Raw genomic sequence first — 72,089 nt, 5'->3', positions numbered from 1 at the left:
GAATCTGTTCTGCGCACGACCTGCTTTTCCTGAAGCCTGTCTGATATTCTCCAGTCAAATGATCTGTTTGCATTTCATGTCCTTTGAAAAGGAGTTTTGAAAGATTTTTGTAGGTGACTGCCAGAAGGGAAATACCTCTGTAGTTATTTATGTCAGTTTTATCCCCTTTCTTATGTAATGGGTAAATTATTGCACACCTCCAGTTATCAGAAATTGTTTCACTGGTCCAAATATCTGTAAAAAATTTATGGATTTTCTGAGGGAGGTTTCTGCCACCTAGTTTCCACATTTCGGCAATTATACCATCTTCCCCTGGAGCTTTGTTGTTTTTTAACTCGTGTATTATTTGTTCAACTTCTTCTACTGTTGGAGGCTCTGAATCTGGGTTTGGTTCTGATGTTACAAAAGCGAGTTGGTCAGTAGAAGTTGCACAATTTAGATGATCTTTGAAATGATCTGCCAAAAGCTTACAGCCTTCATCATTATTCGTGTCTAAATTCCCATCCGGTCTTTTAAACCATAGAGTGGGTGCTCTATAACTCATCAGTTCTTCTTTAAATGTTATGTAAAAGTTCCTAGTATTGTTTTTCTTGAACTCTTGCACGATTTCTGCCAGTCTGACCTGACCACAGTGACGTTTTTGGAATCTTATAATCTTTGATGTCTCTTTCTCGGTTTTAATGAAGGAATTCCACTTCGCTGTGGATTTCTGTGAATTACAGTCTTGCCATGCTTTCATGCGAAGTTCTAAAGCCTTATCACAGGTATCGTTCCACCAGTGATGTTTACGTTTCCTCGATGGCATGTTAGGGCACCTGGCTGCTTTTACATGTTCGTCTCTACGTTCTGACCAACTAGTAGCATTTTGCTCGGAGGCATTACCCTGGAATGAGCTTCAGTTTTGCTTCAGAATCTCTGGGTCGATTCGTGGGTTTCGCCGTGATCTACATTTGGGTCTGTTTGGTTGAAACTTCACTTTGATTAGAAATAGGTGGTGATCAGATTCGACAATACCCTTCTTGAATTATAAATTCCTGATTTTTTCTGGTTTCTCTTTGTAATAACCACATGGTCTATCTGAAATTCTCCTAAATGAACGTTCGGGGACCTCCGGGTTGTTTTCTTTTGCAGGTGTGCTTGAAAATGAGTTTACATTAGTTCCAGATCAAAGGTCTCACAGAAGTTGATTAACCTTTCTCCATTTTATTGGTTCTTTTATGGGCAGGGTAGAGTTCTACGGTGGCTTTGTCTTTTTCTTTGTCTATTTGTGCATTGAAATGTCCTATTAAATCTTGACATGATATTTAGGAATTAGGGCTACTGTTTCTTCTAGAAGTTCGCACAATTATTTAACCTTTTCTGGGTATTTTTGGTTGTAATTATTTGTAGGTGCATGAACATTCGTTAGTGAATAGTCTTTGTTTCCTGATTTGATTGCTAGCACTGAATTTTTTTCAGACGGAGATGCGAAACTCATAACTGAATTTATGATTTCTGTCTTACTGCAAACTCGGTGCCAAATTGCAGTGGTGTGTTAAGGTCTGGAATTGCTGGTTTACCTTCGTATATTCTGTAGTTGCCTGATCCGAAATGATTTTCATGTGTATACCTGGTTTCTTGAAGAGCTAAAATTTTGAATTTAGTCTCTCCTACATGTCCGTTAATTGCTTCGATTTGCCAGTTTTGAGAAGTGTATTGATGTTGACGGTGCCAATAAAATGCTTGCGTTTGGGACGAAGAGATTAGGGCAGCTCCGATTCATTCCCGCATGATGTTATCGGTCCCCCAGCATCCGATGACCGAGAAAACCTAGTGAAATCACTAGGGCAAGCCGGTTAGGACCCCCTATCTGCCACCTGGGACGCACAACGTGGGAATGTCACCTCTCCTTCTGCTACGATAGCATAATAGGTTCGTGGATTATTATTATTATTATTATTATTATTATTATTATTATTATTATTATTATTATTATTATTATTATGATTATTATTATTATTATTATTATTTTAATCTCCTGCGCGTTATCATAAATGAAAACTGCCGTTACAACTGAAATTTTGAAATGACAAGAATAAGCACTGCACAATATAAAGTAAGCAAGGTACTGTCTAATATAATACCTAAATCTAAACTGAACTTCAGCCTATCTCAGTATGGAAACTCTCAAGAGGCGATCTGATTTGGGCATTGTAAAAGCGGCCTCTGCCCCACACCTCCCACACCCACCTCTTAATTCAACCACCTTTGAAGTATTTATATAATTGGTTAGTACATTCGTGGCTTTTCAGTCCCAGAGGACTAGCGTTTGACATCTATGGAATGGGGAAAATTATGGGCAACGTCGCTTATAGTTTGACAATTGAAATTAATAAAAAAGACAGTCAGTATGAACATCCCTTCACTCACTCTAGTAGGGTACAAAATTTCACATGTGAGTTCTGTAAATAATTTTGGTTTCATAGATGAAGACTTACATTGAAATAAATATACCACTCGTATCTGTAACAGAGTATTTGCCTCACTCCACCCACTGAAATAGCATCAGAAATTATTAAAGATGAGAATCATAGCTTATAAAAATCAGTTGTAACATTTTATTGCTATAATTATTAATATTAGTAATGAAAAACCGGGCGAGTTGGCCGTGCGGTAGGGGCGCGCAGCTGTGAGCTTGCATCCGGGAGGTAGTGGGTTCGAATCTCACTGTCGGCAGCCCTGAAGATGGTTTTCCGTGGTTTCCCATTTTCACACCAGGCAAATACTGAAGCTGTACCTTAATTAAGGGCACGACCGCTTCCTTCCAATTCCTAGCCCTTTCCTATCTCATTGTCGCCATAAGGCCTATCTGTGTCGGTGCGACATAAAGCCAGTAGCAACAAAATAGCAATGAACAATTTATGAAGCTGGAGTGGACTATGATTACCTGTATCGTATTTTTACGAATAAAAATCCGTCTGCCTAATTACTCTAATTTAATTCAGGATGGCCCAATAAATAAAATACTACATATACACATACACAATTCTATTCACCCATGACCGATCACAGTCACTAATTGCTATCTGTTAACAAGTCTCTGTTTTTCTTCTCACACAGCAGGAAGCCCAGCTCGTTTGTATTACCTGGGAGACGGCCTTTCTCTTGCTCTCACAAGGCAGTCATCACATATAGCAGCCGCGGGAGGACCGCCGGCTGCTGGCCACACAACACACTATGCCTGTTCCTTGGTTCGACTCCAGTAATTCGTACAGTCGCATACAGTGAACTGCTAAACAACAACAGTTCAACAGTGCTAAAAAGCAGGGCAATACTGCTCACAAAACGCCCATTTACATTGTTGCAATTTCACTCAAGATAGCTGCTCCACTCGATAACTGTACGAAGGTCCTCAGTCCACAGAAGTACACACGCATGCACACAGTCTTCCGCTCCGTATACGGCGATACCCTGACCCCGATGGGACACGGACGCCAGTCCACAGCAGTCTCAGTCCAGCTACTCACTCGACACTCCGACACAAAGTCACCAGCTCCTCGTTCCGACTCCGGTGGAACATTATGAACGGCCAACACCTCTATCGCCCTAAGCCCAGCCACCGAAGCAGAACACACCGAGCAGCCATCAAGTCCTCTATTGTGCAACTTAAAGGACACTTACTACAGTTCATGAAATGGGCTGTGGTTTGGTCTTCACCACATTTGCATTGCCTGGATGTGCCAGGAAAGCCCCACTTTGCCATATTGGTTCTTGATCTACCAACCCCAGTGCGAAGCCTGTTCAACGATTTCCACGTAGACCAATGTTCCTCGTGTCCTAGGGGGAGATGTTCAATTGGTAGCTTCCAATCAGCAAGTTGAGGATTTCTAGTTCTCCATAATCTCAACCTTGTGGATTGAGCAGATTCGTTTAAATATTCGGTTGTATTCAGGAAACTCCTCCTAGACCTCAATCTTCGGTGGGCAGGTTCATATCCATTCAATGGGTGTGAACATGAGGCAAGTGCTTTAGTTCTTTCATTCATGGATGCAACTTCTCTTCTTATATCTGGTGGGGCGATTCCAGCCAAACAGTAGATTCTATCTCGTGGAGTTGGTCTCAAGCAGCCAGTAATGAGTCGACATGTTTCATTTAGAGAAATGTCAACTTGTTTAGCATGACTTGATCTGTACCAAACAGGGCAAGCGTACTCTGCAGCGGAGTAACACAGAGCCAGGGCTGTAGTTCTCAACGTCTTTGGATGTGTACCCCAATTGGTTCCAGACAACTTGCGAAGGATGTTGTTTCTAGCCGACACTTTCTGCTTGATGTTCATGCAGTGTTGTTTGTAGGTGAGAGCACGATCCAATGTTACACCTAGATATTTAGGTGTTGGGCAGTGATCTAGTTGAGTATCTTCCCATACTACCTGCAATTTCCTTGACGCCTGTCTGTTCTTTAAATAGAAGGCACATATCTGAGTTTTAGATGGGTTAGGCTTCAATTGATTTCCTCTGTAGTAGTAGGATAGTTCAGAAAGTGCCTCTGATAACTTTTCTTCTACAACCTCAAAGCAGTTTGCATGAGTAGCAATAGCTCGATCATCCGCATATATGAAGCTTCTGGTGCTAACTGGAAGAGGTTGGTCATTCGTATAGATATTAAAGAGCATAGGGGCGAGAACACTGCCTTGTGGCAGATCATTCTTTTGTTTCCTCCATCGACTTTTCTGATCCTGAAATTCAACGGAGAACCTACGATTTTGGAGAAGATTGCAAATTACTTGAGTCATCTTGTAATCTTTTATCATGTTGTATAATTTGCGCAACAGTATACGATGATTAACTGTATCATATGCAACAGATAAGTCGATAAAAGCCACCCCTGTGATTTTATGATTTCCATATCCATCTTCGATATACTGTGTCAGATGGAGGACCTGTGAAGTACAACTTTTTCCTTTACGGAATCCTGCTTGTAGAGATAAGCTCGGTTTGTAGTGCAGGGTTTTACAATACCAACACCTTCCGATTCATGCTTCGGTTATCTGTTACCAAGCGGACTACAGAAAAACGAATATCGGTGGTGTAGGTTAAATATATCAATGGTTAACGTCAAGAGAGTTCTTGCAGTCATGTACCTCAGTGGATAAAGACCTAGGTATCTTATCTTTAGTTTCTGTTAGCTTCATAACTAAGTTTACCATCACTGTGTGAGGTGCTGCTATGCTATATGCCAACACATGCTTTTAAGTTTCCAGAAAAGATATCTTAGCATTATCAGAGCCATAAATTGGGTTATCATAATCATTTCGGGTGGACTTTTTTTTCATTGTCCACCAGTTCGAAACTAAGGCAACAGTTTTGTTTCATTTCATAGTTTGTTTTGCTATTTGCTTTACGTCGCACCGACACAGGTAGGTCTTGTGGCGACGATGGGATACGAAAAGCCTAGGAATTGGAAGGATGCAGCCGTGGCATTAATTAAGGTACAGCCCCGACATTTGTCTGGTGTAAAAATGGGAAACCACGGAAACCCATTTTCAGGGCTACCGACAGTCGTGCTTGACCTATACCTCGTAAATTTGCGTAACATAACACATGCTTACTACCTACATTTGTAAAGAAGTTAATCAACATTTTTCAACTAGAGCCCACATTTGAATCCTGCCCACGTTCTACGTCCTGTCTATTATGTTTAAAGCAATACGGATAATTGTTTTTTTTTTCTTCACAATTCTGCTTGTGGGCACACTAGTTTAACTTACATTCTGGACACCACCTCACATTAGTTGAATTTTAATTTTCGCTCTTCACCGGGCGAGTTGTCCGTGCGTGTAGAGGCGCGCGGCTGTGAGGTTGCATCCGGGAGATAGTAGGTTCGAATCCCACTATCGGCAGCCATGAAAATGGTCTTCCGTGGTTTCCCATTTTCACACCAGGCAAATGCTGGGGCTGTACCTTAATTAAGGCCACGGCCGCTTCCTTCCATCTCCTAGGCCTTTCCTATCCCATCGTCGCCATAAGACCTATCTGCGTCGGTGCGACGTAAAGCCCCTAGCAAAAAAAAAAAAATTCGCTCTTCCGTAACATTGGTGTTCACCTTCGTGCTGTTTTTATAGAGAAACATTTACTACTGTTTTTAAGACTAAGATTCAATAATAGTTTCAGACACAACGTTTTGAATGGACATTGTGATAATTTTAAATATTCATGTTTTCACGTTTTTGATGTATTTTAATGTTGTTTTTTGATGTAATGTAATTTGGTTTTTAGATCACTGTAATGTTAATTTTGACCATTTACTTTTCAATATGTTTACGACTGTTCACGAACATCATTTTAAGATTAAAATTAATGGCTGAGAATGCTCTTTATAAGAGCGAAACATGTCCCTTAGAAGAATTAATTGTATGAAAATGTAAACACAAATAAAGGTGATTGGTATTGAATAGGTGGATAAGAAATACTTCTTATTATAATTGCTGTGAATAAGTTACATTTTCCACATATTCATAAATTCGAACAACTCGTACGTCACTGATGACCAGTCACATGACCAGCGCTCCAGGTGCCATGCTATCGCTCGTATTTCTCGCAGACTAGCTCCTACAAATACGTATTTTGCCACGGACGGCACCAGTCATCATTCAGTCAATACTGATCTGCATTTAGGGCAGTTGCCCAGGTGGCAGATTCCTTATCTGTTGTTTTCCTAGCCTTTTCTTAAATGATTTCAAAGAAATTGGAAATGTATTGAACATCTCCCTTGGTAAGTTATTCCAAACCCTAACTCCCCTTCCTATAAATGAATATTTGTCCCAATTTGTCCCCTTGAATTCTAACTTTACCTTCATATTGTGATCATTCCTTCTTTCAAAGACGCCACTCAAACTTATTCGTCTACTAATGTCATTCCATGCCATCTATCCGCTGACAACTCGGAACATACCACTTAGTCGAGCAGATCGTCTTCTTTCTCTCAGTTCTTTCCAGCCCAAACTTTGCAACATTTTAGTAACGCTACTCGTTTGTCGGAAATCACTCGGAACAAATCGAGCTGCTTTTCTTTGGATTTATTGCAGTTCTTGAATCAAGTAATGCTGGTGAGGGTCCCATACACTGGAGCCATACTCCAGTTGGGGTCTTACCAGAGACTTATATGCCCACTCCTTTACATCATTACTACAACCCCTAAACACCTTCATAACCATGTGCAGAGATCTATACCCTTTATTTACAAACCCATTTATGTTATTACCCCAATGAAGGTCTTTCCTTATATTAACACCTAGATACTTAGAATGATCCCCAAAAAGAACTTTCACCCCATCAACGCAGTAATTAAAATTGAGAGGACTTATACTATTTGTGAAACTCACAACCCCGTTTATCAACATGCCATTGCCTTCTGTCAATCTCACAACGTTATCGAGGTTGCGTTGCAGTTGCTCACAATCTTGTACGGTAACTAATTTATTGCTCTATACAGAATAACACCATCCACAAAAGGCCTTACCTCTGATTCCATTTGTTTACTCATATCATTTATATATATAAGAAAACATATAGGTCCAATAATACTGCCTTGAGGAATTCCCCTCTTAATTATTACAGGGTCAGATAAAGCTTCGCCTACTCTAATTCTCTGAGACCTATTTTCTAGAAAGAAAGCAACCCATTCAGTCACTCTTTTGTCTAGTCCAATTGCACTCATTTTTGCCAGCAGCCTCCCATGATCCACCCCATCAAATGCTTTAGACAGGTCAATCGCGATACAGTCCATTTGACCTCCTGAAGCGAAGATAACTGCCAAATCTTTCTGGAATCCTGCAAGTTAAGCTTCAGTGGAATAACCTTTCCTAACACCGAACTGCCTTCTGCCGAACCAGTTATTACTTTCGCAAACATGTCTGATATAATCAGAAAGAATGCCTTCCCAAACCTTACATGCAACGCATGTCAAACTTACTGGCCTGTAATTTTCGGCTTTATATCCATCACCCTTTCCTTTATACAGAGGGGTTACTATAGCAACTCTCCATTAATTCGGTATAGCTCCTTCAACTAAACAATAATCAAATAAGTATTTCGGATACGGTAATGTATCCCAACCCATTGTCTTTAGTATATCCCCAGAAATCTTACCAATTCCAGCCGCTTTTGGAGTGTTTAACTTTTGTATCTTATTGTAAATGTCATTGTTATCATATGTAAATTTTAATACTTCTTTAGCATTGGTCTCCTCCTCTAACTGGACATTATTCTTGTAACCAACAATCTTTACATACTGGTGACTAAATACTTCTGAATACTTCCATTTTTTCCTGGAATAATTTGTTGCATACGGTTTAAAAATATGATAATGAAATCATCCCTAGAGCAGGTAGAGAACCCGAAATAACGTTAATCGGAGGTTAGGTGGTGTGGTTATAGCCATTGATAAAATGTTTAAAACACATCAAATTATTTCTTACTCTAGTGAATTCAAATTTGTAATGGTTAAAATTCAGTTTAAATATAGGTCATATTTTATAGGAGTAGTCAATGTTCCTCCAAATACTAAACTTGATCAATACTGTGAATTTTGTGAAATAATTGATTCAGAAATAAATACAGTAAATAAAGGTCCTCCTTGTATTGAAGGAGATCTCAATTTGAGAGAAACAAATCAGGATGCTGGTACACGTAAAGCAAGATCTGCCACAATGGAGCTTCATAACTTCCTATATCTCATGAATCTAACGTCTAGAAATACTACTACGAATGAATTAGAATACATTTTAGATTTGATTCTGGCCTCTATAACAGAGCAAATTCATATTGAGTGAGATGGCCAGCCTTTGTAACATGAAGATGACTCTCATCCTGCAGTGATTCTCAACAGAAGTTAATTTGAGAAAGTTTAGTATACTCGAAAGTAGATAAAATTTGAAACATCATAATTAAAACAGGGCCAATTTTTATTACACTTTGAATTATGAAACGCTTGTGATTCAATTAGTTTAAAGAACTTATCCAGTGTGGTATAATAAAGAAAAAAGTACAACTAATTTGTTGTAAACGGTGCCAAAAGATTTCTCTATTCCTAGCTATGCTAGTTTCTTCACTTTGAATGTATTTTTATACCCTATTCCTTATTTTGACGATTCCTGTCTTTGTATTGAACTCTGTCAATACTCTATTTATAACGATGTCTTCTTTTCCTATGATGCTCCTTATTACGTTCTAAAATTTTGGATTAAATCCCTACAACTTGAAAAAATTCTGCAATCTAAAATTCCATATGCAGGTTTCTTAATATACAGTAGCTCTGATACATACATATAACAAATTTTGTTACATTTGGCAGAATATTATGAAAGGAATATGGGATTTAAATATAAAATGAAAATTGGAAAACAATGGATTATTACAGTGATAAATGGTTTGAATTCAGCGGAATAACTTCAATTTGAGTCTTAAAACATTCACTAAAATAACCAAAATATCGATTTTTATCTCCGAAGTGTCACCTTAAGGTAGGTCAGAAGGGAACTCACACAGAAAGAAGACATAAATTAAATAGAGTACCATACTTGTGTATCATCGACACGAATAGTTACAGTCCTTTAATTATTTTAGATTAGAAATGTATGTTTCAAGAGACATTAAACAAAGAAATGGAAACGTTCTTTAAGCGGACAGAAATGCCTATTGAAATGTAAATAAAATAAATACAGAAGTAAAGTATTAAATAAATAAATTCATATACTGGTTCCGTCCGTATGACCTAACCAGAAATCACACAACAGACACTTTTCATCTACAAGTTAAGGGCCGATGACCTAGATGTTAGGCCCCTTTTAAACAACAAGCATCAGCATCATCATCATCATTATCATCATCATCATCAAGCTACAAGTTCCAAGGACTGAATTTAGAAAAGTTACCAGATGCTCCATCTTCATTTCTCCACTTTTGCTCTCTAACACCACTCCCCCCCCCCCCCCCTACTCTTTTACATTGACCTCTGGGCGGGTGACTCACTGACGACCAGCATTCGGAAGTGCTACTCCTGTCGTTTGCTAATGTTTCCCCGGATACTGCTGAGCGTGAGTACCTGCTGTTTATGACATCCTCTGGTGTAGAGCTGTGTACAGACAGCAGCACGCAAGCTATAATTTTCTCTCATCAGTGAGAGAGTGTTGAAACTGAAGATATGTCATGATGAAATTGACATTGGTTAGTGTTCCAAACATGTTCCTTGTCCACAGTCCCCTCTGTTATAAATCTTTTCACTTCCACAACAAACGTCTTTGCCTTCGGACGTGTGCTGTTATCTTATTCTACGTCCTTGCATGTAACGAATCTAGTAAAGTGCCTGGATAAATGCCAAATTCAGAAACTTTGAAATAGTCCAGGCCAAATATCTGAGACGCTTCTAGTGCCCGCACTTGCAGCTGCCAATAGTGAACTGCAGATCCATATGCCTTTAATCTATCAAATTGCGGAATTATACTCTCTTTTAATGTCTTTGTTACAGCTTGTTTCCCTAGAAGTGAACTCCTTCGCGTCGTTTGCAACCCACATAATTTAAAATTAACTTCTAATGAACTTATAGCGCCTCATTAGTTTCCTATAGGAGTTGAAGCCACGATTACTACAGTCTTCATAAATGTTCCCCAGTATCTGCTAATATACTGGGCCTCGACTTCTTGGGTAGAGATAGGTGACTTGACAGTTCCTGTTGCTCTTGAGATAAAAGGCATGTACTGTGAAGGCTCTTCCTCTCCTTCAACTAGTACACCTCTCCAGCGTACAGTCACGCACTTTTGTGCCATTCTCATAACTTTTCTTCTTTATTATGCTGTATAACATATTTGTGAACTCCATATCCCCGTCTGCGATTATATCTACATATTCAGCACGTGGCAACATAATCTCTAATAGTTTGACAACATCCATGGAATTAATTTTTCTCATGATGCCAATGTACACATTTCGTATTGTAACACGCAACTGAACATTCGATGAAAGTTGTCAGTGCAGATAAAACATGCCATCGTCTAAAAGGGCTGGCAGGTATTTGTTGAGTTTTGCATAGAAAAATCAAATACCACTTTTTTGTGATGAGCGATCTTGCATGGAAACAACACAGGCCACTGATTTTTATTATTATATACTCTAACCATGTTTTATCCGACTCATAAGCTGAATGGTCAGCATTGAGGCCTTCGGTTCAGAGCATCCCGGATTCGATTCCAGATCGTGCCGGGAATTTTAATCTCTTCTGATCAATTCTCCTGGCACGGAGTCTGGCTGATCGTGTTTGTCCCAACACTTTCCTCTTCATATTGACACAACACACTACACTACCAACCACCACAGAAACACGCAATAGTTTGGCGTCAGGAAGGGCATCTGGCCATAAAACAGGGCCAAATACACATGTGCGACAGAGTTCGCTCCCGCAACCCCGCAGGTGTGGCAAAATATGCTAGAAAAGGAAGAAAGAAGAAGAAGAAGACTCTAAACATATTTTCGTATGGGTCAGTGCATTCGAGACTGAAGGTATCCCTTGTAAGTAAAGGGCGTTTTCTTATGTTTCAAACTCCTAGCCTTCGTGCCCTATAATTCATCTAGCCGTGCTGTACCGCTTTCCCGTATGTTGCGGTACGTTGCGTCATATACATTCTATAAGCTTGTCGTCTGTTCGTCGATCCCGATCTCCCCTTACGGCTGCTAAGGCGTTTCCATGACAAAAACTGGACATACAGTTTTAACGGTACAGTCAAAGGTTCCACCTTCACAATACATTTTTTGTTTAGTTAGCAATTAGTAACTGCCGGGACATGTTTCGTCCTTCACTTCTCTTCACTTCAGTTCACTCCTGAAGTTGAAACCCAATAATTATTTAATCTCACCAATAATAGCAGCTCGAACAACCTTTTTTCAATATCTGTAGAAAGGGTACCCAGATCGTAAGCACAGTTCGTCAAGATTCTCTGCGCCCGGACTCTCAAATAAGAGTGACATTTTATAGTATAATTCATAGAGCTTCTAACGTCCCTTCAACTGACGCGAATCGAAGGAAAGAACTCAACACCAACTACTTTATTGTGATTAAAAACGGTTTTGGCAGACATTTAGTAGATGGGATTTCAGTAAAATTGTAAACGAATCCATCTCAACTCTGCTCATAGGGACTAAAAAGAAAGCAGAAAACTATGTCGCCTTCACGTACACCAATAGAAGTATGTATTAAATCTCAAACATTCTTAAGAAACATAGTGTCAACATTGTTTATTAATCAGTTACAATGATAATCTCTTCTATAACCAGTACAAAGTCAATAACATCAATAACAAATACCACAAATCAAGTGTATCCATATTAAATTATAACCAATGTCCAGCGAATTACGTTTGTCAGACTGGAAGAAACAATTTTATTAGATGTAAAGAACACGTCAGCGCCTCCATACACAACAAACATTCCGCCATGCGTACCCACGTAACACAATACAAACACCCTTTCACTTACATAGAGAAGGACTTAAAAATTCTTTGCTTCAATAATAATGGCAATTTACTTAACATCTTACAAAACATTTTCATTAACATAGACCAATCCTGGTCACAATTTAAATGAAATTTCGGAAAATGTGAATGTGCTTTTCGAGGTATTATTCAACAATTTATCCATGATCAAGCCTCACAACATACTTTTACACACTCGCCCTCCGCCCACTTGATCCAACCGCCCCCTACTCTCCCTTCGGACAAGATTTTATCAAACATGGCCTACACAGTTCATTTTCAGTCAGTCGTCAACAGTAACACACGTATCGAGCCTAACTTCTCTTAGGCAGGCAAGGACGTAGTAGTGAGATGTGTCGCATATTACTACAATTTCCACTTGTAATTACAAGATGCTTCAAACTTGCCTACTTTTAACATTGCTAACAGCCGTCGTTTTCGTTCTAGGAATATTCAACAACGACACAATTTTTTATGTGTACACTTAAAGTCAAATATTCCGCCTGCCTCATAACCTAACCAAGAATTGTCAACAACACATCATCACGCCAACAAGAAGACTTCGATCATCGTATTTTATTGGAACTATTGCGCGTGTTAAACAATTTTATCTTCATGTTGACAGAACTAAAATATTGTGCTCCAGCATTTTAAGAACAATCTCCAAATTTTATCATGCATTTTAACTTGACGTATTCGGCAACCCGAATCGTATTTTAATGTGTATTTCTCTTCGTCTATTTTACTCATCTTAGAAGTATTTCGGCTGATGATGTCCACCGGGAAAGACGAAACATGTCCCGAAAATTGCAAATTGCTAATTAAACAAAAATAATTGTATTGTAAAGGTGGAACCTTTGGCTGTACTTTTAAAAAGGTATACTAACGATAATACGGGCATTGCTATGAAATTCATTTTATGCAACAAACTGAACATGTAATGAATAATACCGTATGCCGGGTTTGTGAACACAGTCATACTTCTCTGCATACCGTTTGATACACTTACGAGTTAGAACTGTTTGGCTCACAGCACGGTGGAGGAAAGGAAAGTAAAAGTTCGGTTCCACTGCGCCGTTTGCGTGACGTGGACCGAGCTGATTCACAACACATCGAGAATATCATATTTATGTTTTAAGCAAGTACGTGATTTGGCGGTAGCTTCCACAGTAGTCAACGTTGAGTTGATCTGTCCCGCTTGCTAAAGGCACTGCAACACGATGCATGTTCTCCTTCATGTTTGATCAAATATAATGAAAAACAGTGGGCTAGTAGTATATTGGACAATAATTCCTTTCTTACTATTTTTCTTATCACAGCCCCAGTCATCTTCGTGTGTTTTGCCATTGAGGAGATACAAACCCTGTATTATATGTAATAGTCTGGAACGAGTGGTTTCAACATGACGTGGAACAGGGATTTGTATTTTTACGGCGTGTGACATTTCATTGGAGGACTTTGGGAGAAACAAATTAGCCTGAACCCTGCCGCGATTGACTTCACCGAGCTAGGGTGCCACCTGACAGCCGCGCAGCAATCAGTCACGAACGGGCCTGATGCGCTAGGAATAGCCGCGCCCCCCCATCCGGGTCTGCCCCCAATCTGCCATCGGGCCTGTCTTCTCACTGGAGGCCCCACGGTAGTGTGAGATAGATTTAGAAGGTGAACCCGGATCATTCGGACTCGGGGAATCTACAGGCTTCTGCTACCACGATGTATCTGGAAAGGTCGGCCTCCCTATTGGAGGCGGACCGGAAGACCTAGAATGGTTGAGTTTGGGTTCAGTTCAGTCAGAGATTTAGTGCTGTCGAGGGAGCGCTGTATGCGAGCACTGGGTGGAGTAATGCGTGTGAGAGCACTCCCGTGGACTTCACAAACAGTCAGTCAGTCAGTCAGTCAGTTAGTCAGTCAGTCAGTCTGTCAGTCGAGTTGTTCATTTCGTGTTCAGTTCGAGTTGAGGGTCAGTTCTGTTAGTCGGTACATTTAGAATTGAGGAATGCTGTTGTGGAGCACTGAGTGCGAGTGGACAGGTGAGTGCTACGTGTGTGAGAGTACTGTGAGTGAGCTGGAAATTCTAACGCGTCAGTCAGTCAGTCAGTCAGTCAGTGGGGTTTAGTGCAGCTGAGCAGTGCAGCGCAACGAGAGCAGTTCTGACCGTGAAGTGAGTGTACGTTCTGTTCTGGCTGTCGTGTCCAGCTACTGTGAGTGAACGTGTGTGTATCAGGAGCAGCGTGAGAGAAGTCGGAAGGGATAGTGAACGAAGCATGTTGTGAGTGTACGGACAGTGTAGACGCACAGGATTGTAAGAGTGTTGTGCGCGGGCTGTGAACTAAGTGGCTGTGGTAGCGTACAGTGGAAATAACGGTTGAACTGATTTAGGCCATAAGCCACAGTAGAGAGTGTGTACAAGGTGATTTAGTTAGTAAGCTGTAGAGTGAACAACTAGTGTGAATGAGTAGGGAGAGCAGAGATAGTGAGCAAACTGGTGTGTGTGTGTAATGTATAATGTAGGTTGAGGTCCTGCAGTGCCGATATAGTGAGTACGCAATTAGTAGTAATTAATAAATCTTAGTCGTCGAATTTTAAAGCTGCCATTGTTGTGTGTTTACTTGCTACATGCCTTCACGTTATAACATTAGTTATAAGCTTTCATTTTCACTATATTTAACAAATAATATAAGTAAGCGGAACTGGACTCTACATTTAGGATCTTTACCAGTGCTCCAAATAACTGTCATTAAGATACTCAGGAGTAAGGAACCACTATGTGACAATTTCAAAGGAAATCTATTTTCAAAATGTCACGGGGGAGTTCATAGTAATATTTGAAATTACAGTGTGCAACTCATTACAACAAACAGCTACGCCAAAAAGTGACGATAATCAAGTTTACTTCTGAAATGAATTAAATGTGCATCGATTACGAAAGTAAGTAGATACACTTCAAAATTGAGATCAGGAATAGTCTCGCTTTTATGTTCCTGAAGGTAAATGATCATCCTAAATTTTGTTATTTTCTAGATGAAGTATTATTGCAAATATGGAATGGAATCCAGTGATATCTATAGAAACAAGCGCATACTAACTCGTTATACAGCGTAGGAGTGAAATCTACTGACAAACTTGTTGATGTTGGTCGAGGACTTCGGATAACTATTTTTATGTTAGATACGCATGGTCGCTAGTGATTCACTACTGAGTAACTGCATTTCATTCCTTTTTAAATGGAGACTCCATCCTAAGAATTTTTTTTCAAAGAATGGAATGGCTATTATTTTATATATTTGGAGTCCTTCCTCGTAGATCCCAAAACGATTTAACTGTATTCGAATTACAAATATGTCTAAAAACATTTGAAAAATGGAATGCATGAGGGGGCCTGGCACACCGACAGCCGTCGGGAGTTCAATATATAAAGCAACACATTTGCTTTTCGAAAAGGAGGTTGGCTTTATTGAGGTTAGGAATACACCATGTTATTCCCCAATTCTTTTGCTAAAACACCCTATGTGTCAACATAATCTCCATTCAATGCTACGGTCTTATGCCACCGGAATGTGAGGGCCTGTGTGCCTGCATGGTACCACTTGACTGTCGGAGCCAACGTCGTGCTGCATCGCTAACTTCCCCCTCATCCACGTAGTGCTTCCCGCGGAGTGCATCATTCATTGGGCCAAACAGATGGAAGTCACAAGGCGTGAGATCCGACTTAGGGTGGATGAGGAACAACAGTCTACTGAAGTTTTGTGAGCTCCTGTCGGTTATGTAATGATGAAACACTGCTCGTCCAACGACTCACCGTGCATTTGTCCACTGCTAGTTCTCCGTAGACATTCTGCAAGCGCCTATGAATGTCCGTTTTGCCCTGGGTTTCCTTCAAAAGAAACTCAATAACTGCTCTCCGTTTGGTACGCACCTCCGTTACAGACACCATTTTGAAGGCTAGTTATAGCGCTGCCACGTATCGAAATTTAATGAAACTCTACGAAACGAAGCGGGAATATTCAAAGTGTCCAAATCAAAATTGCAATTTTTTAAAATCGAAATTGGCCGATAAATGAATGGGTTGCATTGTATATTGATCGCCCCTCGTAGTTTTTTTATTTTTATTGCCTTCAAACACGACCATCTTAATACGTTTGTATTACAATGTACGTTCCTTGCAATTCGTAGACATGTAGCCATTGCTAGTGAGAAAAATAATTTCACTACTTACGCAAACATTTTATTGAGAGTGAAATTCATGAAAGTTCTCCGATTCCCCCTTTACAGCAATTGTGTTGTGTTAGTATAAATGACTGCCAATATAAGTTGTTATATTGGTTATAGTTGCGAGTATTGTACTAGTGAACACAGAAAGAGTGCTTGACAGAGAGTGGTAGTAACACGTGGTCTCATTGTGTAAATAGTAACTTCTATTACTTATGTTACTGTAAATGTATTGCGAAATAGTGGCTATATTGAACTTGAAATTACAATAAGAACACCAATCAAATCAGGAAAGTAAAATATGTGGTGCTGGAGAATTTTAATGGATATGTGTCTTGAACCAGCATTCATTTACTAAAAGTTTACTAAAATCCACTTTCCAATAAGTTTTTATAAATAGAATGACAACTTCTTTAACGTAAATATTGAGCAATCTCAGTGAATGTTTTGTAGAAAGTTGTTACGAGGTATCTGCATTCTCCTACGCATTGATATTCTGCAAAATGCAGCTTCTCTATTTTATTATCAGATTTATGTACAGATAATTAAATGAAATTTAAGTTGTATATTAGAAAATCCTGAAAATAAATTAATACAATTTCTATGCAGTCCTATGTCTGTAAATTAAAAGGAAAATGTTCGCATATAAATTATTATACTCTTCTTGACACACTCAGATTACATGTTCAGTATACCGACGAAATATTGCTACGTAATACAGAATGTTGTTACAAATAAAATTATGGACACTTTCAGTTCTAGGGAACCACGGGAAGCAAGTTATGTACCCTCGAAATAAATAAAGAACGCATCTTTCGGGATACTTTTACTTGGGAACATAACTTACGATCTGTGGGGAAAATAGTATGGAGGACAAGAGATGAGATAATGTGGAAGTATGATTCTTTTCTCTTAAATGCTGCACTTAGAGGTTCAGTTTGGAAATGACAAAATTTCATTACTTAATAACTGTAGAGCCGAGGACCATAACGTCCACTTAGATTCTCTGCGGTAGATGTGTACGTTATCCCATGGTCAAGGGAAGCCTCTGTATGTGGGAGAGTAGGGGTTAATTAGCGACGAGTGATGTGTGACTTACTGACCCCACCAAACAGGTGTGGTTACACAATATCTGGGCAGAATGGAACCTCATTACCATCTGAGTGGATGACGGCTAAATGATGTGAGGGGAAACTTTCAACCAGCTCCCATTCCTTTCACCACATTCAGTGAGCTTACGTAAAAGCATACTTTCGAGTGCGCTTGTATTCTCCACTTTTTTTAAATATGTCATGTTTCGGTCTGAATATTGGAGATGATGTTGTGATTTTCATCACACGTAATCTAACGGCATATTTATTGGATTTTGATGATGATGATGATGATTGTTGTTGTTTAAAGGAGCATAACAGCTAGGTCATCGGCCCCAATATTGGCTTTTGAATCCAGGTTCCTGAACATGAGCCAGTATAACGATGATGATGTCGGCGAGTGTCGTTTGAAGAGGCCTAATGTAGATATCCAAATAGACTTTACTCTTAATACCACTGCCAAGGGCTATGGCTTACCAAGCGTGCGTGGCTTAGCCAGAAGAATTCCAGGTTATGAGGTGTCGTGTGGTCAGCACGACGAATCCTCTCGGTAGTTAGTCTTGGTCTTCTATACCGGGGCCACCAACTCACCGTCAGATAGCTCCTCAATTGTAAGTACGTAGGCTGAGTGGACCTAGAAGCAGCCCTTATGTCCAGGTAAAAATCCCTTACCTCGGGAAAATCGAACCCGGGTCCTCCGAGTAAGAGGCAGGCACACTACTCCTATAACGCGGGGCTGGATATTCTCATCACTTATTTATAATTTTTTAATGTTTGCATGCCACGGAAACAAGGTTTAATCGCGAAAGCTGGGACTGTACCACAATTAAGCCTACGGTCATTTCCTACCCACTCATAGCCCCTTTTTTATTCCATCGTCGCCATAAGTGTCGGTGCGAGCTACAGCAGATGGCAAGGTTGAATTTGTCAACAAAAATGCTTTTGATGCGAAAGCCTGCTACCTGCTCTCGATCCGATATAAAACGGGAGAAATACCTACGATGTCCCCTTATAGCTCGTTGGTCAGTCTGTCATAACCGAAAGAAAGCTTCAGTGCCAAATGGAATAGACATATTTACTACCATGTTAGAATGCTATCTACTGTTCTATTTTCGAATGCATAAATCGATAAAATTCGTTATTAATTTTATTATTATTATTATTATTATTATTATTATTATTATTATTATTATTATTATTATTATTATTATTATTATTATTATTATTATTATTATTATTATTATTATTATATGAGGATTAATAAGAAGATTCTTCGTAAGTGTTACTGTAGTCACATCCTAGTTCGTGAACCATGGACAACGACCGAGTGTCCTAGTAAGTGGTCCTGAGAGTCGGGATACCAGTTGTTATGGAATGGGAGTGGGCATCATGAATATATTCTTAGTCATTGTCATCCTTTTGCTCATGTGGCTAGGATTATGCAATCCACCGTGGTCCTTAATCCGATAGAGGAGAGATTCTCACTGGGACTATGCGTAGGAACGTAACAGGCAAGGGATTCCTTGGAAACAACTTGGCGAACGAAAAGGAATTTGATGGGGAGCTATTAATATCAATAGGACTTTTGGAAGAAAGAAACTAGAACTGGCTGGGTCAGCAAAGAGGGTGCGTCTGGATGTGCTAGGGGTCGAAGACATTCGGGTCAGGGGAGATAACAAGGAATTGATTATGAAGTATTCGTAACAGGTGTTAAAAAAGGAAATGGCAAAGTGTGGGGAAGGACTATTAATCAGGAATACTATTCAATTAGGCACGCAAATGAGCGAATGATATGGGTATATTTGGCTGGTGCAAAAATTAAGACAGGAATTGTTTCACAATGTGAGTGTGCAGATGAGGATGAAGTTGAAAATTTTTATGAAGCACTAAGTGAGATTGTAGTGCGCCCGCATGGTGGCCGTGATCGTTAAGGCATTGAAGTCTAAACGGTCTGACACTGAGGTTAGCCGGTTCGAGTCCAGTTGGTCGAAAAAATTTCATCATCCGAGTGTTGGCCGGCAGGGTAGGGTAGGTAGTGGTATACAATTTCTGATCACTAGATTGCGTGCCAAATGCCTGGATTAAATTCCAAACCTCTCCGCAATGATCATATGCAGTGAGGACATATGACGCTGTTGATGGTGATTCGTCCGTCGGCTGGAGAAGCTAAGCGTTGGGCAGACCCCTTGGTGCTATTCGACAGGAGTAGGATACCTGCCGGCACCGAGTTTCACCCTCTCCCTTCCTACTATCACATATTATATTATTAATTTCATCTCATTAACTCCTCTGATGAGATTGACGTCAGGAAGGGCATCCGGTCATAAAAACCTGTCTCGACAGCTTCATCTCACCTCATACCCGACCCCGCAGAGAAACGGGACAAATGTTGGACAAATAAAACACTGAGCGAGATTGTAGTCACGGTCAACTGCAAGGATAGTATGGTGCTAACGGACGATTTCAATGCAAAAGTTGGAAATAGAACTGAAGGATACGTAAAGGTTATTAGTAAATATGGGGAAGTTATGGAAGCTAATAGGAATGGGAAGAAGAAACCACACCAGCTGCAATAGGTCAGGCGGTCCTCACCGTCACACTGAATGCAACGTGCCTCGGGACCAGGCGAGGTGCGCGAACAGCCATGGTAGTCACGTGGCCTCGTTTCCTGGATGCCTATACTAAAAATAGGCAATTATAACAAAACAAAAGGCACGAGCACATCTTCATCCTACTCAGAAATTCAAACACCCACTCAAGTACACCCTCAGCCATACTTCCCGCCCCCACACCACCGCCGTCCAACCAAGTTAAAAACACCTTACTACTGTTACTCCTAAACCTCCTAAACAGCCGATCATTCCAAATTCAAGGCCACCTCGGTGGATTGAGAAGCTGAGGACCCTGAAAAACACCAGCCAAGCAACAATCCCCAGCCTCCCACGCCCTACAAAGAATTCAACCCCCGCCAAGACAAACCAAGAAGACCAAAGAAAATTCTCACCTCCTGCGCTAAAAACCACTTCCAAATGCCTTGTCCCCACACACAAAAGCATTGCCAACCCTCAATGCCACATCAATTAAGTGCCACTCCCACAAAAATAGTAATCATCACCACCGCTATTAAAAACCAAAAGATGAATCACTAGTCCTGAACGAGGCGAAGTGCGAACAAATGCCGAAATATTATGCTGCCTTTCTAAATTAACATCTGCATTGATTTATAAATCAGTAATTTGCGAGAAATCGGCGGTATTGACCCAGCTTCTGTACTGATGCAACATTAGGCGTGGTCAGTACGTGGATGGATGACCACTCAGATCTACCACATACCGCCGGCCAGTTCTTAAAAACTGTGTCAGCCATATTGTCTGGATAATGATAAAGGCTTGTTTGACCATGAGAAAACTCTTGAATATTACTAAACTACCCTAAAAATCACTCAAATACTTATATATAGCTAAAAAAACTCAATTACTCTCCGCTACTATCCTTCCTTCTCTACATTCACCGCTATTTCTCTTCACAAATACAATAATACTCTCTCGCTATCCTTCTTTACATTCTACCATAAAATAAGTTTTTACAAATGAGGAGCCAGTATACTGCACCGGTACCAGTAACCAGTTATTATAGGTAACAATAACACAATTATTATGGGTCGGTGTGATAATCGTGAGTGGTGTCACATTCGGCCCCACGACGCAGTTTATGTCGTAAATGTTGTCATGCGTGTTCGTTCATTGTAATAACTTTGTGAGTAACTGAAGGAGTCTATGCGTAGGTTTTGTGATGGCGACAGTCATAGAAGCTCGTGTTTCAGTTCTGGACCCTATTTTTTTGGAAATTATTGAAAATGAGTTAAATATTGTCATCGACGAGGTTACTGATAATAGTGAGCAAAGTTATCGCGATGATGACGATCCTGATTTCAATTCTATACATGATTCTGCGTCTGAAGAAGAGTACATTAAATTTACAAGAAACTCTGCGGTCACTCTGTGGTGAGTCATCACGTGTATATGGCAGAAACCGCTATAAATGATCTATTGGTGAACCCTGTCTTAATGTGAGATCATCTGCACATAGTATTGTAATTAGAGTACCAACAATAAAGGGATGAGGTTAACAGCTGGGTGATTCCTTTTCACCGCTTGCTATATGAGGTTGTTTATTTTCAGAAGAAATGGTAGAAGAGGTCGTGTTGCGCACATCGAGAAGCTCGCAACTTACATACTGAGATCCTCTAATGCATATAGAACGGAAAATAATGAGAGATACAAACAGTACAGAAATACAAGTATTATTTGGCCTGCTTTACCTTGCAGCTATTTTTAGGTCAACAATGAAAATTTAGAATCTATTTACGCGACAGACGGCAATGGAATGCGACACCGTCTATGAAGATGATGCTCTTTTTGATCATTTGATAAGCCGTCAGATCGGGATCAAAGAAGCCTGCTGTAGCTGTTTCCTGGTTACTTAACAAAGTGGTGAAAAATTTCCAGGAATGCTACAACATGGGATCTCTTGCCTGTGGGATGAGATATTGGTCAGTTTTCAAGGTCGCTGCAAGCTCAGAGTATATATGGCCAATGAAGCAGCAAAATATGGACTCAGAATGATGATCTTTTGTGATGCACGAACGAACTATTTCTTTAATGTGTACATATATGTTCGGGAGGACAGCGACGGGTTTGGATTGAACTTAGAAGAGACAAACCTGCAAAAGCCGATACAATGTGTCATTTGTCTTGCAAAGGTAATCGCTGGATCAATCCGTAACATAACTTCAGACGATTACGTTAGTTCAGTAGAGCTGGTTTCTGAATTGCAAGATATCAAACTAACCTACGTCAGATCAATCAAGGCAAACAAGAAAGAGATACCACCAGAATTTCTTCCCAAGAGGAGACAACCGGTTAGTTCATCCGAATATGGATTCACCAAAGACATCACACTGCTGTCCCATGTGCCGAAAAATGGCAAGGTCGTAATTTTGGTATCAAGTATGCATCATGCAATAAATAAGGACTCTGAATAGGGCAAGGAAGAGATTATATCTTTATACAATAACACTAAAGGTGGTGTTGACCCATTGGATCAGAAGTGTGTTACGTACGACACGAGAGGACGCACGCTATTATGGTCTATGTCAATATTCTACACGATACTGAATATAGTTGGAGTGAATGCCCTTGTATTGCATACGTCATTCAAAGACAATAAAGATATGTGTCGGTTCGACTTCTTGAATCCTCTAGCAAATCAACTGACAGAGCCATATATTTCTGAAAGATTTCTGAATACTCGTATCCCAAGGGAACTAAGGTTGACTGTGTCTCGAATTTAGAAAACAATCCAAAAGACTGTATCAGAAGCCAGTACAAGATCTTCAAAGAAAAGGACGTGTGCTTTATGCTCAAGACCACAGGAGAAGAAGTCTAACCAGTTCTGCTGTACTTGCGACTGTCCTGTGTGGCAGGACTGTCTATCAGTGATTTGCCAAGAATGTAGACATGGAAATTTAGAGTGCTAATTGAAGTGTTGTGAAATAAGACTGTATGAGAAACATGAAATGAAATTCTTAATTTTTCTAGTTTGTAAAAGCTTTGCCTCTTCTATGCAATAGACTTCATTTAACTTATGCTGACCTTCTCTACATAAAGCTCTTACATTTCTTTTGTGTTTAAATTTGACTTAGTGATACAATGGTTGTAAACAATCATTTATAAATATTGTGTGCAAGTTCTGTAAATAATACATCATTGTAAAATAGCCTAACAACGGCACAATCATGTAGCATCGTTAGGTGCTATCAACTGCTGAAGGAAATATATGTTTCGTGTCAGCCGTTGGTCGACATTGCTGGGGTCACGAAGTTTTTGAGGTTATAACTTATTTCTTAGGATCCATAAAGCAAAGTCATGTCGGCTATTAAGTGTAAATCCGTTGAATTACGGGGGTGGTGCCATGTTTATAAACTGCATCAAATGGCAGCGAGTGCCCAGCGGAGGTTTGTGGGTACTGGTGGAAGACATTTCTGTGTTTGGTTATGAAAGTAAGTTTCCTCTGGAAGCGGGATGGTGGGCTTCTAGCATTGACGATGAACACAGTTTCCTATGCAAGCATTTTCAGGTGACATTCATATATCTCATCTCACACAAGTGATGTTGAACTGAATTGTGTATTCACACACATGATTGAGGAATATTTTTACTTGTATAGTGCTTATACTATTTTCGGTTATCATGGTACTCATCAGGTAGTCTACATAATTATGCCCAACAAAGTCAAACGAATATTTGATTTTCCAGAGTGGATGATATAGAATTTACTCTACAAGCGTGTGATACCATATCACGTGGAGCGATATATAATTTATGAATGTCCAAAGTACCCAAGTGTCAGAGACTTAGCACATGGATCAGTTCATGAAATAGCTAATGTATTTAATTTACAAGATACGCAATAGAATAATATAATCATCGATATTAAGTGAGAAACTATGTCCCTAGAGGTGATGATGGGACGTTTAATAACACCGAGTGCGATCTTCAAGATGGTAAATTTATTTATGTGATGCTTCAGTGTTAATATTGCTTTGGTAACTGTACATTCTGATAAGGAAATAGGAACTTTGCGTAATGTAACCGGTACTCAAAATGGGCAAGTTATCACTTGCAAGCATTTATGTTGTAAGGAAAGGAACCCTCGGTAAAATTGGATTTTATATCTAAAGTGTATGATTGAGCAATGCGAAATTATCACCGAGATTGCAGTGTTTATTCATCGAAAATTCATTCTTACAAATAAGGCTACGTTAGTTAATCATTTTTCCACTGTTCTTTGGAAATTTGAGAGTAATCCAGTAGATTTTTCAGAGAATATTATGTGGTACCCTCCTTATTACTAAGATATGTTGTAGTGTGTTATATATTTCATCTCCAGATGTGCATTTTTATGATTGATTACGCATACCACTAACAAGGGTCACCCTTGACCTTCAACGCTCTGAAGCACACGAACACATGCTTAGAATGTAGATCGTTTATCACAATAACCGTACTATAAGTCATCCTCGTGCAAAAAAGGTGCATTCTACCTCAAGAGGCATCTGAATAATCAGCTATTCAAGTCCTAAGTTAGGAATTTGTGTAACGCAAGGAAACATAATATCAATAAAATATTAGGAAAACACATATTTCAGTGCCATGAATGTTTTATTACATTTTATATCAACAGAGTACACAAATCCTCTGCTTAAAGTAATATTACGATACGAAAAACACATTTGTTCTACTGACCTTACAATGCTGTTATTGGTCTTCAAAGTGCAGATGTGTGACTTTAATGAAGTGATTAAATCAAAGTGCAAGAAAACAATATGCATATCTCACTAAAGCCAAATGTTGACACTGAACATCACTTATGCATTCAAGCAGCCCGATATCACAAGCCACACGAATTACATTTTCAAACGATAACATGGGTGTGTCAATGTCATAACGTGCATTTTTTCTATTATTCTTACAAAATCAGTGATCCTTCATAAATAAAGCTTATATTGCCAGAAGAAGTTCACATCAAGAGGTTGGTAATATTTTGTTATTTTCGGTGGTATTATCTTAAGTATATCAACTTTGCTCATAAACCTTGCAATTAAACGGGTACGATCTGCTTGACCTGACCACTAATAACACAGTAGCAGGCTCTTTTCAACTTATGTGTTCACCAAGAACTGCAGCTGAAAAGGTTTCATATGCTCTTTCGTGGTTTTTCCACTTTTCTTGCCTCCACGGGAATGTTTTGTGGACATTTTTCCTCAAGTTTCTCTGAAACATTTACGCCGAAAGTGCCTTTTTACCTATTTGCCACTTATTAATGACGCCACATCAATTGAATAACTGAGTGTTGCACAGACTGCAACACACAAGCTGTAGTTTCCTCTCCTATGTTCGATGGTGTTGTCGTTGAAGGTATCATGAAATTCACTTTAGTCACTATTCCAAACATGTCCGTTGTCCACACTCTCGTCTATTATAAATCGGTTCAATTCATCCAAACAACTGTGCTTTCCGACGTATACTATCGCCTCCTTGTATGCCATTAAGTGTGACGAATGTAGTGTTATGCCTGGATGAAACGCCATTTTTGGCCTTTAGATTGTCTTTAAAAGCAACTGAAGCTTTGAAATTGTCCAAGCATACGCCAATAGTGAACTCTGGATCCGTACGCACTTGAACTATCAAATTGCGACATTACATGTTCTTTTAAGGTGTGTAATTGTGAGGGCCCGTTTCCTTTGAAGTTAGGTCCTTCTCGTCATTTGCATGTCAAGCAATTTAAAATTAACTTGCAGTTAGATTTATTTCTACCACATTTATAGCGCCTTATTTGTTTGCTATGGGAGTTGAAGCCACAATTGTAATAGTCATCTTAAATGTTCTCCAGTACGCCGTCATCACTATCTTCTAATACACTGGACCTTGCTTTGGGTAGAAGTAGTTCATACTTGCCGGTTCCTGTTACTCTTCAAATGAAAGTCTTGTACTGCTTGAACAGCCACCTTTATGTGAAGGCTCTTTATTCCTTCAAAATAGGTATACCCACCCAGCGTAACAGTGTCATCCCCATTCTATTTCTGCTTTATAATGCAATGTGACATACTCGCTAACTCCATATCATCGAATCTGATTGCATTTTCAATACGTCGAATCTTTGTTGTTTTTGACAACATTCATGGACTTAATTCTCCTCATGATGAAAATGTGCACAGTTTACACTGTAACCCGCAATCGAACACTCCAAGAGACGCTGTCATACTGCAGCTACAACCCGCAGCCGAACACTCCAGGAGACGCTGTCATACTGCAGCTATAACCCGCAATCGAACACTCCAAGAGACGCTGTCATACTGCAGCTATAACCCGCAATCGAACACTCCAAGAGACGCTGTCATACTGCAGCTATAACCTGCAACCGAACACTGCAGGAGACGCTGTCATACTGCAGCTATAACCCGCAGCCGAACACTCCAGGAGACGCTGTCATACTGCAGCTATAACCTGCAACCGAACACTCCAGGAGACGCTGTCATACTGCAGCTATAACCCGCAGCCGAACACTCCAGGAGACGCTGTCATACTGCAGCTATAACCTGCAACCGAACACTGCAGGAGACGCTGTCATACTGCAGCTATAACCCGCAGCCGAACACTCCAGGAGACGCTGTCATACTGCAGCTATAACCTGCAACCGAACACTCCAGGAGACGCTGTCATACTGCAGCTATAACCTGCAACCGAACACTCCAGGAGACGCTGTCATACTGCAGCTATAACCTGCAACCGAACACTCCAGGAGACGCTGTCATACTGCAGCTATAACCTGCAATCGAACACTCCAGGAGACGCTGTCATACTGCAGCTATAACCCGCAATCGAACACTCCAAGAGACGCTGTCATACTGCAGCTATAACCTGCAACCGAACACTCCAAGAGACGCTGTCATACTGCAGCTATAACCCGCAATCGAACACTCCAAGAGACGCTGTCATACTGCAGCTATAACCCGCAATCGAACACTCCAGGAGACGCTGTCATACTGCAGCTATAACCCGCAACCGAACACTCCAGGAGACGCTGTCATACTGCAGCTATAACCTGCAACCGAACACTCCAGGAGACGCTGTCATACTGCAGCTATAACCTGCAACCGAACACTCCAGGAGACGCTGTCATACTGCAGCTATGACCTGCAACCGAACACTCCAGGAGACGCTGTCATACTGCAGCTATGACCTGCAACCGAACACTCCAGGAGACGCTGTCATACTGCAGCTATAACCTGCAACCGAACACTCCAGGAGACGCTGTCATACTGCAGCTATAACCTGCAACCGAACACTCCAGGAGACGCTGTCATACTGCAGCTATGACCTGCAACCGAACACTCCAGGAGACGCTGTCATACTGCAGCTATAACCCGCAGCCGAACACTCCAGGAGACGCTGTCATACTGCAGCTATAGCTATTGGTGCAGATATAACATGCCGCTGTCTAATGGCGCTAGCAGGCGGCTGTTGAGTTTTTATGGAAATGTCACAGTTCACTCTTCTTATGATGAACAATCTTGCATAAACCATATATTACCACAATCCATGCATTGGACATGGGAGTGGTATTGGGGTATTTTATTATTAGTTGAACTGAGCTAGTAACGTTTTATTCCATTTGGGTAGAAGCTTATGTACTGGTTATATAGCATCATTGATTTAAATTCTATTGTAATAGCATATCCCTCCTATTTATAATAATTCCTAGTAGTATTTGTGATGTAAGCTGAGGTTATATAACTTCAGTATCATCCAGATCTGAGTCGTTCGAGTAATGGCATGTAAATATGATTATTTATGAGGTTAACTTTAGGAACTACAGTGGTTTAGTGGCGTATTCCAGTTAGTTTAGTAGGGTTTACTCGGTGAGTTGGATTTTTGGTGTATTATTATGGTGCACATGGATGATGTATGTTTTGTGATTTAAGTAACTGCAGATAGTTTTCTTAGCATATGCCATGTAGTACTGTGTGTGGTCGAAGGCATGTTCGGATGGCCAGATCTGTAGCTGCATTTCCCAGTACACCCTATGGGGCTGAGTTTGTGTGATTATATTGTCTATGGATGTGGGTATAAGTGTACGGGCTAGGAATGGAAAGGAAGCTCATGTGACCTTCAGAAAGGTACCATTCCTGCACTTGTCTGGAGTTGAAGTGGGAAATCACGGAAAACCATTTCAAGTATGGCCGACGGGGTATTCAAAGCCACCTGCCTCCCGGGTACAGAGCTAATCTGTTTAGTCGCTGCAGATGGTAATGGTAATACGCGGTTAGGATCCAGTCAGCAATATTTTGTATGAAAGTCTGGCCGTGAATTAGGGTACTTCTGGAGGAAGTAATACATTTTAAAGTAATAAATTTTCAAGGGATGTAGATTCAAATTAAGTTCATATTCAAGTATATTTTCATTAACATTATTCAGACGGCAACTAAGTGTTCTTTATATTTGAAACTTGAACAATTTACATGTAGCCAAGACCATAACTTTATAATTGTAAAATTGTGTATGTGTTAGGAAATTCTGCTTGTGAGAGAAACTCCACCACATTATAATGTTTTTATTATTAATGATGGCCAAATTAATATACAAATTTCAGTGGACACATTGATGGGATATTGATGTTTCTCCTAGCATAAATTTTATATTTTATCGCTTTGTTACTATTATTATCCCTCTCTTGATCCAATGTGTTTTATATACTGAGCGCGACCCTGATGGGAGGTCTCCCACGGGCGCAATATGTATGTACAAATACGTATTATCAAATACTGTAATGATGTTAGTACGTTAAATCTCAAATACTCTAAATATAATGCAGTAGATATCTTAAGTAAATAATTCTGAAGTCAAAGGATTACAAATGGGAAGCAACTTCACAAAACTTAATAATACATTTTAGCTCATTGATGTTTGTACTTCAAACTCTTCCTTATATGGGTAAATTGTCAACTGCGATAACCTTCGAAATAAGGTTGAATCGGGTCAATCCTGATACTGGTAGTTCGGTATTTGATTTTAATCAAATTCAGAAACAATTATACCATCCCACATCTTAATTCAGTTGAGACCCATGGTTAAAGTAGGTTTTACTTTTCTGTGAACATGTTTATACCGGACTGATGCAATCAAATGCATGGCTATCACTTAGACCCGTTTTCGTGATGCGGAGTCGAAGATTAGTTGAGATTAATTTTACGGCGTGTTTTAAGGCCGGATGCCCTTCCTGAAGCCAACCCTAGTTGAGGATCTAATGAACATGAAACTAAATACGGTTATTAATATTGGTGAATGAGGTGGAAGGAATCGGCTGTATCCTATAAATAGGTACTTTCTCTGCACTTACCTGAAAAGAAAAATGGGGAACTACATAAAACCATCCTCAGGAGAGCCGACGGTGGTGTTCGAACCCACGCGGCTCCCGAATGCAGAGCTTGGTTCCATAGCCGAAGGGTGTTAACACGCGTGGCGCCTCCTCTCGGTACTGTTAGCAATCAAATAATATTGTTAAATTAAAAATAGATAAAAATAACGCCTAAATTAGTTAACAGCCTGTAGTAGGTTTTTCAAACAACCCAGGGACAACTTCATGAAGTCCAAAAAATATCAAGTGAATCTATCTCCATAAAGTCCATGAGGAGTGAAAGGTATGAACGTCCACTAATCACACCCTTCGCTCTAAATTCGATGGAGGTCTTGGCTCTGTGCCCAGCCACATTTTCCTCCAGGAATGAGGTGAATAAAGCTCAGTCCTTACAGCGTCGGCTTAAACAACGAGAAATAATGCAATCTCTAGTGTGCGTGAGTCTTAAATTATGAAAATGAAAACTCACAGCCTGTTTCCAGTCATTCGACCGGGTCAGCAATGGAATGAATGAAACCCCCATCTAGCGTCGAGGATAGCAATTGTGCCTGCTGCCGAAGCCTGTCGCATTCCTCTGGGGCATGGATTCATGAATGACATATGAAATGAAAAGATATTCAAGAGTGTTGCTGGAATAAAATATGATAGGGAAAACCGGAGTACCCGGAGAAAAACCTGTCCCGCCTCCCCGTTGTCGAGCACATATCTCACATGGAGTGACCGGGATTTGAACCACGGAATCCAGCGGTGAGAGGCCGTCGCGCTGCCACCTGAGCCACGGAGGCTCTTAAAGTAAAGTATGATTCACAATAAATTCTTGTCTACACCAATTGTACTAGTTATATGGGCATCATACCGTATCAACATTACGGATGTGAGAAATATATTTTGTCTAAACTCTTCCCATATTTAGTGAAAGTTACAATGAACCTGGGTGGAAAGTATGCTAATGATTACATTGTTCAAAATATTTTGGAATAATTTTCAATCATTTTCTGAACATTTCTGTATTTTTTATCTATGAGACCAGTTTATATGTGACAAACAACAATAATTACACATTTACGCAACGTAACTACATAACATATCTTGATAAGTTCATGATTTTAAGACATGTCAGTATGCCAGAATTTTGCTCTTAACATATTAGTAAATCTACTGACACGAATAGTTTATAGATGCTAACTACGTTAAAATTCGATCTCGTTACCTCCAGAAAAAGAGTTGAACTACTAACTGAATATTCTTGAGTATATTAGGTTTAGCGAATATTATTTATACAGTGAAGCAAGAACTGGAATAATTCATTTCGTGGTGTATAATTAAATCTAGTTGGTTGCTGAAAAAATCACAAACCTAAGAATAAGAGATTATATTCTTATAGTTCACAGAACATCTTTGAATTTTCGATCCATCTTAAGTTCTGAGAATATCTTATTCTTGACAGATTCTTGTTGTTCCTAATTGTTATTACGCTGATATTTCTCCGAGTTGTTACATGATATGACACGTTCATGTCAATTAATGCTAAAGATTGCATTTCCCTGTAATAGCGAATTTCGGAGAAAATCCTGAGTATGATTTTCGCCTGCTTATTTCTCAAGCACTTTTGTTAAAATCTAAAATAAATTCTGAATTGATAAATTCCTGCTGTTTTCTTGAAGCCTCCTCCAATAATATCTTTAACGGTACACAAGAAAGCACAGAAATATCTGGTACAAGTAGGATTAACTCACACCGTAATTACATGGAGCGGATGACTCGGTCGCTATGTGAAGTAAGATCTTAAATAAATAATACCATACCACTTACGGGAATAACAATTTGTGACTGATTCAGAAAAATTAACGAGGGACTCTCTTACTTTTATGCATTTTCTTCCGTATGTATCTTCCTCTTCACCTTGTTCTTTTGCTGCCACGGATCATGTCTACTTGAGAGTTATAATTTAGGAGTAAAATAAATGTGAACTGTTTTCCTTGCTGATGAACTCTGTAACCATAGCCTGCTGGGAACTCAAACAAACTTTCTGAAACGTATTGCAGTGTAAATGCGTTAGCATTCAATGGAATCACACAGTTGTTGAATAAATTACTAAAAAATTCTGACTCCACCCGGAATTAGCCATTTCACCGGAAGAAGTTAACCAGGCTCGTCAGTAGTTGTAATAAATGCCGCAGGAGACCTCTGTTCAAAGCACAATACCTGAGAACTTCTAACTTACAGTTAGTGGAAGGGAATAATTCTCATGAATACTCGAGACATTGATATCTAATGTGAAAAAATTTAACCCCAAGTAATATTGGGACACTTCTTTCTGAAGCTCTATATACTAAAGAAAACATTTTCTCTTTAAACCGTGAACCGTTCTCATTGTAGGAACACCAAACAGACAGAAAGCAAGCTGGCTATTAATTTAATGTAACTGTGGTCACGGGAACTCGAGTTTTACATGAATTCCACTCATTAGAAAGGTAATTTTGCATGTCAGATACCCCATATGCATTGACCAGGATTTGAACCTCGTCCACCGAAGTTACAAACAAGTAATAAATGTCACTCAATTATCACGCACCTTTTAAGAATGCAATGATTTCCACTTAAAATATAATTTGGATAGAGGGTAATGGGAAAATATTACATTCGTCTCCTTTGACCTATGTTTAATAACTGAGCATACTTCTGATGGCTTAAAGAGCACCTATCAAGAAGGTAATTACTATTTTAAATAACGCGATACTGTTGTAAATTTTTTGAAGGAAAGGATTTCAACAGAATACACAGTATTTCACTGGCGAATAGTTAAGAGTCGTTGTATTGTTATTGATTATTGTCGCTCTTCGTATTCAAATATTGGCATTGTTGGCTACAGTCGTGAACAAAGAGTGTGGTGTATCAAGAAAATATAAATAAAAATCAGCTGATTTTTGTATTCCGATCATTTTTAGTTCTGAGTAGGCAGTTAAAGTATCCGCAGTTTATATTTCACACCCTTGATCTTTCAGTATTTATGAGCAGTTAGCTAATAATAATCAAGTACCTACACCCCAATAATTGCCATTCAAGTCCTTGTCGTAATTTTGACAGAAATATTTCTCAGCATTTAAGGACACTTCTTTGCTCCGTCCAGCGGAGTAGGGGAAATAATAGTAATCCACCATCTGTAATAATCACATAACCACACTTTAGTTGATAATTGTAGTGTAGATACGGAATATTAGATAGTATCTTGCCTGTTATGCTCGTGTGTACCTTTGTGCAAATGGAAGGTTTCATTTCTATTAGAGCAAAGTAGGATAAAGAAGTACTAATATTAATCTGCCTACGCGTTTAACTTTGTTGATAATCCTTGAGTAGTTCTTGCGAATTTCTAACTTAAGGCCTAATTGGAATTTCCTTTGTATTTGTGCTTAGTAATAACCTGTTGTAATTAGAATACGTCTGAACGTAGTTTAAAATTACTGGTACTGTAGTGTATTATAGTATTTATTAGAAAATAGTGTATTTATTCTGTTATTGTGAAATATTTGTGTAGTAGAGTATCTGTGGTATATGTAGTAACTCTCTTACTACAATTCTGTTGAAGTAATTAGTGAAGACTTAACTGCAGCTTAGAATTGTGTAATTCTTGTGTATTATTCTCTGTTCCAATAATTAACAACAATTTCCATCCTGTTAGGGTGTTGTAAGAAAAAATCGTACAACTAAGTAGTTTGTTGTGTAGCAGTAGCCTAAATCCTATATTAATTACATTATTGTCGTGTGATCTTTGTGAACTATCCTAGACAATATTTCGTTCCTTTCATTATTATTTTGCACAGAATAAGTTATGTTATTTTTCCTTTTCATTTCATTGTTCAGTAAAGAATGGCTAAGGAGTGCAAGTGTAGGAACTGTGGGTGTGGCCAGGCATTAAGGAGTATGAGGGAGGGGTTGGAGAGTTTGAGGGTGATAATTAGGATTCTCTCAGAGGACAGGAAGGAAAGTAGGCCTCCCTCAAATAATGCACAGAATACATTAGGTGTAACAGAGGGATGCGAAAGAAAGGGGGAAATTGTGGAAGACAGGTGGTCTAATGTTTCAAGGGGAAGGCGATTGCGGGCTAAGGGCTCTATTCAAGATCAGAATTCAGGACAGGTGTCTGTGAGAAATCGGTACGAGTCACTGCATTTAGAACAACCCAGGGAAGATGAGGAACAGGGAACTGTTGTTGAGAAGTGTGGAAGTAGGAGAAAGGGAGAAGATAGGAAAGGGAAATTTGAAGTAGTGAATAGGAAAAGACAGGTGGAACAGGGTCAGGGGATGGAGAAAGGGGAGGAGGAAGTAGCTTCTGCAGGTGTCAGGGAAGATAGGACTGACCAGGAGTGGGGGGGTATCAACAGACGTGGGTAGGGTTGAGGCTCAGGTCATGGGGGATTCCATTGTTAAATATGTCGGGAAAGTGTGTGGAGGAAAGGGTACCAGGTTAGAGTGTTATCCAGGGATTAGGTTAAGGCAGATGTTGAGGAAAGTAGAAGAGAAGGAGGAGGGGGCAAGGGAAGGTGGTAGTGTTTCACGTTGGTACTAACAACGTACGACAAACAGGTATACGTACCAACATACTTGGAGATGTGTGGAATCTGGTAAATGCAGCACGGGTGAAGTTTAAGGAAGAGGAGATTATATTCAGTGGAATACTGTGTAGGAGGGATATTGACTAGAAGGAAATTGGCTATTTAAATGAGACTATGGAGTGGTTATGTGAGAAACTGTGATCCTAAGGGGTGGGTAGGAGATAGGAATATGCTCTCAGATGGCCTTCACGTAAACCGCAGTGGTACATACACGATAGGAAGTTTGTTTAGAAGGGTTATAGGGAGGTACATTCGGGGAAACTGGGTGGCCTAGATAGCGGTGATAAGGGAACAGGGCAATGGACATTAAGTAAGGATGACATAAAAATGTTAGTTCTGAACTGTAGAAGTATTGTAAAGAAAGGACTAGAATTAATTAATTTAATATATTTGTACTTATCTGATATTGCAATAGGAGTTGAATCATTGCTGAGAAATGATTTAATGCATGCAGAAATTTTCTCACGGAACTGGAGTGTGTATAGAAGAGATAGGATAGGAATGGTAAGGAGGGGGAATATTCATTATGGTGAAAGAATAATTTGTAATAGGCAACTTCTTGCGTTTAGAATGTTCAGACTGGGAAAGTGTAGCGCAGACGCTGATTCAGAATTATTTGATAAGATAATCAGCTATGTGGGAAACGATAAGGAAAGGAACGTGATTGTAGAGGGTGATCTCAATTTACCAAATGTCAATAGGGAAGGTAATGCGAACGACAGGGAGCATGACCAACAAATGGCAAATAAGTTAACATGGGAACGGCATCTAATTCAGAAAATGTTGGAACCAACTAGAGGAAAGAATATTCTGGATGTGGGGCTGGTAAAACCAGATGAGCTCTATAGAGAAACCGAAGTAATAGGTGGTATTAGTGATCACGAAGCTGTTTTTGTTGTAGTTAAAGATAAATGTGAAAGAAAGTAAGATATTAAAATTAGGATAATTAGGCAGTACGACATGGCTGATGAAACGGGCATGAGGGAGTTTTTAAAAAGTAACTCGGATCGGTGGAATACCGAAAAATAAAAATGTAAACAGACTCAGGAATGGGTTCAAAGCAATTCTTGAGGAGTGTGAAATTAGGTTTATACCTTTAAAGGTGGTAAGGAACGGTAATGATCCACAAAATTATAACAGAGAAATAAAGTGACTAAGAAGGAGGTGCAGGTTGGAAAGAACGAGAGTTTGAAATGGCTACGGATGTAAGGAGAAATTGAAGGAACTTACTAGAAAATTGAGTCTAGCAAAGAAGTCAGCTAAGGATAACATAATGGTAAGCATAATTGGCTGTCATACAAATTTCAGTAAAAAATGGAAGTGTATGTATAGGTACTTTAAGGCAAAAAACAGGTTACAAGAAGAATATTCCAGGACTCATTAATGAACAAGGGGAGTGTGTATGCGAGGATGTTCAAAAGGCAGAAGTATTCAGTCAACAGTATGTAAAGTTTGTTGGTTACAAGGACAATGTCAAGATAGAGGAGGTTACTAGTACTAAAGAAGTATTAAAACAATGACATTTACAGTAAGATACAATAGTTGAAAACTAGAAAAGCAGCTGGAATTGATAATGTTTCGGGGAATATACTAAAGACAATAGTTTACCATATAGTACCATATCTGAAGTACTTATTTGATTATTGTTTGCATTAATGAGCTACACCAAATGAATGGAGAGTTGCTATAGTAGCACCTGTGTATAAAGGAAAAGGTGATAGACATAAAGGTAAAAATTACAGGCCAGTCAGTTTGACATGCATTGCATGTAAGCTTTGGGAAGCATTCTTCCTGATCATATTAGACATGTTTGCGAAATTAATAACTGTTTTGATAGAAGGCAGCTTAGGTTTAGGGAAGGTTATTCCACTGAAGCTGAACTTGTAGGATTCCAGCAAGATATAGCAGATATCGTGGATTCAGGCGGTCAATTAGACTGTATCGCGATTGACCTACCTAAGGAATTTGAGAGGCTAGATCGTGGGAGACTACTGGCAAAAATTAGTGCAATTGCACTAGACAAAAGAGTGACTGAATGGGTGGCTATGTTTCTAGAAAATAGAACTCAGATAACTAGAGTAGGCGAAACTTTATCTGACCCTGTAATAATTAAGAGGGGAATTCCTCAGGGCAGTACTATTGGACCTTTATGTTTTCTTATATAAATCAATGATATGAGTAAAGAAGTGAATTCAGAGGTAAGGCTTTTTTCAGATGATGTTATTATATATAGAGTAATAAATAAGTTACAAGATTGCGAGCAACTGCAACTTGAGCTGGACAGCAGGCAATGGTATGTTGATAAACGGGCTTAAAAGTCAGGTTATGAGTTTCACAAATAGGAAATGTCCTCTCAGTTTTAATTACTGCGTTGATGGGGTGAAAGTTCCTTTTGGGGATCATTGTTAGTACCTAGGTGTTAATATAAGAAAAGATCTTCATTGGGGGAATCACGTAAATATGATTGTAAATAAAGGGTACAGATCTCTGTACATGGTTATGACGGTATTTAGCGGTTGTAGTAAGGATGACAAGGAGAGGGCATATAAGTCTCTGGTAATATCCCAACTAGAGTATGGTTCCAATGTATGGAACCCTCGCCAGGATTACTTGATTTAAGAACTGCAAGAAATTAAATGAAAAGCAGTTCGATTTTTTTCTGGGTGATTTCCGACAAAAGAGTAGCGTTAAAAATATGTTGCAAAGTTTGGGCTGCGAAGACTTTGGAGAAAGGAGACGTGCTGCTCGACTTAGTGGTATGTTCCGAGCTGTCATTGGAGAGATGGCGTGGAATGACATCAGTAGACGAATACGTTTGAGTGGTGTCTTTAAAAGTAGGAAATATCAAAATATGAAGATACTGTTGGAATTCAAGAGGACAAATTGGGGCAAATATTCGTTTATAGGAAGGTGAGTTAGGGATTGGTATAACTTACCAAGGTATGTGTTCAATAAATTTCCAATTCTTTGCAATCATTTAATAAAAGACTAGGAAAACAGCAGATAGGGTATCTGCCACCTGGGCGACTGCCCTAAATGCAGATCAGTAGTGATTTATTGAGACAGCATGACGTTTCTGTAAAGAATGTTCGATCGTTAATTCTGATCACTTATATATGGGGAAATTGAAGGTACTAGGCACTGCTTACAACGTTGTATGCTTGTACATCCAATCTGATTTCCCCTATAATTGCACTTTCTTCAGTAGTTTTTGGGCTAGGTGCGAAAAGTTTTCTCGGCACTTTTGTGTAACTAGCTTGCAAATATTTACGTGTAAAAGAACATAGTAACGTTATACGGGAGGTTTATGACGGCATCTACTGCATATTACCACTGTTGGAGTATGATTAAAAACATTGTCTTATTCTATATGTTAAAAGAAGAATCTCAACACACTCTCCATTTATGCTCATCTCTGACATCAGCCTTATCGTTAATTTTAAACTTTTTATGGTAATTCCTTGTCTTTATCGTTAAACTAGCAATCAACATAAACATCATCACAATTTTAGAACTCAGTTCTCATAGAACTGGACTGATCTGAAGCTGAGCAAGATATATTAGCGCTTTTCTGAACGGTTAATATTGCCTAATTATTTACCCTTCAAAGAAATCCATAGTGACCGATAAAAGTAGCAGTTTACAAATTACATATACAGTCATTATGGTAGGTGTGTTATGATGCCTTAGCCGCTCTCACACGGCATTATCTTCATGAAACACAGTTCCATTTCTATTAACTTTTTCTATCTTTTTTTCGGATTAAAAATGTTGAGGGTAATTCGTCCATCTGAAAGCGTGTCACATTAGATTTGATGGTTAGTTGGGTAGGTGCATTTGAAATCACTTCATAAGCCATTTAAATGAGTATTCCGTTCCACTGTTTTCAGTTGGCCTCTACTTTAAGTACTTCTGTAGTTACCATTCATTTCAAAATGAACTCCCGATTCTACGTGCCTCTGTATTCAATTGGTGTCTACTGCTGAGTGTCTTCCTCTGAGGTCCAAGCACTAACATTTATATTTTCAAGCCCCTATGAATCGCCAGTTTAGCAAAATTGTAATCTGTGTATTCCTACACCTAGCTAATGTTTATGTGTGTGTCCTCATGTTGCCAGATGCCCATAATGCACGTTTTGCTCATTCATACCAGAGACGATTTTACAATTATTACTGTATGTAGCCCTGTCATAAATATGACAATTTTCATATACATTTCGTTGGTTTGGAGTGAAATATAAATAGATAGTATCAATTAATTAATTCTGAACATTTTCAAGGTAAACATGATTATACAATCTGGCATTCATTGTCAATGTAGCGTAATCTATGAGCGAACCTATCTCTCGTCCTCAGTCGTTCGGCACTAGAAAGCCATATTTCACATTTGCTGACTAGACAGTATTGAAATAACGATAAAACGATAGTCTTTTTCCCCAGCATGTCTCTCGGAAGCTGCAGCCGCTGCTACTTTTCACGCGTGAAAGTGAACAAAGAGAAAGGGAAGAAGACACACCATTTCACAGCAGTCATCGTAACATTCTTGTTAATAGGCCTATAACGTGTTCATGCGTGTTAAAAATCTTTGATGAATTCTATTTGTAATTACTGCTGTGATATGTGCAGTGGAGTGAAGAGAACGTTTCAATGCAGAAATAGTAACAAAGTGTGAATGAAATGTCGTTTAGTGCAGTCTAATTGTCATACGGTTCCACTTTTGTTAGTATTTTTAAAGTGAGACTTTGAAATACTTATTCGAATCACCATTCAAAGTTTCACGTATGAAGTAAAGTTGTGCGCTTAACAACTAGGATCATATGTTACTTAATGAAACGTCAACATTCTTAGTAAAGTCATAGTAGAGGTTTATACGAAAACTACTAGTATGGAAATCTATATCGAGAGAAAAGATGTGTGATCGACTGTTCACTTCGAGAACTTATTCATTTATTTCTCAATATACTGTATTAAGGAACACGTTTTACAACTCAATAAAATGAATAGATATGATGTTGGAGAACTGGAAAGTACTGTATATATCAAATATTACTCTTATCCTGTTCCTTAAATTGGCTAGTTTGGTGTAAGGAATCGACCATCCGCCACTGTTCTACATTCGAAACTCAATAGAACATACAGCTATACTAGCCGGTTACAACATGAACTTAAAGACAGGTAACACTGCCTAAAATACACTTCCAAGAAGCACCGAAAATATTCTAAAGAATCTAATTAAATTGCACTCATTTCATCTGTACAACAAACGTACTAGTAATATATGGAGATCATTCTCACTGTTGCTGATTAAACAGTATTGGAATTACTGTTAACAGAGATCGTTTCTTTATCCGATATGTCTCTACGGTACAAAGTTATTTATATACAGTTCTGAAACTGCTTTCCACCAAAAAGAGTGTATTTTTATAATTCGAGACAGTAGCTCGCGATATTATAACTTAGAAATTAAGAAAATAATGGAATGTAACTAACTTTTGTTGGTAGTTCTTCATGTAATAGGACATATTGGGCTGTATTCATATTTATTAAAATTCTAAGATTTATAGAGATAACAGATTGGGTATCATCCAGTATTTTTCTGCAGGTACAGGGGAAACGTCAGAAAACATTTTAATCTGCCTTCATTTATTTTTGATACTCTACAGCGACCCACATCAGTCTTAAATTCGTGGAAGAGCCTGGGTTCGAACTGTGGTCAATCGGGTAAGAAGCAACTTTGACCGTGGTGTCGTATGATGTCACTTGTTCAGTTAGTTTCTCTTCAACCTACTTGTATTAAATAGGAATGTAAGGCCGATGTATCTGAACTGATACTCAGATTACAATTTTGTATCTCTTACTTCTCACTGAATGTACTCAGGCCTCTTTTCACATTACAGTACTTAAAACTATGAAATTCGGATTATTATAATACACTATCAGCATATCTCTTCCTTGCAATGGTAGAACATACTGGTTAGCTAGTTTTCGACAGAGTCTGCTATCACAAGACTATTATTATTATTATTAACAAATACATCGCGATTAGGGAATATCCCGGTGGCAATAGTCTCTTATAGTAGTGTGATAATAAGGTAAAGTTAAAACATAATTACCCAACAACACAACAAAAACAAAAGTACAGCAAGGATAATAAAATAAAGTTAGAACCTAACTACCCAACAACACCACTACAATAAACAATTCCATTGAAAGAAAATGCGACAAGAAACACTACTAGTTTAACATTACAAATACAGCAGCATCATATACAATTTCGCACACAACTTAAGTGTATCCAGTGCTTAACACTACGGCTTACAATACTATAGGTTGAGCTTACTACTACCTCAGCATTACAAGTGGTAATAAATTACAGTTAAAACATAACTACACAAGAACAACAACAGCAACAACAACAACAACAACAACAGTACAACAAGCAATTCAATGGAAATAAAATATTTCTAAAAATACTACTAATTAAACATTCTAAATCCAGCATCATAATATACGAATTCACACACAACTTAAGTATTTCCAGTACTTGGCACTACAGCTTACAGTACTATAGGTTAAGCCTACTACTAGCTTAACATTAAAAGTGATAATAAAGTAAACTTAAAACATAACTACCCAACAACAACAACAACAACAACAACAACAACAGGGGTACAACAAGCAATTCCATTTAAAGCAAATATTACTCTTTTAACATTCCAAATCCAGCATCATCATATAAAATTTCATACACAATTTAAGTATTCCCAGTACTTAACACTAGTAACAATAATTTCATGTGATTATTTCTAGCCGATTGCAGTCCTTGTAAGGCAAACCCTCCGATGAGTGTGGGCGGCATCTGCCATGTGTAGGTAACTGCGTGTTGTGGTGGAGGATAGTGTTATGTGTGGTGTGTGAGTTGCAAGAATGTTGGGGACAGCACAGACACCCAAACACCCCAGGCCATTGGAATTACCCAATGACGGTTAAAATCCCTGACCCGGCCTGGAAATGAACCCGGGACCGCAGGAACCGAAGGCCAGTACACTGACCATTCAGCCAACGAGTTGGACAGTACTTGACGCTACAGCTTACTATACTATAATTTGAGCTTAACGTTACAAGAGATGATAAGGTAAAGTTAAAAACATAGGTAATTGCCCAACTAAAACAACAACAAAAACAACATGAGCACAACAAACAATTCCCTGGAAATAGAATACTACTAGTTTAACATTCTAAATCTAGCAGAAAATCACAAATTCAGTGTCCGTAATGTACAACTCTTACTCTTCACTTTACTCTACCACTAACGATCTTCTTAAATTAGATCATACCGGAGAGGAATCTATCAACGACTGCTGCAGGTAATTTATTCCAATCCCTTGTGGTCCTGTTTACGAAGGGAAAATTGCCCACATCAGTATGCTGGTTTCTGGCCCTAATGTTATGCTTGTGATAATTTCTCGATAAGTACGACGGAAGTTCCAACATATTCCCATACTGTTCCAAGCAGCCCTTCCCGTATAGCTCTTATAAAGACCACACAGGCGACCTCTTATTTCTTCTAGATTCAAGACTTTCCCAATTAATGGCATTCCTCCTATGTCCAGTTACGAAACGCACCGCTCTTCTTTGAACATTTTCTGGGGAATTTATTAAACCTACCCTGTACGGACACCAGCACGCAGATCCACATTTGAGAATCAGTCTTACCAAACAGTTATAAGCTTTACTTTTGGAACCAGGGTTAGCTTCCTTGAGATTCCGCATAATAATGATAGTAACGATTTCCAGAATTTCTTAACATCATTTTTCACTTGCTCTGACCAGTTTAAGTCTTTTCTTATAGTAACACCTAAGTAATTCAACAACACTTTCCCCTCCAAGCTCGTAATCCTTCTTTCCTGTCATTTGTTTTTTACTGAAACATAATTTCTTGTTTTTTCCGCTGTGGATTTTCATTCGAATTCCACGCGCCCATTTTTAATCGTATCTAAATCCTGCTGAGAAATAGTTCACCCTCCTCTGTCTTTATGTCCCGGTATATGAATCAATCATCAGCAAGGAGGCGCACTTCCGATTTTAAGGAATCAGACTTATCATTCACGAAAATTATGAAAAAAATTGCCCTGTAACACTACCCTGAGCCACACTAGACGTAACGCTTATTGGCAAAGATAGCGTTTCTCCTACGTGCATCTTCTGAGTTCTTCCATTGAGGAGTTCTCGTATCCATTTCGCAACTTTGATGTCAATGTCCGTACGCGTTAATTTGTTAAGGAGGATGTCATGTGTAGAAGATCGAACGCCTCAGCAAAATCGATTGCTACTGCCATTAATCCTTGACACACTGTCGAACTTATCCGATATATCTTGACATACGGAGCAGAGCTGGCTTTCACAGGAGAAGCCTTCCCTAAAACGATGCTGTCCCTTAAATACAATTCCAGAAGAGTCCCATTTTAACTTCAAATAATCTACTGTTAATTGCTCCATTTACTTGCATACGATTGACGTCAAACTTACCGGTCTGTGGTATTCAAGTCGTTCTTGTCACACCCTTTGTGAATAGGAACTACAATGGCAATTACAATACTCTGAAACCTTCGTACTGTTCAGTGATAGATTAAAGATTCTTATTATGTATGGTAGGATCGCTTCACCCCCAAGTTTAAGTGCCTCTCCGGAAATAGAGTCTGACCCACAAGATTATTTTTCTGAGTTTAGAAAGACCTTTACGCATTAATGAAGCTTTAATTTGGAAATCATTACTAGTTTTCAGAAAATTGTCCCTGAATAACTGTACTGCCAGATTAAAAACTTTTCCGTGGTGCTTATTTAATGCTTCCGCTTTATCTGTATGTTTTGTCGCCAATAAATCCCCTTCTATACAAAGAGAAGGAATTGACTTGTTCCCTCCCTTCGTATATTTCGTATATATTTTTAAAAAATGTTCCAGGTATTTCGATTTTCATTTAGGATATTGTCAAGATACTCGTATTTATCTTCAGCCACTTTCTTTTTTGCTATCAAAAGCTTCTCCAAATTTCTATATTCCGCTGTGCACGCATCATTATTATTTCTTTTGTTGAACTCTCTTCTAGTCTTACGTTTATGCTTCCTAACAGTCGCGGTGAAGTACGGCGGATCTGAATTTTCCCTAATGATCTTTTGGAAAGGAATTTATTCAGTCCAGTATTTAAAATGGTTTTGGAATTCTACTTAATATCACCCATCCCCTTGCCCTCCTTTAACCAATTAGTATAGCACAACCTCAAATAGTTTTGAAAACCTAGGAGATCGAGTACCACTGCACTATGGTCACTAATCTCTTGAATTACGTCACAAGATATAAATATGTCATGCGGTCTGGCTAGAAAAACGTCTAAAAGTGCCCGTTTACGTATGTTCTTTGCAACGATTTGGGAAAAGCCATTATTACGTACCAGTAAGTTAACCCCTTCCTGCGGTAGGTCCCCGTAGTCGACCCAGCCCAGTTTACTGACGTTAGATTTAGATCCCCTGCAATTATAGTTCTTTTCCCGTAGCTTATATTCGCTTATGCTAATTCTGAAAGGAGAGTGATCGTGTTTAAACCTGATTTTGGCGAGCGACAAACTCCAATAATGACTATATTTTGTTTATTGTGCATTGTTTATAGTCATAATCATAGCGTAAATAAAATTGAAAACAGGATTTACGTAAAACCAATATGTAAAAATCCACGTTTCTCCTAGTAATAAATGAGCTGATACCTACGTTATACCCAAAAGTACCTTAAGAATGAATACTCCTTAAACTGATCAGTACTAAGTATGCAATCTGACGTCCGATCACAGTTCAGCTTTTGATTAATTAATTAATTAATTAATTAATAGCATGTTGTCTACAGCGAGGCCTAGTGCTGGTCTGCCGATTTGATGTCCATGGGTAACCTGAGTGTATGTGAGGATGGTGCCCTACCTAGAATGAAGTCCAATGTTGAAGACGGCACAAATATACAATCCCTGAACCAGAGGAACCTATGAAAATTAAAATACAAGACCTCGCTAGGAATCAAACCCGTGTCCACTTGAATCAAAGGACAGAATTTTAACCAGTTAGTCACGCAGCCGGACAGTATTTCGCTTGATAAATATATTTTAGATCAACCCATTGGAGACGGATGGTCAAATAATTTCCCACTCTTGTCAGGTATCATTTTGATCGCTGAAAAAATGTCTATCAAAAAGCGAGCCACCTTTTTGATGCCGTACATTTCAACGGTATTGGTATTGGCAACTAAAGGTACGGTTCTTCGTTTATGAAAGATGATTTGGTGAATATTTAAAAGTATGTAGATGAAAAATGATCCGGAAAATATTTATATATCTGGTATATATTGCGTACAGTTCTAACGATATTTTCAGGCATATTATGATAAATCATATATATATAAATGATGGTAGATGTTTGTAATAAGTCTTTTCCTTTTATCATAACTGTTCCATCAGTACCAAGGCGAAAGCACAGGGCTATATGTCACTCATTATTCCAATCCTGGAATATCGAGCAGCCGTATGGGATCCACGCCATAGAGGACTCATTACGGAACTTGAGATGGTACAGTGAAAGGCTGCATGATTTATGCTTAACGATTTCATCCCTTGAAGCAGTGCGACAAGTAAGATAGAAAAACTTGGGTGGGAGACACTGGGGACTAGAAGGAAACGAACACGGTTATGTGCCATGTACAAGAATGAGCCAGTTTGGGGAGAGTTGAGCAGTCGACTAGAAAAGCCCTGTTACCTAAGTAGAACACACCATCCGCATAAAGTAAAAGGTAGAATGTAGAAAACTAACTAAGGTAAATATTTATTTGTAAATCGTAGAATTGATGATTAGAATGCATTACCTGCCTTTTCCCAAAAATGTAAGATGCTTCAAGGAGAGACTCCAGAATTCTGTAAATTGTGTGAAAATTTCTATGTGATGTTTTAATGCAACGCTCAACCCACTCTAAATTGTAGTATTAAGGCATCCGAATTATTTAAGGTATGTGTTTATATGAAAGTGTTGTATTTACAATGCTAAGATAATAGTTAATAATTTGGACTGCTCATTGTACTGTAAGTCATAGTGCATAATTTTGAACTATTTAAGTGTGAATTTGTATATGACGGTGTTGTGATATTCAGCTAGTAGTAAGCTCAACATATAGTATTGTAAGCCATAATGCTAAGCACTGGAAATAGTTAAGTTGTGCGTGAATTTGTATACGATGATGTTGGATTTCGAATGTTAAACTAGTAGCATTTCATGTAATTTTTTTCTTTCCATATTTTCTTTCCACGTAATTGCTTGGTGTACTCTTGTTGCAGTTGTTTTTGTTGTTGTTTTTGTAGGGTAATTATAATTTATTATCACTTGTAATGATATGCATGTAGTAAGCTTAACTTGTAGTACTGTAAGCCGTGTTAAGTACTGGAAATACTTAAGTTGTGTGTGAATTTGTATACGATGGTGCTAGATTTAGAATGTTAAACTATTAGTATTATTTGCAAAGGCAGTGCGTGGTAATGTTGCAGTGTTGCACAACTCCCAATAATTTTACACCTCAATTGTCGTATTTTCTTCCTATTTTGCAGTTTAATAAACCTAACATGTGCTAATGCTTCGTAACGGATCAGTAAACTCTGCCGTCTTCGAATCAAACTTAGGGGGTTGACTTTTGTACGGCAACTCCCTAGCGCACAGCGCGCCGCTATGTAGTTTCAGCAGGGACGAGCCTAAGCCTGTATAGCATGAGGTAGCACGCCCGCCAGTATTGGTCCTAGGGAGTTGCACGAGACCAGCAAGTCCCCTAGCGAAAAAAATTTCCAATGTCTCCGTTAGATTGCACCGCTCTGCAGAGATGAGTTCATCCCTGTTTTCTCTCCTCTCGCAACGGTTAATTCGTTTCCCCGCCACTAGCGTACGCCGTACCCTACCACACACAGTGATAAAAATATTGGTATATCATCGGTAGTCATAACCATACTTTTATCCTCAAATTTGTTTTGAGGATATACTTTCGGAGGAAAATTTTTCTCATCGGCATGACTTCATGTTACACTTTTGTCAACCGTAAAACGAGCTTTGTGCCAACAATGTCACATGTGGGTAAACGGCTGGACTATTGCGACATGGAGTTGTTGGTGTTACTATAGACGTTATGTTTACATTTACCGCGTGTAGGTCTTGTTGTAATTTGTTTCTAGATAGTTTTTTTTTCTGTGCGTTATTATAACTGATGAATTCTGAATTGTGAGTATGAGTTCGTCACAAAGCTGCCGGTGTTTATGTAGTTTAGTTTGACTAATTGTTGGTGTCATTTCACGGCATTAGCGCTCAAATCTACTCTATCACCTGTAGGTGTATTAGTATTTTGTTGTAACTGAATGTATAGTTTGAAATATCAACCTTTCAAGGCGTAATCTCAGGTGTAATGGAGCGTGAGTAAAAATGAATACTGTAAATAATTTACAAGTTAGAGAGTTTTTCCAGCTTTCTGATGAGAAGAAACTTACCGTAAGGGCACTCGTAAGACCATTGCCAGACTTAAATATTGTGCAAAATATTAATACTGGAAATCGGCATTTTCAGAGGGTGTTTAAAAAGGATATTTATATAAATAGTGAATGGTTATGTGGTAGCGAAGTTAAAAATGCGTTGTTCTGCTTCCCGTGCTTGTTGTTTGGAGGGGAACCCGAGTGGACGAAAGTAGGAGTTATGGACATAAACCACTTAAGTACCAAAAAAAACAAGAAACATGAATCTTCAGCTGTTCACATTCAAAACTGTTTAAGACTGAGACTCGTTGGATCTGCCAACGTAACTGTACAACTCGATAGTGCGTCTAGAAAGAAAATTACGATGAATAACGAAGAAGTTAGGCATAATAGGTATGTGTTAAATATTTTAATAAACAGTTCTTTGAACTGGCCTTAAGGGGGCACGATGGAACTGAATCATCATCAAACCAAGGTGTTTTCAGAGGTATTTTAGCGCTGAATTGGTTAAAGTGCTGAAAGGTCATTTGGAAAAGGAAAGTGTTTTCAAAGGAACATCCAAAACAATTCAAAATGAACTTTTGCAAATTATGTTGGACGTATGCCAAAATAAATAACAGAACTGTAAGGGAATCATAGATTTTAACTATTATTATAGCACATGAAACCGGTGAAATTTCGAATATATTCCAGATGGCTGTCGTGTACCGTTACGTAGTAAGTGGCAAACCAATAGAAAGGTTCTGGTGTTTCCTGTCCCCTGCAAAGTATGACGCACAGACGTTAGCTGCATGTTTATTGGAAGAATTAAAGAAGCAAAAAGTAATTGAAACTCCCCAAACATTAATTGCACAGACATATGACGGGGCATCCATTATGGCTAGTTCCTCTGGTGGAGTAAAATCTATTGTAAAAATCCTATCCCAACGCAGAATATGTGCATTGCTATGTCCATCCAGTTAATCTTGTAATGAGCAACGCGGCATAAATCAACCGCAATGTGAAAATGTTTTTTCAAGTTTGCCAAAAAATTGTGCATTTTTCTTCAGCCCACAGCGGACCACGATACTTAACGAGGTAGTGAGGATATGTTTGCCACGGGCTTGTCCTACTAGGTGGAATTTTCAATCACGATTCATTAACACAGTTTATGACTGCAAGTAAAATATTATTGAGTGTATGAACCAGATATTTGAAGGTGACTCTGTAATGAGTAAAACTAGAATTTGTCGGGCACTTGGTCATAAAAAGAGATCTTTCCAGTTGCAGCTTCAATTATTGGCTGGAATTCTTCCGTACAGTTATGCCGTTAGTCGAAGTTCTCTTCGTTCAGCTACAACATGGAGATACTGATGCGGGTTCTGCACATAAGGACGTTTCAGCATTTGAGTAAATATCTCCAAGATTCGAGACCAAATTGTCCTCGCCAGCGGTAATGAAGCTACTAATTGCTCGTTGAAGAAAAGGAAAGTAGACAAAAATGAGTGTAAAAGAGAAACAAAGGAAGTGTGGGATGTGATAATTTCCCAGGCTACAGATCGTTTTAGCTTCTCGGGTCATCTTGTAGCTTCGTCATTGTTTCTTCCAGAGAAGTGTCGCATTTACTGTTCTAAGTTCCCTGAAGTTACCTTACTGACAGTGTGTTCAGTGTATACATTTTTGGACAAATTGTAACTACACCATGAACTACCTTCCATCTACTTAGCATAAGAATTCAGATCATTGTCGGGTAATGTTAGTGTAGCAGAGTTTATAATAACCAATAACCTAGAGAGGACATTCACTGAGTTCTTGAAACTGTTGAAGTTGAATCTTAGAATCCCTATGAAGTCTTTCTGATGATGATGTTTTTTACTTTGAAGAGGATAAAAACTTTCTTAACCCTCCGTCAGTCGCGCCGTATCCAGAAGGCGCCAGCGCTAGTTTTTCGCGCCCTACTTCACAGCGCATGCGTCTGGTGAACCTGCACTCACAGTATCTTCATAGCTCCCAGTGTCTTACAATACAGTTGGGAAGTTGTCATTGTTGATAACATTAGTGTTGGGATACTGAACTTCGGCGCCTACCGGATGCCACGCGACTCAAACCTTCCGTGTTTTTAGTATTGCCGGTAACCGTCAGTTTTTCGATTTAAACAATCCTAGTGACTTTAAATTAATGCAGAGTTTATTTACTGATGATAATTTTGACGAAGAGCAACAGAATGGAGTGGACAGTGATACTGACGCTGAAGATCTTCCGGCTGAGAGCAGAGAAGATAACTCCGATACTGAGGAAAGTGGAGCGGAAGATGAACCGCTTCCCAGGGACATCCTGTTTTATGCAGGAAAGGATGGAAATACAAAATGGGGTAAGGACCCTGAATGTAATTGTAGGAAGGAAACACCCCCACATAATTTGCTCACCAAACTGCCAGGAGTTATTGGTGGTGCACGTCACGTAAAAGTTGAAGGTGAATGTTGGAAATTGTTTATAACTGACGAAATGTTACATAATGTCGTTCGGTATACAAATCAGTATATAGAACACGTAAAGGGACAATTTCAAAGGGAAAGAGATGCGAAAGTGACTGATATTATTGAAATGAAGGCATTCTTAGGACTTTTATATTTGGCTGGTACTTTACATGCAAACAAAATAATGCTCGAGGACTTGTGGGGCACGGACGGCAATGGAGTGGAAAAATTCCGTCTTGTTATGAATTTGAGGCGTTGGAAATAAGAGGAAAATGAATGTCAACATTATTTAACTCAATTATATCCAAACATATCTACAAGAAATGTATTTTGAAAACTAATAACACAATGGCTCCTCCTATATGCCGCGCGACTTATCGTGTGGAAATTACAGCGCGACCGACGGAGGGTTAAGGAACTCTGTGTCCCAGGAAAGATTGTCGGCCTTGGCAATGCTTTCTATAGAAAGAGATCTCCTGATAAAAATCGCAGACTGCAATCAACGGGAGACTGACAAGTTTGCATCAATAAAAACAGGAGGGTCAATTTTCAATTCAAGTGAGGTAGGAATAAGTAGTTATATTGTAAAATTAGCCTCTTATTTCCTGTGTCTTAATTGCTGGATATCCTTCACTTTTAACAGGAATGCAGTTCATTACTAAAGGGTACTAAGATTTCTAGTTATTTCTGTAAGCTTTTCATTTTAAAATGCAACATTGAACACAGCTTCAGATACCACCACCCACCACTGATTTTTTGAAATAATTTCCTTCCATGGAATTTTTTGTTGTACTCTTGTTGTTGTTGTTATTTTTTGGTAATTACGTTTTAACCGCACTTCGTTATCACTTCTAACGTTAAGCTAGTAGTAGGCTCAATCTATATTATTGTAAGCACTAGGAATAATTAAGTTGTGTGTGATTTTGTATATGATGATGCTGGATTTAAAATGTTAAACTAGTAGTATTTCTTGTAATATATTCTTTCCATGGAATTGTTGTTGTACTATTATTGTAGTAGTAGTAGTAGTAGTAGTAGTATTAGTTGTTGTTGTTGTTGGGTAATTAGGTTTTAACTTTACTTTAATATCACACTACTGTAAGTGATCATTGCAAGCACGATATTTCACATTTGCGATGTATTTTTTAATAATAATAATAATAATAATAATAATAATAATAATAATAATAATAATAATAATAATAATGAGCCTCTGTGGCTCAGACTGCAGCGCGCCGGTTCTCACCGCTAGGTTCCGTGGTTCAAATCCCGGTCACTTCTTGTAAGATTTGTGCTCGACAAAGCGGGGGCGGGACAGGTTTTCTCCGGGAATCCCCGTTTTCCTTGTAATATTTTATTCCAGCAACACTATCCAATATCACTTCATTTCATCTGTCATTCATTAATCATCACCCCGGAAGAGTGCGACAGGCGTCGGCAGCCGACACAATTCCTATCCTATCGTCGCCATAAGACCTATCTGTGTCGGTGCGACGTAAAGCCCCTAGCAAAAAAAATTCCTATCCTCGTCGCTAGATGGGGGCTTCATTCATTCCATTCCTGCCCCGGTCGAATGACTGGGAACAGGCTGTGGGTTTTCATTTTTCATAATAATAATAATAATAATAATAATTATTATTATTATATAGTATTATTATATTGTTATAATATTTATTATTATTATTATTATTATTATTATTATTATTATTATTATTATTATTATCATCTCATGGCTTACCATTAAGACTGCGAGTACCGTGCGAGTTGGCCGTGCGGTTATGGGCACGCAGCTGTGAGCTTGCAATTCGGAAGGCAGTGGGTTCGAACCCCATTGTCGGCATCCCTGAAGATGGTTTCCCGTGCTTTCGCATTTTCACGCCAGGCAAATGCTGGGGCTGTAGTTCATTTAATGCCGCGTCCGATTTCTTCCAACTCCTAGCCATTTCCTATCCCATCGTCACTATAAAATCCATCTGTGTCGGTGCGACGCAAATAGACGGGTTAAAAAAACGACTGCTGATAAATTTTATCTTACCAGTGATCATTAGGGAACGGAGTGTAAGGTAAATAAATATTTATACGCAAATACGGTACGTACTTGAAGTACTTTTGCTATAAATGCAAACATTCTTATTCTCTCAATTATTGAAACTCATGTATTTAACATGTTTAGCAATACGCTAAATTTTCAATGTTATTTCATTTTTGTTTTGCGTATACAGTACTTAATCAGCGTATATCATGTCGGCTATTGTATCTCTGAAGGGTTTACAGCAGACTAATCAAACAAAGAGAGTAACGTAGGTGGTCGTCTCTCTATTGTCTTACTCATAAATGACAACATTAGAGCTACCCAGAACAAACAGGGTGAGAGCAAAGCGGGAGAAAGGGGGGAAGACAGCACAGCAGTGTAGCACATCGCACCAAGTGCAAAGAGCAGAGCCCACAACAAGAGAATACCAATAGCGCGGGGAAGCCAACTCACGAAGAATCCAGATGTTTTCAGAATAAGGAAAAAGAGGGGGGAAACAAGACAGATTCACACACATACATCGAATCAGAAATTTCAACATTCAATATATATTTATTTGCAGATCAGAAAAGAAGTTAACTATTAGCCAAATAACAGCAACAGTATTTAAAATTCTTACAATTAATATTAATACTATTATTGCAACAATAATGAAACCATCAGCGTACCATCCGTACCATTACAAAACAGGGAGAAGCTAAGCTGCACAGAAATACAGTTACACACCACTCTGGAATATACCATGATTCAAACAGTGTACAAATAACAAATTTAAAATGGTAAGAAAAAATACTAACAAACAGCAATGAGGAAAACACCAGGCTCATAAGTCGTACAAAAATTTGAGCCAAGTAGTTCAATGAGCATTCAGGAATTGGCATTTTAGGCCATAAGTCCTAGAAATGAGAGGGGGAAAGTCATCCATTGAAAGTGAAATCCCAAAGCCTGTTTCCAGTAATTCGACCCGGTCAAGAATGAAATGAATGAAGCCCCATTCTAGCGGCGAGAATACGAATTGTGCGGGTTTCCGAAGCTTGTCGCACGCCTCTAGGGCAATGATCAATAACTGACAGATTAACTGAAATTATATTGGAGAGTGTCGCTGGAATTAAAGATGACAGGGAAAACCGGAGTGCCCGGAGAAAATCCTGCCCCACCTCCGCTTTGTCCAGCACAAATCTCAAATGGCGTGATCGGGATTTGAAACACGGTACCCAGCGATAAAAGACCGGTGCACTGCCGCCTGCACCTCGGAGGCTACATAAAGTCATCCCTTAATTTTGGAATTGTATACATGATTGAAATATGTTTAGAAATTGAATAGAAAAGTTTTCAAAATCTTGGATAAATAGGAGAGAGGAACCCGAAGTTAGGCATTTGTTCTTCAAACGCTTGTCAACATTGCACTAGCATCCCGAAGAATCATAACACTCGAATTAGATTAAAAAGTTTTACACAATATTGAAAAGGACCTGTTAAGCAATTGTAAAATTTACCATTGCTCAAGGCACACTCAAGCAAAATTTACCTAATCATCAGGGCCGGTCGCAGTGTTGCACAACTCCCAACAATTTTACACTATATTTGTCGTCTTTTCTTCCAATTTTGTAGATTAATAATCCTAACGTATACACTAAAATATATATAAATCAATCATCGTTGGTCATTCAATGTACTAATGCTAGGTAGTGGACCAATAGACGCTGCCGGCTGCGTATCTAACTCAGGGGGTTTGCTTTCCTACGGCTACTCCCAAGCGGACAGCGCGCTGCAAGGTAGTTTCAGCAGGGACGAACTTAAGCCTGTACGTAGCATCAGATAGCACGCTCGCCAGTATCGGTCCTTGGGTGTTGCTTGAGAAGGACAAACCCCCTATCGAGAAACACCTCCAACTGTCCCCGTTAGATTGCACCACTCTGCAGAGATGATTCATTCCTGCTTTCTCTCCTCTTGTAACGGGAATGTCTTTTTTACGCATCTAGAATATGCCATACCAGACCATCCCTGGACCTTCCAAAATATTACCAACATTTTACATCAATGAAAATTGGAAGGCAAATTTTCAATTCAAGTGAGATAAGAATACATGAAGTTTTACTGTATGCTTAGCCTCTTATTTCCTGTGTTTTAATTACCGCGTATATTTCAGTTTTAATAGGAAAGTAGTTCATTACTCAACGATAATAGAGTTTCTTGTTATTTCTGCAAGCTTTTCATATACAAACTAGCAAGATACCCGTGCTTCGCTACGGTATTATACTGAAATTTATAATTGAATGCTTATTGTTTTAGATATATAATCCGCCGAAATTCGCGATCTGACTCGTTTTCTGCGAGAATCCACCAAAATTTCCGATCTGACTGGTTTTCTATGATTTTACGGCACGTTTCCTCCCATTTTTAAATCTTCCTTTCCAGCAATCGATTTCGTACTTCCCGGGCTAGGCTCAGGTATTCCTCCCTGTCAGTTGGGTTCGTAAATCTTTGCCATCTTTTCCTATAATATTTTTAATATGGATAAAATCCTTCAGGAGATCCGGCGTGGTGTCATATTGGGTGCCTTGGTGGCACTGAACCCGCGGCCGGACTGCATTCTTAGTCATTACCCGTCCAGGAGCCGTTTCCAGCGCGGTCCGCGCATTTGACGACGGTCCGGAATATTATTATTATTATTATTATTATTATTATTATTATTATTATTATGTGTTGCTGGAATGGCTGATGACAGGGAAAACCAGAGTATCCGGAGAAAAACCTGTCCCGCCTCCGTTTTGTCCAGCACGAATGCCACATGGAGTGACCGGGATTTGAACCACGGAACCCAGCTGTGAGAGGCCGACGCGCTGCCGCCTGAGAAACGGAGGATCCTGATAAGTACATCAATAACAGTAAAATCAATTGGTCTCACCTCCTTCTACACCCCACCCCCCACCGCCGTTAAGTTTAATTACCGCCAAACACCCCCCCCCCACCAACAAATTTAAAAGAATGCTTATTTCTTTATGTTTAAGGGAGATTCCAGACACCAATGTTCACGTCTATTACCTTCGGTTTTGAGATGTAAATATCCCCATAAAAATAATTCAATTTCTTTCACTTCCTTTCACACTCCTCCCCCCCCCCCTCAAGTGAATTTTCCCGCAAAAAGTACTTGTTTCTTTAATAGTAAAGGATCTTCTAAATACCAATTATCACGACTCTGACTTCTTCAGTTTTTGATTTATGTGTCCTCATGAAAGGAATTCAACTCCTTTACACTCCCGCCCTCCAAGATGGTTTCCCCACCAAAACGCATTCTTCTTTGTTTTTAAAGGAGGTCCAAATACGAATTTTCACGTCTGTAACAACTTTAGTTTTTATTAGATGTATGTATTCTCATACAATTAAGTCAATTAATTTTTCAATTCTTTCACCCCCCCCCCCCCACCCTTCTTTGGATTTTCCGAGAATACGTGTTTCTTTACTTTTAAAGCAGATTGCAAATATCAAATTTCACGTCTGTAACATCTTCATTTTTGAGATATTAGTAGCCTAATTAAAAGAATTCATCACCATTTTCAGTCACTTTTACCCCCCCCCCTCCCTCCAACCAAGTGGTATTTCCGAAAACTAAAAGTACACGTTTCTTTATGTTTAATAGAGATAAAAAAATACCATTTTTCTCTTCTGTAACATGCTAAGTTTTTTTAGATATACTGTAAAAATTCTCATTTTAATATTTCACCCCTTTTGAGTTCCCTTTAAGTGGAGTTTCCAAAAACAAATCACCTATATTTTTTTACATTTACAGGAGATTTACACCCACTCTTTACGTCTGTAACATTTTACGTTTCCAAGATATTCTGTAGATAGTCTTTCAAAAAATTCACCCCAATTTGTCACTCCTGTTTAACCGCCATTAATTGGCTTTTCCAAAAACTAAAACATACGTGTTTCTTTATTTTTAAAGGAGATCCCATATGCAAATTATCAGTTCTGTAATATCTTTCGTTTATGAGATATGTGTATCCTCATTAAAGGCATTCAACCCATTTTTCACCCTTTTACACCCCTCCTATTAGGATTTACGGGAAACAAAAAAAAGTACGTGTTCCTTTATTTTTAGAGGAGATTCTAACTACCAATTTTTACATCTGTAAATTTTAAAGTTTTAAGATGTAGACACACTCATTTTAAAAAATTCACCCCCTCTTTTCACCCCCAATATTTGGATTTTCCAAAAACGAAAAAATGCGTGTTTCTTTACTTTTAAAGCAGATCCAAAATACCAATTTTCAGGTCTGTAATATCTTCAGGTTCTGAAATATAAGTAGCCTCATGAAAGGCATTCAACCCATTATTCACCCTTTTAAACCCTTCCTATTGGGATTTTCCGAAAACAAAAGAATACGTGTTTTTTTTATTTTTAAAGGAGATTCTAAACACCAATTTTTACATGTATAAACTTAAAAAGTTTTGAGATATAGATACACTCATTTTAAAAAATCACCCCCTTTTCAACCCCCCCCCCAATTAATTATATTTTCCACAGACAAAAATACGTGTTTCTTTATTTTAAAAGGAGATCCCAAACACCAATTTTCAGGTCTGTAATATCTTCAGGTTGTGAAATATAAGTAGACTCATGAAATGCATTCGACCCCTTTTTCAACCTTTACCACCCTTCCTATTACGATTTTCCGAAAGCGAAATATACGTGTTTCTTTATTTTTAATGGAGATTCTAAATACCAATTTTTACATCTATAACTTTTAAAAGTCTTGAGATATAGATACAATCATTTTTAAATATTACCCCCTTTTCACCCCCCTTAGTGTTTCTTTATTTTTAAAGGAGATCCCAAAGACCAATTTTCAGGTCTATAATATCTTCAGTTTCTGAGATATAAGTAGCCTCATTAAAGGCATTCAACCCCTTTTTCACCCCTTTTCACTCCTCCTATGGCGATTTTCCGAAAACAAAAAAATTCGTGTTTCTTTATTTTTAATGAAGATTCTAAATACCAATTTTTACATCTGCAAACTTTAAAAGTTTGGAGATATAGATTCACTCATTTTAAAAATTCACCCCCTTTTCACCCTCCCATTAATTGGATTTTACAAAAACAAAAAAATACGTGCTTCTTTATTTTTAAAAGAGATCCAAAGTACCAATTTTCAGGTCTGTAATATCTTCAGTTTCTGAGATATAAGTACCGGTATCCTGATTAAAGGCATTCAACCCATTTTCACCCATTTTCACCCTTTTTCATCCCTCCTATTGGGATTTTCTGAAAACAAAAAAATACGTGTTTCCTTATTTTTAAAGAAGATTCTAAATACCAATTTTTACACCTGTAAACTTTTAAAGTTTTGAGATATAGATACACTCATTTTAAAATTTCACCCCCCTTTTCACCCCCCTTAGCGACGGAATATCCAAAAATCCTCTCTTAGCGAGCACCTACATTTTAATATGAATATATCCCCAAAATTTCATTTCTTTATGTCCAGTAGTTTTGGCTCGGCGATGATGAATCAGTCAGTCAGTCAGTCAGTCAGTCAGGACAAGTTATTTTATATATATAGATGTGACATTGAAAATGTTGGTGCAACACCCAACTTCAGATACCACCAGCCGCCACTGATAATCATATTTTTTGCTTCCTTTTCCATGTCAGCAATAGAGACCAAAAGTATGCACGTCCTATCCATCACGAAGTTACCCTACATTGATGGTTAGAGAATGTAGGCGGACAGCAGAGTCTCCTGTGATGGAGCCAAGCCAGTGTACGAATTTGAACACGAACAGCCCACGTTATATATTGAAAAAGGGAGGTCGTAACATAATTACGTCATACCCAATCACATATCTCAGATGGTTCCAGAAGGGCACTATTTTCAAGGATGTATTTAATTACTAATGACCGAGTCGCCGGATGAGTTCACTGGAATGTGAGGTGAAAAGTTAACAAGGAAGGTTGCTCGTCGGCAGTATCGTAGCAGATGCTATGTAGTGCACGTACGAGCGTTGTTCGGTGGCAGTATCGTAGCAGATGCTATGTAGTGCACGTACGAGCGTTGTTTGGTGGCAGTATTGTAGCAGATGCTATGTAGTGCACGTATGAGCGTTGTTCGGTGGCAGTATCGTAGCAGATGCTATGTAGTGCACGTATGAGCGTTGTTCGGTGGCAGTATCGTAGCAGATGCTATGTAGTGCACGTATGAGCGTTGTTCGGTGGCAGTATCGTAGCAGATGCTATGTAGTGCACGTACGAGCGTTGTTTGTTGGCAGTATCGTAGCAGATGCTATGTAGTGCACGTACGAGCGTTGTTTGGTGGCAGTATTGTAGCAGATGCTATGTAGTGCACGTACGAGCGTTGTTTGGTGGCAGTATCGTAGCAGATGCTATGTAGTGCACGTAGGAGCGTTGTTTGGTGGCAGTATCGTAGCAGATGCTATGTAGTGCACGTATGAGCGTTGTTTGGTGGCAGTATCGTAGCAGATGCTATGTAGTGCACGTACGAGCGTTGTTTGGTGGCAGTATCGTAGCAGATGCTATGTAGTGCACGTATGAGCGTTGTTTGGTGGCAGTATCGTAGCAGATGCTATGTAGTGCACGTATGAGCGTTGTTTGGTGGCAGTATCGTAGCAGATGCTATGTAGTGCACGTATGAGCGTTGTTCGGTGGCAGTATTGTAGCAGATGCTATGTAGTGCACGTACGAGCGTTGTTCGGTGGCAGTATTGTAGCAGATGCTATGTAGTGCACGTATGAGCGTTGTTTGGTGGCAGTATCGTAGCAGATGCTATGTAGTGCACGTACGAGCGTTGTTCGGTGGCAGTATTGTAGCAGATGCTATGTAGTGCACGTATGAGCGTAAACACGGTGATGCATCACAGGCAGCTGAGGATTTCCATGCGATGCTAGGAGGCCGAAGGTTCATTATAGTCATGGGTCCAGTAAGCTATTTTGAGGGAGCTGGCCCATTCGTTCCCGCTCGTAACTAAGAGCAGTTCACAGCCTGGGAGTGGGGAGGTTGGAGCGAGTCGGGGAAGTCAGGTCACTCACCGTCTCCAGGTTCGATCGTTCCTCCTGTTTCCGAGCTCCAGGGGAGACGTCTTCTCTTGACTTCCGTTCATATATGCACTGCTGGCAACTTTGGCAAATAATCAATAATAATTTCGTGTGGCTATTTCTAGCCAAGTGCAGCCCTTGTAAGGCAGACCCTCCGATGAGGGTGGGCGGCATCTGCCATGTGTAGGTAACTGCGTGTTATTGTGGTGGAGGATAGTGTTATGTGTGGTGTGTGAGTTGCAGGAATGTTGGGGACAGCACAAACACCCAGCCTCCGGGCCATTGGAATTAACCAATGAAGGTTAAAATCCCTGACCCGGCCGGGAATCCAACCCGGGACCCTCTGTACCGAAGGCCAGTACGCTGACCATTCAGCCAACGAGTCGGACAAATAATCAATGATACAATTTTATATACAATAACGAAGAAAAGTATGACCAAATATACAATAGTAATCTATGACATCTAATATTGTGTTCCATTCTCTTCTCTCTTAAAATAAGTTAACAAATATTTTTTAATATATCGACGGCTTAGTTCTAATACCACGTATCTGACAATGATGGTCCAATCCATTATTTCACTTACGACGGGTCACGTCCCCAAATCACATATGTCCAACACAGTAATTTCCGATGTGTATTTAAGGTTCATTTTCCTTTACTTGTAAGCATAGGAAAATGAACACAACGAACGTTGTTCTGATGGACTGTATATCCATATGAGGCTGGAAGGCGTGACCAGTCTTCGGGATAACAATGGATAGCAACAGAATTGTCACATACGTGGTACCTAGGTCGTCGATATACTGCGATACAAGTTACTACGGTATACACTTTTGCATGAGTTATTTATTTTAAAGCCCAAAATTGTTTTATTTTAGATTTTCCTTAAATTCAATTCAAAACTATATCATTTTATCCAATGAAACGTAATACCGAATGATGTTGGCAATTGGCATTATAATATGTTGATTCATAACTATGGCTTCATTTAATAAATATGTGAAGAATTGTCAGAGTAGTTCTTAATTATTCCAGAGAGAATAAAATTTCGCAGTTTCTACTTATCGGTTGTGTATTCAGTGCTCTGGAGTTTGACTGTTGTTCGTGCATAGTTTTAGAAAGTTAAATTCAACTTGGTGTCATTTATTTGCCCTTAACCTACTGGATTTACCGTACATCATTCATAGAAGTGAACTGGCAATTAATGCTCAATAACATGTTGCATTATTTAATTTTATTGTTTTGTTATATAGCACACCACCAAGGTCATGGCGCCAAAACTATAACTGGCATACAAAACCATCTCCACTGCACTTACTGAATGCATGTGAGAAGAGGCTAAACTGGGCAGCCTATAAAGAGCGGGGTCTCCATGTCACGTGATTTTCTGAAGCATGCTATTGGCTAAGAATGAACGAGTGGTCAATGATACGAGCTATCTCTTCTTCGAGCCGCATTGCATCAGACAGTCCGTTCGGTCATAAAAGAGTCAAATCGTGTTTGAACGACCAGCTCCCAAGTTGAGAGTTAGCTCAGAGCTAGATCTTCAGAATGAGTCGTTCAGAACAGTAAGTTCATTCATCTATGACCCATCACTAGTCCATTCCCGCGGAACAAGTTGAAACCAATAATATTTGACAAAGTACCGCCTCTTCCTCTCTTCAGACCTCGCTAGCAAACGGATTCTTCTTTCCTCCCTCTAAACGCAAGACATTCTGTTCGTTCAGTTAAGAATTACGTGTTGACTCTCCTTCCAGGTTGTGCTGTTCTTTCGAGACTGTATGGGCTTCATAAAATACATAAAGGCAAATTAATGTGCTCACCACAATGCCAAAAGCAAAACGTGGTGTAAGTAACCGTTTAGTGCAATGTGTGAAATAAATTATCTATTCAGTACAGACGGAAGAAAACACCATATTACCAGCCTCGTGCAATTTGCCTGAAGGACGATCAACTCTCCCAAGTTACACAGCATTTATCTGGCAACAAACATATCCGTACTACTACGGCTTCTCGTTCTGCTTTGAAGCAAATGCCTTTGGGTTAAACAGGACCTCCAGATCATAGTCAAGACTTCACAATAGTGAATTTTATTCAGAATTATCCGTAACTTCTATTACTGTGGATATATCTCGAATTAAAGTGAATAATCTAGAGTTAAACAAACTTTATAGTGAAGTACACGAACTTCATTTTGCAGATTAAATTAGTCAACACTGAAGAAATCAAGTTTCTTTCTTATAAAACATTGGTAAAAACTAGTGCCAACCGAGCGAGTTGGCCGTGCGTTTAGGATGGCCCACTTGTAAGCTGCCAACGGCCGTAGCCGTATTGAAACAGCGGATCCTGTGAGATCTCCGAAGTTAAGCGACATTGGGCGTGGTCAGGAGTTGGGTGGGTTGCCACGCGCTGTTGGTGGGGAATGGAGGAGCGGAAAGGAACTGGCCACCCTACCGCACGTAAACTTCGGCTCAGGAACACCTCCGCGGAGGTTCGGACCTGCCTTCGGGCAGAATGACCCTTACCTACCTTACTTGTAAGCTTGCATTCGGGTGATAGTGGGGTCGAACCAGACTGTAGACAGCCCTGAGGATGGTTTTGTGTGGTTTCCCATTTTCACACCTGGAAAATATTGGGGATGTGCCTGCAGGTGGTGGACTATGCAGACAATTTTCTCTTTTAAAATCTATCATCGATTTAGATACTAGACAGCGATAATGCTTCACCCTATCGTCGCCATAAAACTTATCTGTGTAGGAGCGACATGCCGGTGAGACAAATAGTAAAATAGTGTAATACATTACAAATACAGCCCGACAGGAAGAAAAGTGGGATATTTGGATGTCGGTGTGCCTAAATATGCAAAGCGTTGTGTGCTTTTTTTCTGTTTTTGCTTGCTAGCAAAGGAATGTGGCAGAAAATCACCTTACCTTCGCTAGGTGGAATGGATGCATTTATTAAGGTCACATGGAATTAAATACGATAATTTGCTTATTTTGATTACTGATGCAGCGTCCTACATGAAAAAAGCTGCGGAAGTGCTTTGTGTGAGCTATCCAGAAAAATCACACGCGTGACTTGTGTTGCGTGTACGATACGTCTTTGTATACTAACAGGGACAGATTAGTGTCACGTGGAAAGAAAGTGTTTGGTCCCCAACGAAAACTGATCTCTTGTTAGCAATACAATTTACTAAAACTTGCGACACCTGAATAATTCAGGCATGAATACCGCCAAGTTCACGTAAGATATTCAGTAGATACTTTGACTGAATTTTGTTTCAATTCACAAAACATATTCAAGTTTATCACATTAGAGATGAAGGCTTGTTTACATCCAGAAGATTATAACGCTTCCATATAAGATATTATTCATCATCGTTATCAACTCAAAAGTCATTTTACACATAACTGAGCGTAATGGCCGCACTAACCACACTTCTCCCTCCTGAACGTTTTGCAGCTCATCTTCAAATCTGCTTAATTCAATCCACCAACATCTTGTCCTTTAACGTGGTCTTGTGGTTTGGATCTTCCTTAGCACGATGCATTTTTCAAGATTTTCTCCATCTCTTCCCGTTATGTGCACAAAGAACTGAAGGAATTTCTTATTGGCGCGGGAAATATTAGGTTTGTAGGTGTTAACTTGCTTAAAGAAGGACAGTTTTCAGTGCACTGCATGTGCAGCATTCTGCATCAACACCAAGTCTTGAAAGCATCGAAGTTTTGTTTTATCTGGTCCCCAAAGTTCATGTTTCACAATCATACAGAAAGAGAGAGGAAAGAATAACTCCAAGAAGGCGGATCATAGTACGTTCTTTGTTATTGCCCTGTTCAAGATATGACTGGCAGAAGTAAAGCAACCTCTCTTGTAGAGAGGACGTACCCAAAAACGAAGATATGATCATGCATAAGATAGAGTGCATCAGATGGACATACTTTAAGAAGGCACGTATGTTCAGCAAGTAAGAGATACGGAAGTATTGGTTTTACTAAATAATTTAACTTATTTTATTTGGGCTCATCTATGTCACTTCGAATGTATAGGGAGTCTGTATATTCCTTGAGTGCCACGTGAGACCAACGTTGACTCACAGAGCTTAATGCCATTCAGGCCGCGTGAGTCCGCTGTGGACTCACGCGCACTCTCAAAGTCTCAGGCCCCGTGGTGCCATACTGTCATCACACTTGACATGTAAACGTATGTTAAATGAAAGTAGGTGGCCAGTACGTCATGAATCTATTCTTGGCCTATCCATTTGCGAGTCCGATATAGCACCACGTAGTCTGTACGTCACTGTAATATATCAACCACAATAAATAAATTATGACGACATTATTTATTGTTTTCTGATAGTGCCATGTGTACAAATAACAAAAGATTGTACTGTATACTGTACTCATTGTTCATGTCCTCATATCAGGGTCTATAGACGAATTGGAAACATAGGACAAAAAATTACCTGAACTTTCTAGAAAAAATATTTGTAACTTTGTCTCATTCGCAATCACACCACAAATTGGTACACTTCTTGCGTATGAATTAAAGTATAACAAATGAGACTTTCTGAAGAAATATGATTCAAATTGTGTTTTACAATCACACTACGAATCTGTGCACTTTGAAGAAACAATCCAAACAGAAGAAATTTTCACAGGCTGGTCATTTGAACTTAGACTGTAGAGTATTCCTCATGGCATATTGCCTTCCTGATTCCTGATGGATCTCTTCATAACAGTTACTGCATCTCCGTCTTCCCTGCCGGCCTACATCCTCCAGTCGGTGGAGCAATACCTGTTTCTTTAGTACTTGTGGGGGAATGTGAAAATTTTTGATACCGGTACCTGTTAAGTGTTCAACAATGTCCTCTTTGAACTGGGTAACGGATATACTCTCAGTCCCAAGTTGACTGGAAATATAGATGGCATTTACTATACTTGTGCCGATCAATATCTCTATAGCTACTTTTCTGTACCATTTTACTCCGTCTCAGGGAAGTACTATAGCACTTTTTATGATCTGATAAATCAATGTACGGCTTGTACTTGTTATACTCTATAACACTCCGCGGTTTTTGCCCTTCACCATCCATCCTCTTAATAGTGACCATCTCACCAGTGTGTTTAGTTGTCCAAATTAACACGTCTCTTTTATCATGCCATTTCTGAACAACCACACCATTGTTACTTTCACGGGCTTTTGTCTCTCCTCTTGCTAACTTCCTTTTAGTAACATCGGTTGGATTATACTTCCGATTAGATTTCAATGTTCCAAAGATAGAGTTTTATTCTTTAGTAGTTAATGAGCCAGACAGACGTATACCAGTGTGTCAGGAAGGTGAGAACTGTGCTAGGATATGTAGTGACACATTGGTGGTCTCACGCGGCCACCGACACTACCTTCCAGCTGTTTAGACCAATGTGTCACCACAATTTCAACACAATGTTATGACTACAGTTTTGGCCCAAGATGACTAAAAGGTACATTTCTGTAATAAGATGCACTATTTTATACTCTGTAGTTAAAAAATAAAGAATGGCCTGGATGGAATTTTTTTACCTCATATGTGGCACTTAAGGTGTTAAACATTGATTATAAGAGAAAGTAGAGCCTCTGTGGCTCAGGAAGAAGCACACTGGCGACTAACCGCCGGGTTCCGTGATTCAAATCCCGTTCCCTCCATGTAAGATTTGCGCTGGACAAAGTGGGGACGGGAGAGGTTTTTTCTCCGGGTACTCCGATTTTCCCTGTCACCTTTTATTCCAGCAACACTCTCCAATATCATTTCATTTAATATTTCAGTCATTAATAATTGCCCCAGATGAGTGCGACAGACTTCCTATTCTCGCTGCTAGATGGGGCATCATTCATTCCACTCCTGAGCTGGTCGCATGACTAGAAACAGGCCGTGGACATTCATATTCATATAAGAGAATGTAAGGAGTGACGCGATTGTTACAATCTGGTAATGAGGTATAATATATGAATCTCATTCCAGAAATTCGGTTACAGTATGTAAAAAGTGGAAGAAGTAAAAGGAAAAAGATGTAAAAGGTACTTTTAAATCCGCCTTGGAGGAGGTACGTTACACGAGTAACAAGAATAGAAGTTCACTAAAAGAAATAACCTCCACAATCTCTCAACTATTTCGTGACTAGAATCGGACTCTGGTAGATACAGTAGATGCAATATATGTACCGCATCCCGCTGGAATACAAAATGCCGAACTCCGATACACACTCCACCACAGCATTCATTGATTTCTAAATAACTGCTTTGTTGGCGACAAGGTACAGTAGAAAAATACTGCTGGAAATTGATTCCGAAGTTAAATGTAACTCAAATAATTCTATCGAATCGGCAATTTTCTCGTGGACACCAAAAATTCGTTCAAAGCATAGAAATTAAATTATTACTAATTTAATATGAGAAGTCCTTAACATTAGAGGGGAGCAACTGAAGAAGTTGCATAAATTATTATCCAATGCAACTGGATTCTAAGAGAATAGAAACATAGAGTCACATACTTTCAGAAGAAATGTACTTCTTAAACACTTCTTATTAGACGAGGACTGGGTATAAGTTTTGTAGCACACGCGGGTATTTTACGGTATGTGCCCAAACAAGTTTATATGAAAAGAAAATTTCGTGTAACTTAACAAACATATAGCATCGTAATTCTTTCTCACAGGATGGTGTACTGTAATTTATTGCTGAGGAACACTTGCGATATGAAAGTATATCGTTGCAATTTATGACAGTGGCAGTAGCAGAAAATAGCCAGGGTTAAGCACATGGAACCAAGTGCAGAAACAATTTAGAGCGCCCCAGGCCCCATTTGGACGATTGAAACAGCACGCACCCGGCGCCAAGACTGGGACAGAAGGAACCAACATGTTCAGCACTTGTGGAAAGGCCAATGATTATACTCGATCCTGTAAACAGGTTCCTTTCTAGAAGAGATGCGAATCTTTGCTACTATAATGGTCACTGTGAGTCGACTTTTGTAATTTAGGGAATAACATATTCGAAGGAACACGACTCCCTTGGAAATTATTTCGCACTGGTGTGCTTATCACTTTTCTTACAATTTGTTTTATGTCACACCGACACAGATAGGTCTTATGGTGACGATGGGATGAGAAAGGCCTAGGAGTGGGAAGGAAGCGACGTGGCCTTAATTAAGATACAGCCCCAACATTTGCCTGGTGTGAAACTGTAAAATCAACTGAAAACAACCTTCAAGGCTGCCGAAAGTTGGGTACGAACCCACTATCTACCGGATGCAAGCTCACAGCTGCGCGCCCCTAACCGCACGTCTATCCCTTTTCTATGGGTAACTTATGTTCGGGGCTATAGAACGAATCAACACCAATAGTGACTTCAGGATGATATTGAACAGTTTAAAGAAGAGAATTAATATTACCCCTAAGGAAATATTTTCATTTAAATAATGTTAATTAAAAAATCGGGCTGAAAGTGTCGTAGCTGAGGCAGTGAGTAGTGATCGGTTCCCCTTTCGTAAGTTGAGAACTACGTTGAGTTGAGAAAGTCTGGAGACGTTCATATTCCTGGAATTTACTTATCCTACAGTATAACAGAAATAAGTAACAGCTTATAGTGGAAGTACACCTTCATAGGTCCAAAAGACACATCCTTCAGTTTATTTTTTGTGGAATATGACTTTTTCTTTAATCTAGTGGAAAGGAAACTATATCCACTATTTCAGACGATATGCCCTTTTATGTTACTTGCTATGTTCCATTTTGTCATGCTTGTTGGTCACTTTCCGTAACTTTCGTTTAGAGTAATAATAATTTTTTATAGTGTTATTTGTTCGGGCGTCGACCTAGACGACCTTTTGCCTCTACCTGCACGGTATGTGAGAAACCTGCGTGTATTTTGTAAATGGCGGAAGTGTAAAGTGTTGAATGTGATGAAAGGAACGTCGAGGACGACACAAACACCTAGCCCCCAGGCCAGGGATATTAATCATTTACAATTAAAACCCCTGACCCGACCGGGAATCGAACCCGGGGCCGCCGGGCGACAGAAGGATGCGTTGCCCCCTACACCGCGTGGCCGGACATAACAATAATAATAATAATAATAATAATAATAATAATAATAATAATAATAATAATAATAATAATAATAATGGGGGTTTTGCCTGTTCCCCTATCGGGCGCGTCCCAGGTGGCGGATCGGGGGGCTCGCCGGACTTGTCCGGAGGGCTTGAGGGAAATAAAATACCTCTCGCGGACCAAAAACAGGCACAGCCAGAAAACATCTTGAGGCAACCTCTGAGGCTCAATACCTTAGTTGTAACTATGAGATTGACAAAGATCAATCTCCCCATTATCTTCAACTTACTAGCATGATGGCAACATCAGTTAATGATACTACTACCCCAGGCCCTAATATTCATACTAGGTTTTCTCGGTCATCGGATTCTGGGGGACCGAGAACATCATGCGGGAATGTATCGGAGCTTCCCAAATCTCTTCGCCCAAAGGAAAAACATTTTATTGGCACTTTAAACTTCAACACGCTTCGCAAAATTGGAAAGTTCAAGCACTTAACAGACACATTAGACCAACTCAACATCCAAATTCTGGCACTCCAAGAAACTAGGTACAGTGACGAAAATCATTTTGAATCAGGAAACTATAGAATTTATAAAGGTAAACCAGCTAACCCTCCTCCCTAACAAAATATTACAATTTGGCACTGCTTTTGCAGTGAGAAAAAATATCACAAATTCGGTATTATACTTTACATCTCCTTCTGAAAGAATTTCGCTAATGATAATCAAATCAGGAAACAAAGCTTATACACTAATCAATGCACATGCACCTACAAACAATTACAATCAAAAGACCCACAGAAGGTAGATGACTTCTGGGAATTACTAGAAGAAACTACAGCCAAAGTTCCAAAACATCATGTCAAAATTCTGCTGGGGGACTTCAATGCACACATTGGCAAAGAGAAGGAATTTAGGACCACTGTAGGACTTTACCCTGCTCACAAAAGAACCAATAAAAATGGAGAACGTTGGCTTCTGCGAGAATTTCGATCTAAAATTGATGTCAACCCATTTCCTGGCACTTCCACAAAAGAAAATGACATGGAGATCCCCGAACATGCATTTAGGAGAATTTCAACTAGACCATGTGGCTATTTCCAAGAAAAACCAAAAAGAAATTATGAACGTTAAAGTCAAAAAGGGAATTATTGACTCCGACCACCACCTATCTCTTGTTAAAGTAAAGTTTCAACCCAACAGGAAGAAAACCAAAACAATCAGAAACCCAAGAATCGACCCTGAATTTCTGAGACAGAACTCAGACAATTTCCTTGCGAATATCTCCAACGATGCTCCTTCAAACTGGCTAGAACTCAAGGACACACTCTTGAAAGCTTCACAAAACATCAGCAATCCCCCAAGGAAACGCAAACACAGGTGGTGGAATGACACCTGTGACAAGGCCATAGAAGTCAGAATTAGGTCCTGGCTAAACTGGAGTTCCCATAAAACTGATCAAAATCGTGATGAATTCTTCAAAACACAGAAACAAACCTCAAAAATCATCAGATCTGAAAAACGAAAATATGATCAAAACAGACTGGTAGAAATAGAAGAAGATTTCAAGAAAAACAATACACGGAACTTCTACAGAACATTCAGAGAAGAATTATCAAATTACCAGGCACCTAGTCTCTGTTTCAAACGTACAGATGGGACTTTGGAAACAAGTAATAAGGGAAATTGTGAACTCCTAGCAAACCATTTCATGGACCTTTTAAACTGTGAATCTCCAAAGGAACAATTCACCTATGAAAAACCAACACCTAATCCAGATTCAGAACCCCCCCACATTACAAGAAGTCAAACAAATAATCAGAGATTTAAAAGACAACAAAGCACCAGGAGAAGATGGAATAATCGCTGAAATGTTGAAAATTGGTGGGACAAACTGGCCCAGAGTATTCAAAAAATCTTACAGGACATTTGGTTTTCTGAAGAAATTCCGGAGGATTGGAAATGTGCATTGATTCACCCACTTCACAAGAAAGGAGACAAATCACATATTAATAACTACAGAGGAATTTCTCTCCTCTCACTCGTATATAAAATCTTCTCTAAAGCTCTACTTAATAGATTAGAGAAACAAACAGACCACCTGATCGGAGATTATCAGGCTGGATTCCGAAAAGGGAGATCCTGCGCAGAACAAATCTTAAACCTAAAAACCATACTACAGATTCGCAAAACCAAACAAACAGTAATCACCTTTGTTGACTTCAAAAAAGCGTATGATTCCATAGATCGGCAGACCCTGTTCAACATACTAGAGGAATTTCAAGTCGACAGGAAAACGAGGGAATTGATTAAACAAACTCTGACCAACACAACATCAAAAGTTAAGTTCTTGGGAGAAATTTCTGAACCGTTCGAAATCAGAACTGGCGTCCGACAGGGAGATGGACTATCCCCACTACTATTCAATTTAGTTTTGGAAAAAGTGATTCGTGAATGGAGAAAAGAAACTAAAGGTATAAACATTGGCAGACTTCTTAAAGACAAAATTCACCTTGACTGCTTAGCTTTCGCAGATGACCTTGCGATCCTTTCGAACAACAGACCAGAAGCAATCCAATCCATAGAAAAATTGAATGAAATAGCCGCAAATACCGGACTTCAAATTTCATTTGAAAAGACGCAGTTTATGGAAGGAACTAAATCAAAATTCGACAATCAACCATTAATCACCAATTGTGGAATAATTTCCCAAGTAGACAAATTCAAGTATCTAGGTGAAATTATTCAGCCAGCAGGGTTAAATCAGGAAGCTAACAAAGAAAGAACTGCTAAACTGCAAAGGGCTTACAAAATCACATGGAACAGATACAACAAAAGATGTATATCAAAAAATGCCAAATTACGACACTACAATACAGTCATCAAACCAGAGGCACTTTATGCATCTGAAACACTGATCATTGGCGGCAGGTCACAAATGAAAAGCATTGAGAAACAAGAGAGGAAAATTCTCAGAAAAATCCTAGGACCAACGTTCGAAAATGGAATTTGGATGAAAAAGAAACCACACGAAATTTTTCAATTCACAGAAAAAATCACAGATACCATCAGAAAGAGACGACTAAAATTCTACGGACACCTACACAGAATGGATAACAACAGGCTGACAAAGAAAATTCTAAATCTAGCTCTAACCCTGAAAATCCGCAACAATTGGTTAGCAGAAATTCATGAAGATCTACAAGAAATGCGTATTGAGGACGAAACCATTCAAGATAGAATGAAATTTAGAAGCTTAGTAAACAAACATAAATTTGCAGAGAAACCAAGAAGAAAAAATACAGGCTGGACAGAAACACGCAGAAAGGAACACAGTGAAAAAATGAAGAGATATTGGGAAGAAAAGAAGAAGAAACATTGTGCAAAATAAGTTCAAACGCGCTCCACAGCTGGGCACAACGAATCAAATAATAATAATAATAATAATAATAATAATAATAATAATAATAATAATAATAATAATAATAATAATAATAAAACAGTCCCACTGATGAAGTCAAAGAAACATGCCTGTTGGAATGATGGATGTGACTCAGTGGTAAAACAAATACAACTCGCCTGGCAAAAATGGAATTCGGTAAAGAACAAAAATAACTGCGAAAACTTCGTGAACGAGAGACAATGTGCGGCAAAAACTATTCGCAATGTAAAACGTGCCTACAACAAGAATCAACAAGCACAGATTGAACAAGATTTCCAGAGGAACAACACACGGGACTTCTACAGAATCTTCAAACGCAATCTAAAGAAGTATAATCCAACAAGCTTGCAGTTCATAAACTTGGACGGGAAAGTAGCTTACAACGATAAAGATAATTGCCAGATTCTAGCGAAGTACTTTGAATCTCTTCTCAATTGTGAAAATCCAGTATCCACTTTCTTATTTGAAGATAACATACACGTCCATCCAGATTGATCCCCTCCAACGAAAGAAGAAATCAAACAGATTATCCAGTCCCTTAAGAATAACAAGGCACCAGGCGAGGACTCGATAACTGCTGAAGTGTGGAAGTATGCTGGTAACAATATGATTAATAAATTGACTGACATCATCCAAAAGATTTGGGAAACTGAGAAACTTCCACGTGACAGGACTTCTGCCTTAATTCACCCACTGCATAAGAAAGCGGACAAAATGGATGTCAGCAATTACCGTGGAACTTCCCTCCTATTGGCATCTTACAAAATTCTCTCAAAAGCTCTGCAGATTAAGGCAGAACAACAACTTGATCCACAACTGGGGGAGTACCAATCAGGGTTCAGGAAAGAGCGCTCATGTGTCGAGCAAATTATGAATCTGAAATCTATCCTCTCATATCGGAAACTAAGGAACAAGAAATTTGTTGTGACATTTGTCGACTTCAAGAAGGCCTATGACTCTATTGATAGAATCACGCTTATTCAAGTCCTAAAAGAATTTGGCTTAGATAACAAATCTAGGGAAAACATCGAACAGACCCTAACTAACACATCCTCCAGAGTTAAGTTCAGAGCAGAAATTTCGGTCTCCTTAAGATAAAGACAGGAGTTAGGCAGGGAGATGGGCTCTCGCTCCTGCTCTTCCATTGCGTCCTTGAAAATTTCAACCGTGAGTGGCGCAATGAAATTAACAACGATGGGCTCCAAAGCGGTGTGAGATTGGGTTACAAGGACATGAACATTTCAATTGATCGCTTAGCTTTTGCAGATGATCTAGCAATTTTATGTGATTTTTGGACATGGCTACAAAGCAAATTAATCACCTCAAGACACAGGCGTAAAAAGTAGGCCTCCAGATATCTTTGGAGAAAACACAATTCGTAACTGACATCAAGGCAGCACCAAGAGAGCTAGAAGTTTAAATATCTCGGCGAGTGGAGAGAACCAAACATCTCTGAAAAAGAAGCTTTCACGTCACGCAAGAATAAAATGGAAATGGCTTATCAACTGATCAAAGACGTTTACAACAAAATTCCATATCCTTGAACGCAAAACACAGACATTACTGCACTGTCAGAAGACCAGAGTCTTTGTATGCAACTGAATGCCTTGCTAAGAACAAGAAAGGCCTGATGGAAAAATTGGAAATTAAAGAGAGAAAGATCTTAAAGAAAATTCTTGGCCCAATTAAAGACAAAGAAGAATATGGACGTCGGCATAACCATGAGCTGTATACTCACGTCCGGAAGATCTCTGATGTCATGCGGAGAAGGAGAATTGCATTTTGTGGCCATTTGCTAAGACTGAAAGCCACGCGATTATCGAACCAGAACTTTACCTATTTTAAAGATAAGAAGACCCAGCCAACTTGGTTCAAGGAGGTGGAAAGGTACCTACAGGAGATGGGGTCACTTATGAAGATATACAAGAATGCAACTCACTCAGGAGGAAACTAAAAGATCAACAGGCTTTTCATGAAAGGCCAAAGTTGAAGACGGGAAAGACGTGGACGGTAGAAAGAAATGAGCAACACCGGCAACGAATGAAAGAGCACTGGGGAAAGATCGAAGACGTGGTGCTTAATAGGTCGA

This window comes from Anabrus simplex, chromosome 2 (assembly GCF_040414725.1).
Source record: "Anabrus simplex isolate iqAnaSimp1 chromosome 2, ASM4041472v1, whole genome shotgun sequence".
Classification (NCBI taxonomy): Eukaryota; Metazoa; Arthropoda; class Insecta; order Orthoptera; family Tettigoniidae; genus Anabrus; species Anabrus simplex.
This window is presented reverse-complemented; position numbering follows the sequence as displayed.